The sequence below is a fragment of the Mustela nivalis genome (assembly GCF_964662115.1).
Source record: "Mustela nivalis genome assembly, chromosome: 12".
NCBI lineage: Eukaryota > Metazoa > Chordata > Mammalia > Carnivora > Mustelidae > Mustela > Mustela nivalis.
The window spans coordinates 31,538,786-31,610,874 of NC_139031.1; the positions used below are offsets into that span (position 1 = coordinate 31,538,786).

The 72,089-nt window shown below is 44.0% G+C and overlaps 1 protein-coding gene across 2 annotated transcripts; it reads left to right on the plus strand.

Moving 5' to 3' along the window:
* The first annotated feature begins 6,589 nt into the window (after positions 1-6,589).
* WNT2 (Wnt family member 2) lies at positions 6,590-54,274 on the plus strand. Of its 2 annotated transcripts, XM_082693069.1 has the most exons (6): positions 6,590-7,402; positions 9,590-9,816; positions 15,221-15,498; positions 33,646-33,910; positions 49,883-50,005; positions 52,835-54,274. In XM_082693069.1, exons 1-6 carry the CDS (start codon positions 7,320-7,322, stop codon positions 52,840-52,842), a joined length of 984 nt encoding a protein of 327 aa, XP_082549195.1. In that variant the 5' UTR covers positions 6,590-7,319; the 3' UTR covers positions 52,843-54,274. The 2 variants fall into 2 exon arrangements, with proteins under 2 accessions (XP_082549195.1, XP_082549194.1); XM_082693068.1 differs by having other exon boundaries at positions 6,591-7,402; positions 49,883-54,274.
* The last annotated feature ends 17,815 nt before the right edge of the window (positions 54,275-72,089 follow it).

Here is a 72,089-nt window from a genome sequence, read left to right on the forward strand (position 1 = left end):
AGATAATTTCTTTATGCATCCTTTCCAAGTTGTAGCTCTGTATTCAGTAGGAGAGACAAGGTATTACTCACTCTACCTAATCTGGAATCAGAGTACCCTCCTGCTTTTTGTGCTAGTGATGTCATACATTTTCCTTCTATATGTTTTAAATCTCACAAGATATTACTATCACTTAATAACTGTCTTAACATTAATACCATTTTATCTCTTCCCACAAATTTACCCTTCCCAGTGCTCATTTGTTCCTGCAATTCCATAGTACATCTGGTATAATTTTCCCTCAGTCTAATGAACTATCTTAATGTTTATTTTCTTAGCTTTTGTTTGAAAGTCTTTGTTTTGTCTTCATTTTTGAAGGATATTTACAATGATTACAGAATTCCTGCTTAGCAGTCTCACCACCCCTCTTTTTGTTTGTTTGTTTGTTTGTTTTTAGACGTCATTTTACTGTCTTCTGATTTCAACAGTTTCCTCTGAAAAGCCAGCCTTTTGGGTTCTATCCCACAAAACTACTGTGCCTGTCTTTTCACGCAGCTTTAATATTTTCTCCTTGTCTTTATCAGCAATTTAAGTGTGATGTGCCTAAGAATGGTTTTCTCTGTATTTGTTCTGCTTCAAGTTTGTAGATTTCTTGAATATGTGGATTTCTATCTTTCCTAATTTTGGAAAATTCTTAGAATTATTTCTTTAGCCCCATTCTCTCTCTCTAGCCATTTTCACTTAATCTCTTATTTTCCTTTCTATATTTTATATCCTTTTAATTCTCTCTGTGTATTATGTGGGTACTTTTCATTAAGCTCTCTTCTTGTTTATTAGTCTACTTTTCTGCTGATTCTAGATAGTCCCTCAAACCATCTATCTAGTTCTTCATTTCAGTCACTACTGTCCTTCTCCCTCCCTCCATTCTAGGATTCTTATTTAAGTCTTCTGTGTGAGTTCCAGTTCTCTGTTAAAATTATCTGTTGCTTTTGAACTTTTAAAAGTTATTTTGGTAAATCAAAACTTTAAATTACTTCTGGCTCTCTTTTCTGTTGATTTGCTTGCTGGGTTTTGTTTTGTTTTACTTTTTAGAAGGGGCATATAATGGATGAAAATTTATAGAGACCCTGAATGATATTATGCTCTTTTCAGGGAGAGCTGAGTTTTTTTATGGATCACTTTGATCCTGTCAAGAGTTGACTTTAGACTTTTTGGGGGTTGCTTTGTTTCCATTTTGCCTGTACTCGTGGAGTATAGCCCTTATTCCCAAGGTAAGAGGAAAAAGAAGTAACAAAGAACAGCTCCTCTTTCAATTTTGAAGGATATTTTCACTTATTATAGAATTCTGCGGGACCACTTTTTCTTTAAGCATACTTTATTTTTTTTTATTCTTTTTAAAAAAGATTTCCTTTATTTATTTGACAGACAGAGATCACAAGTAGGCAGAGGGAAGGCAGAGAGAGAGAGAGAGGAGGAAGCAGGCTCCCTGCTAAGCAGAGAGCCCGATGTGGAGCTCAATCCCAAGACCCTGAGATCATGACCTGAGCTGAAGGCAGAGGCTTTAACCACTGAGCCACCCAGGCACCCTTCTTTAAGCATATTTTAAAAGTTGCTTTATTGTCTCCTGACTTCTATCATTATTTTTTAAATAATTTTTTTATTTTTTAATAAACATATAATGTATTATTAGCCCCAGGGGTACAGGTCTGTGAATCGCCAGGTTTACACACTTCACAGCACTCACCATAGCACATACCCTCCCCTATGTCCCTCCCACTCTCTCCTTACCCCCCTCCCCCCAGCAACCTTCAGTTTGTTTTGTGAGATTAAGAGTCTCTTACGCTTTGTCTCCCTCCCGATCCCATCTGGTTTCATTTATTCTTTCCCTACCCTAAAACCCCCCACGTTGTTTCTCCACTTCCTCATATGAGGGAGATCATATGATAGTTGTCTTTCTGATTGACTTATCTCGCTAAGCATAATACCCTCTAGTTGCATCCACGTCATTGCAAATGGCAAGATTTCAGTTTTTTTGATGGCTGCATAGTATTCCAGTGTGTGTGTGTGTGTGTGTGTGTGTGTGTGTGTGTGTGTGTATCACATCTTCTTTATCCATTCATCTGTTGATGGACATCTAGGTTCTTTCCACAGTTTGACTATTGTGGACATTGCTGCTATACTGACTTCCATTATTATTAATGAAACATTAGCTGTAATTCTTATTCTTCCTCATCTGTATTTAATGTATTTCTTCCCTTTGGCTGCTTTAGAGATTTTTCTCATATTTGGTTTAAACACATTCATTGTGATGTATGGAGGTGTGATGTGCTTTGTATTTATTCTGCTTGCGGGTTTTTGACCCTCTTGGGTCTATAAATGTGTTCTCTCATAGTGGACAAATATGGTGCAGTATTTTTTCATATACATCTATGTAATCTCACACTTTCTCTCTCCTTTCTTTTTGAATTCCACTTACACATATATTAGACTACTTTGCATTGTACCACAGATATCTGAGTTTACATTTCTTTAATTTTCAGTATCTTTTCTCTCTGTTCTTCAGATTATATAAGTTCTATTTTTAGGTTTATCATCTTTTTCTCCTTCCAACCCCTTTTCATTGTTACAACCATTCATTGAATTTTTCATTTTTGACACAATTTTTGGTCCTAGATTTTCATGTTTCTTATAGCTTTCACTTTTTTTTTTACTGAGATTCTCCATCTATTTGTTCATTGTGATATTTCCCTTAGACACTTGAACAAAATTATAATAAAAATATTTATTATTTATAAATTATTTTATTAATAATTTATTATTATTATTTATACTAAAAAATAAATTTAAAAAATTTCCCACCAGTTCCTATATCTGGGCCATCTCAGAGTCAGCTTCTTTTGACTGCTTTTTCTTGAGTCTAAGTCACATTTCTTCGGTTTTTCACTTGCCTATTGATTTTTATTATTGTATGTTCAACACTGTAAATTATACAATACAGTCTTCCTTAAATGGGTGTTGGATTATGATGTCTTTCTTTAGTGAGTGTTGGTTTTATTGTAAATTTCTCTTGGCCTATTTGATTTGTTTTTATTCTTTGGGTATATGATATGAAGAGACAAAATTTTGAATTTTTGACCTAAAACATGCTTTTTACATTAAGGTGTGCCCCTTAGTTTAAAGGGATGGCCTTTCTAACATCTAAAGTGAATTCTTGAAGTGCTTCATGAGGTCTCTCTGCCCCCACTGAGATGGAATTCTGACTTTTAACACTGCATGATATGCAGCAGGCAATACCTACTAGGCCGTGCAGAGTCTTATCATGTCCATATTCATCTCAGCTCTTGGCCAAGGAACCACGGTGAATCCCCATGTAGACTTTTAGGGCCCCCCTTTTCATAGCTAATTACTTTCAGATATGCTCCCCTGCCAATTTCAGCTGTTTTAAAAGCCCAAGATCCTGGGTTCTCCATAAGTGAGACTACTCTGTATGGATTTCACTTTCTTGCACCCTGGAGCAGGGGGTGGGGGTGGGAGGTGCATTTCAACAGAAAAACCAGGACCATTATGGGATAGTCGTGGAGCATACCTCATGTATTTCCTTCTCTCAGAGATCATAGTTGTGTGCTACCTATCAGCCAATGCCTGAAAAGATTTGTCACATTAGAGGTGTTTTCCCAGTAGAACAAGTCAGGTACCTATTACTCTTTCATGGCTAGAAGCAAGTCTGCAGTGTGCATTTAAATGCACACTGAGATTTAAGTCACTGATGCTTTTAACTATTCATAAGAGGAATTTTTGATGACGAATAGGTAAGCATACACTTAATAAAATTTTAGTAGTGACTAAAGAGGAAAAGGAGCGATGTTTTTAAGGGCATCGAAAGCAAACTTAAAATTTCAAAATGAACCTATGTTATGTAAATAATACTCTTAGTTGGATAAACTTAGCAAGTAAAAAATTGTAATGACATATATATTCTATGTTGTTATTTGATATACAACCTATATTGTAATATGCATGATAAACTCATTGATTTAGAAAATAAAAAGACTTTTTTTTCTTTGCTATTTTGAACCATCCTATTAATACAGAATGTTCTCACTTAAGGTCACTGAATCTAAGTTGGAGATACTAGACCTTTGAATCATTGGTTAGTGAGTAGCTAAATTAGGAGTCACTGCCTTAGGAAGAAGCCAGTTCAGACTGAAACACAAATGACTATTTGGTTGAAGAAGTAACTCTCCATTTTTAAAGGGTGGAGATGGTCTGGTAGTAAATTAGTTCTCTCTCTGCCCTGGGAGATTAGACAAACAATGGATCTAACTAAGAAAATAGACTGACTCATTTGGCTACGGTGCTATACAGAAGTTATAAGCAAACCAACATTAATCTCCAGAAAGAGAATAGGGTTCTGTCTATTGTGAGTTTTACAGTCAATTTTGAGATTTTTCACTGAATAAAAAATAAATAAATCAAACATCTATAGATCTAATGACACTCTGAACCCTGCCTTTCCTTACCTCATCATCTGCTATAACATAGCTGAAGTCATATGTAATTTACTTCATTATTTATCAACTCTGCTTTAGGGTGGTAGTTTTTATTGCAAGAGAAGTGAGGGTTGTAGTAACTTTCTTTCTCTGGATTTTCTTGAGCATTTCCCAACTCCTTCTAGTAATGACCCCACTATCTTCAGCTTGAAGGGTCCTACTGAAGAGCATGAAGAAGGAAGTACAGATGAGAAGGGAGGAAAGTCAGACCTGTCAGCGGCAAGAGGAGTTACCGGGCCCATAAAGGGTCCTAAGTGAATAGGGGTGGAGAATCAAGGGAAATGTAATCACAGATCTGGAAGAGACAAGTCATCTGGTCCAGACTGCCTCTAGACAAGGTCAGGAAGGGGTGTTTGGGTGGACCTATTTTCACATCTGGATTTAGCTTCTCTTGAACTTTTCAGCTTTTTGCCTTTTACCAAGGCTGATTTCTTCTCTGCAAGTCATGTGGTATTTCTGCCCCAGCATGAAGTCCTTTGGAGTGGAATTTAATTAGCTTTGGGGATGGCCCGTTCTTTTTCCAGAAGGTCTGTTTCAGGTTTAGGTCATTCCATTGGCCTCACCAACAACTGAAGGGCAGATGTCCTGGCCACTCAATAATTCCCTGGGCGGAGAGGAAGGGCCTCTAAGATGATGGTCACATTCATATGTCTAACTCCCCTTAGCTGTGAGGACAGGAGGTGTTGAGGTGGGTGGAGCTTGGTGTTGGGGAGTGTTTTTTAGGTTGTTTCAGGTCTCACAGTCCATAAGAGAAGCATACAGCTGCCTACCTTTCCCAACATACACATACACACCCCTACATTATTTGCTGGTAGAAGTGAAATTTTGGCAACTTAGGGTTCCTCTGGGGCCACTCATTTCTTCCACATGTCCCAGTTGTCTGGATTTACTGCACGAAGTGGACAAAGGAGACTGGGAGTAAACTGTAACTTGTTCTTCCGATCTTTCATCCACGAAGGAGGTTTATGAGCAAAAGCAAAGAGGTAAATGAGATTTCTTCCTGCTGCTCTGTGCCTATCACATCACTCACCGGGCCTCACACGCCGCCACCAGCGTGTGCACACTCTGTGAGCAGAAACGCAACCCCCACCCACTCCTGCCCAGAGCCCTCCTCACCCCTCCCTCACGACCGGCACAGACCGACCAGAACTTCCCTTGGGTCACAGCCCAGCGATATGGAGCGGCCCTGGCGCGGAGCCCTGCTCTTCCCGAGTCGTGGGTGGCGCGGTGCTTGTTTCCCTCCCCTCCCTTTCCGGACCCAAACAGGGATGTATCTGGGTCAGCCTGGGAGGGGCTGGACCTGCCAGGGATCGGCGGGGGGGATGGGGGTGGCGATGACAGCATCTTTCAGGTTTTTGGCGTTTCTGAGCTTGGCCCCGTCCAGGCTCTCACCGAGCTCGCGCCCAGCAAGAGCTGATGCTCCGCTAGTCCCGGCCCTGGGAGTGGGTGGGGGAGAGCCTATCCTTTCTATCTGGACAGTCACCCCTCCTCACCCTGCGAACGATGCGGCGCCCACCCCCACCCTCAACGTGCACACACATTCCCCATTCCCTAAGGCCCTCTCCCCTGGCGGGCGGCGGGTCCCTCCACCCCAGGAAAAGAGCAATGGAACAGTTCACGGCCGCCACGAGTTCCTGGTCTTCCTTCCTTTCCGGTGATAAACGGCGGGGCTACAAGCCAGTTGCTGCTTAAGATGCTCCACCCGTGAGCCTGAGCCTCTCTTGGCTCTGTGCGGGGGGCCCAGATCCAGGACCCTGGGTCCTTTTACCCCCGCAAGGCGCAAAGGCGTGACTCGTGTTGGAGCACAGACCCCCGGCAGCTCCCCACTGCCTCGGTTCCTCTCTATGTGATCTTTTGCGCTCCCCAGCGCCGGGGAGGAGCTGAGTGTGCGTAAAATCCGCATCTTCCCCAGACACTTTGGCTGAGGGTGCCTGGGTGAGGTCCGGAGGGTCATGGACTCCCGGCTCCCCGCCCTGCGAGCTCTGTATATAAGCCCAGCTCCGAGGAATCAAGGCCACAGGTCTTCATTTCCCCGAGGCCTGGCGCCTCCCTCCCCAACCTTGCCCGGCTTCGCCTCGGCAGCTCCAAATCTCCACTCGTTCTTCCTCTTGGCGTTGGGAGAGACGCGGAGCAATGAGTTGAAAATCGTCTCTGGATTCTTGCAGGCTGTACACAGTAATCTCCTCATCCTGTCCTTCATTTTCCCACACTAGTACCCTCGGAGACTTCTGTTTGCCGGAGGGTAGCCTCATCTTTCCGCCGCATGGGTCCTGTGGCAGGAGCCCCACTGATGCTCTCTGCCCAGGAGCTTCCCGAAAGGTGCCTGCCTCCGCGGGTGCTCGAGGCCACGCGGAGGTGTTCCTCTGTCCCCGCCTCACCTCATCTCCAGACATCTCTTGCCATCATTTCATCCACCCTTGTATAAAACCCGCGCCCCCCGCCCCACCCGGCGCCGCACCCCCTCCCTCGGCTGCTCCCGGCAGGCGGGGAGCTGAACGGCCAGGGGCGCGCAGGAGGCGCGCAGAGCTCTCGGGCTGCCCTCGCTCGCCGCGCCTGGGGAATTGGGCTGTGGGCGAGGCGGCCAGGGCTGGCCTTTATCGCTCGCCCTGTTGGTGGTTTGAAACTTTATCAGCGAGTCTCGCCACTCGCCGCAGACGCGAGCGGGGGGCGGGGGCGCGGCGAGGCGCCGGCAGCCGTGACGAGGCGCTCCCGGCGCTGAGCGCTTCTGCTCGGGGCACGCATGGCGCCCGCACACGGAGTCTGACCTGATGCGGACGCAAGGGGGTTAATATGAACGCCCCTCTCGGTGGAATCTGGCTCTGGCTCCCTCTGCTCTTGACCTGGCTCACCCCTGAGGTCAGCTCTTCATGGTGGTAAGTCCACGCGCACGGGTGCAGGGGGATTTTGGAGATGGGAGTGGGGAACGCACTAGCCACATAGACCTTTCCCGGTGGCGCTTCTCCGCGGCCACGGCCATCGAAATTCCAGTCGGAACCCCCAGCTGCTGTCCTCTCGTACCGCCTCAGCCCCAGCCCCTTTGCTTTTCCACAGAAGACCATTCCAGCTTTGACAACTCCAAAAAAACCCCACAGCCTCCCTCAAATGAGAGCTCGGATGTTTGGTTGATTTGGATCCAGATGAGCGACAGCCAAATCAGCCAATTTCTTATCCCGTTGAGAGACACGCTAGCCGGGTCTCCAGCTCTGTAGCACAGGCGTCTGTATGTGGTGTGTGCGCGCGCGCGCGTGTGTGTGTGCGTGTGAAAATTCACCTTGAAAACTACAACAGTCTCCCCCTCCAGCACACCCCCCCCCCCCCCCCCCCGTAAAACTGCCTCAAGATAAACCGACGGGCCAGTTCTGGCAGTGGAGAGCTCCACAACGCAAAGCGTATGATTTTGCATTATTTCTCGTCCTTCCACATTCCTAATGCTTCACCCCGTGGGGCGGAAGGACCTCTTGTTGCCTCCAGGTAGAGATTACCACCTTAACACAAAGATCGAGCCCCAGGGGGCTCTAAGATGCTACCCTGTTGAAAATCGCAGGCACTCCAAAGAGTAACTTTGCTGCCCTTTGTATGCTGGTCTGCGATTTATTTTGCATAGTAAAGGAATGGCAGAATGTTGAAATGTAACAGGTCTTAGCATAGCTGAAAGTTCCAAAGGCAGATTCTCTCCTCACTCCATCTCCCTTCATTCTGCTCTTGAAAAGAGGTGGAGTTGTTAGCTCTGTAAATGTCCTTGAACCTGCAAGTTTCAGAACAGATACTAAAATACTGATTCAGAAAGACCAGTTATAGTGGGCTGTTTTTGTTTTGTTTTGTTTTGTTTTTTTATAACAGAATCTGGCATAAGTAAGGAGTCTCAGCCAAATTAAAGACTAGAGCAAGGAGCTTTAGGAAGACCCTGGAGCTCTTCAAAGGAGCAAGCCAAAGCGTTGATGGGAAGAAGGGTTCAATTCCTTCCTAAGCAGCTTTGAACAGGAAGGCGTTTAGACTTGACATTGCTGACACAGGATCAAAGATTGATTTATCAGAGTGACCATTTTTCAATAAAATGACTATTTCTGTTTCCATGGGTGTATAAACATTATTTATTGCCTAGGCTTTTGTCGCATTGTCTCTCAGCTGTCACTTAAATATATTTTTTGGAAGTCACAGCTGTAACGATTTTATGATCATATAAAATAATGAAAATACAAGAAAAAGACATTCTCCTTGTTTGATCGCTTCAAAAGACACCTATGGCAGCTTGGGTTATATAAAAGGTACCTTTCTAAACATTTCACAACTAATAGAGAACATCTGGGTAGAGATGATGATGTAATTTTTTGTTAAAGTTTCTTTTCAAAAGTACTTTATGGAGCTGTAACACTGTTTGATTCTTCCAAACATTTAGTGTCCTTAATAACAATAGAAAGAATTTTTTTTTTCCAAAGGTTCTCTATAAAAGCTAAAGAGAGCTGGAAAAATGGAAATATTTAAAGGATGTTTTGGTAAGGAAAGAAGGGACTGTCTGTGAGGAGAGTGTAACATCAGATAGCACGAGCAGGCGTTGATTAGACAGATAGTTTCTAAAGACATGTCAACGTTAGGTCAAATAAATGGGAACAAGCTGCTTCTAAAGGTTGACGTCCCCCAAAGTGAAGACACACTGTGTTGTGGAGATCAGAGCCTTCCCTGGAGATCTCTGGAGAAGTCTCTGAAGCCTTCTTCCCCAAACCCATTCATTGTCCCTCACCCTCACTCTTGACCTTGACTCTTCCACCACGAGCAGAGCATCATCAGGTGGCCCTGGTTTCCTGTCCAGAACACACAGCCACTGCTCCATTTTGGAGTGGAGTGGAGCCACTGCAGTGGAGCCACTGTTCCACTCCAACAATCCAGGGTGGCTTCTACCAGATCATTCCCATGCCTGCTGTGCCGCTTCTTGCTTTCCAATATCCTCCAGAGGATCAGGAATTCCTATTTGAACCAAGCTCTGAGCTCTTTCGTTTCCTGGGCAACACAACACCAGCCCTGGCCCTTTGTGGTGTTTTCACCTCTGTGTCGGTCCTTTGCAGGTACATGAGAGCTACAGGTGGCTCCTCCAGGGTAATGTGTGACAATGTTCCAGGCCTGGTGAGCCGCCAGCGACAGCTGTGCCACCGGCACCCGGACGTGATGCGGGCCATTGGCCTCGGAGTGGCCGAGTGGACTGCAGAGTGCCAGCACCAGTTCCGCCAGCACCGCTGGAACTGCAACACGCTGGACCGGGATCACAGTCTCTTTGGCAGGGTCCTGCTCCGAAGTAAGTCCCCTGCCCTCATGGAGTTCCATGGGGCTGTCCCCTGACTGGGGCTTCAGAGACCCTGCTCATCTTGTCTTGCATTTTATTAGTCAGAAGCTTCTTCTTTTGGGTTGGCCCTGTCCCTGTTTTGCAGATGACGACTAGAGAAACCAAGGAACTCGCCTCAACTTTTGAAGGAGGCCAGGTGTAGCTTAGGATGAACTGTCTCTTGGCTCTTTGCTCTGTCTGTCTATATCCTGCCACTACATTGCCTGTTCCTCCAAGATCAGATTTTGTCTTCAGGAGAAAGGAAGCTGTCACAGGGCTCTCTTGACTTGTTTATTCTTTCTGGGACTTGAAACTTCCAGAGGATCTGAGCAGATCAGGATGGAATACTCAAATCTTTTACTGACTAAGAAGTATGTATTTCAAAAAACAAAACAAAACAAAAACCCTGTATGTATATTAAAAAGAAGAGACAAATCTCTGTCTTAAACCTTTTATAACTCATTCATCTACTCAGCTGTGGGTCACTGTGTGTCTAAATTCAACATTTTTTTTCCTCCAGTAGATTATAAATTCTGCAAGGCAGGGACTAGCCTCTCTTTCCCTGCACTTGCTTGGTACTATTCACTCATTGATGGGTTGAATGAATGGATGAACTCATAGTGAGCACCTGTTTTTTTTGTTGTTGTTTGTTTTTGTTTTCTTGTTTGTTTTTTTAAGGCACATTTTAGGAAGAATAATATTTATGGAGGATTTGGGTGAGAACCATGAATACATTGTTTTCAAACACATGTTTGTTTTGTTTCTGTTTTACTTAGAAGGAGCATTAAACACATCTAATTACATAATAAATTTCTTAAATTCCTGAATATGGGAAGTAGCAAATTAACTGAAAATCAGATTTCATTGTCAAAAATACCCATCCCTTAACCTGGCATTATTAGCATTCTTCAAGAAGTAGCACGGCCCATTTGCTATTGGGAAATCTGACTGAAAACACAACAGTTTATGTGTGAAACCCAGAAACAGGAAACTACACTTGTTTTTGCCCACCACCCCCCCATTCCTAAGAAAATTGTCCAGGCTGTACACTTGGTAATGCTTAACAGAGGGTGTTTCTATCATGTAATCATCACAGCCCTAGGGTTTTATGAGGCCAAATGCATAACTGAATGTCTCTAAAATCCCCCAAGGGCGTAGTACTCTCGCTCAGTGTATCCCTAAAGTTAATTTACTGCGATATTCTGCAATTTTATTCTCTAGTTTAAGAACTATATTCTCGTGCATTCCTTTTAGAGTTTCAATATGACATCGCAGATTTTTGAAAGGTTAATAGTAAATTTCAGCTACATGGAATTTCAAGACTTCACCTAGATTAGCTCACCAGTGAATCAATTAAAGTGCTGGACCTTGTCAGAGACAGTTTACAAATATCTAACACAAGTGATCTTTGGGTATGTTGTGGACAGGCTCTCAGTGTTTGAGGCTGTGTGAGGACTTTCTTTCCAAAGTACTAACAATCATTTTTCAGTCATTACAAATTAAATATCCTTCTCCTGCACAAAATGTTCACCTCCTAATTCTGTCTGCAAAAATCCATTCAGATGTCTCCATATTGAATAAAAACCTTTAGATCAGCAATCAAAGGAAGCAGTTTTGACCATGGAAGGAACCTAAAGATAACATGTCTAGCAAAGCTGCGGATTCATTTGTAAAATCCTTTAATCTTGGCTGTAGGGTTGCTGAGAGGGAAGAAGTTAGAACTCGGGGATGTGGTGCTAGTTTGAGCGTCAGGACTCAGGTGAAAAAGAGAGTCTAAGCTGTATTTCTTCAGAGTTCTTTCAGATGAAGCTGAATGTTTTGCCAAAGTACTCGAAACTTAAAACACTCATGCTACACAATTTCTTTCCATTCTTCACAGAAGGCCAGCTTTCTTCCTGGACATTTATATAAACTCCTGTGACTGTCGGTGATGATTTTGTGTTGGTTATGGGAGGGCTGAATTTGGCCTAAAGTAGTTTATCCTGGAAATAATCAAGAAATTCCAATGAAGCTATCCAAAGATTTTTACAATTAATTGCTTGGAGGGAAATTCACATCTTAAGTTGTGAAGAACTCTCTCTTTTGGAAACCTAAATGTCCTTATAGATGAATAGGACAGGCAAAGGACAACACCATTGATGCGGAGAACATAACAGTTACTAACATATCCCATGGTCCTAGAGAAAAGGAGAACATTTACTAGCCTCTTTTGCTTCAGAGAGCTAGAGGAAGACAGAACAATTTCTGGAAACATTTTCAATTCATTCATTCCACAGACTGTCACCAACCATAGGCAGAGAACCTAAAAGACCAAACTAGTAAACCCAGAAATATTCCTGCAAGAATACACCTCCAGAATTCTAAAATAAGCCATAAAAAACAAAACAGTGAGCAGGTCTCATCCTTGTAATGTATTAAAGAAAAAGAAAAAGAAATGCAAGCATTGAAAGAGAGAGCTGAACTACCCATAACATTCCAGAATGTGGAGCTTCTAGTATTTTACCCTCCCAGTAACCATCCCCTGCCCCAGAAAGAAAAAAAAAAAAAATGCCTATGCATTTAAAAACCTTTCTTGACTTATCTCAACCCCCAAATTATGTTTTTAAGATTTATTTGTCAGAGAGAGAGCAAGCAAGCACAAGTATGGGGAGTGACAGGCAGAAGGAGAAGTAGGCTTCCCGCTGACCAAGGAGCTGGATGTGGGGCTCCAGCCCAGGGTCCTGGGATCATGACCTGAGCCGAAAGCAGAGGCATAATGGACTGAGCCACCCAGGTATTCCTCTCAACCCCTAAATTAACGAAACTTCAACCACATCAGGAAGTACCACCTTTGAGATTTGGATTTTGTTTCACACTGTGATGGCTTTAAAGAGAATCAGTTTTTCTAAGAGGCCCCAGATCAAAATTTGTTCTGTTACAAAGCCAACTCTTGAAATGTGCTACTATTTCACACATAGCATTTTAGTGATTCATCTAAGACACTTAACTGAAAACATCTTAAGGCCATATCTACATGACACCAAAACATCTGGAGGTAAAAATGAAAAGTCAGTCAATGTGCTAACTTTTGTGTTTAAATAGACAGACATCTAGTTCTTTAGTAATGTGTCTTAAAAATAAATGACAAATATTTACAAAGGTGATATTTTTGCTTTGGAAATTCCTTCAGGAACACAGCAGATTTTCAGTGATTTTTCTTCCTTTCAGCCAACAAGTCAATATCATCGTTTGCAAGTTATGCCAGGATAAATTCTACACCTAGGCCACTGATTCCTCTATGCCTTTCAAAATACTGTCTGGTCACTGACATCCTATGATCCACGTCTCCCATGCCTTTCCCCTAAAAGGCCACCTCATAAAATTGTTCTTCTTTCTCCTTAAGGAATAAAACTAGAGCTAAATACATTAGGCATTTGGAATCTCCCCGCTCTGTGTCAACTCTCCATGCTGGTACTATATGCCAAGTACAAAACCAGGCCTTCGCAGATCAAGGTGTTAACTATGGACAAGCCATTTTCTTAAACTATAAAATGGGTGTGATAAAAATCTTACTTATCGGAAAGCCACTACCTGAGATTAAGCCACATTAGTATCTGTTAATCGCCTTCTTTTACAAAACATCTCAGTTTGCTTAGAAAACCTGTGATCCTGGTAATAGAATCTAGAACTCTAGATTCTTTGACCATCCCATTTCTCCCTGGAGAGTGCTACCTGCTACCTATGGCAAATATTCATATAATTGATTTTACCTAAACACAGGGCATGATGAATTCCTTTTCTGATGGTTAAAGGTTTCAGGGGAGATATTTTTTTGAAGGCTGAGGTAAGTGCCATGTAATATGGTGTAGATATGTTTTCCTGATTTTTAATAATGAGACTAGCAGAGCAAATATTACAAGGGACATATAATAAATTTTCACAGTGAATGACAAACGGAAACAAGCAGGGCTTCAAGGCGAGAAGGTGGTTTGTTCTTTCAGCTGCGTGGTTCAAAAAGTCACACTCGTCTTGACATACTGCATCGCTGAATGGCCCTCCATTTTCTGCCTTGAGTTGGCATTAGGTTGTTGAGCTTTTATTTTGATTGTTAATATATTTGCTGCAGCACCCATTAATAAAAAGGCATGCTAATAACAATGAAATACTGCTCCACTTGAAAAATGAGGTGTACACGGACCCCAAAGAGCCTTATATCTGTCACTGTACCACAACACCGTGTTATGAGTTACTACAGATTATTAAAATAATTTAATGTAGTTATTGCACTGAAATATGTACCTTTCAGCCTGTAAGGGAAAGTAGCCTGTGCCCTAATAAAGAACAATTCTAAGAAAGCACCCCAAAGTGTTCTTGCCCAAGTCTAATTATAGGCGGTAAATTTGTTTCCTTCTAGAAAACGAAAGAAAAGTGTTTCGCTGTCTTTTACCCAATACCAGTGATTAGTGCAGGTGTTCCAGAAGAAAGTAAATTCACCTTAATAGTCAGACGTAGTATGTAACTGAAGGATATTGCATATTGCCTTCAACCATCTCTGAATTACTCATGAAAGCTGATGCTGAACCAGAGCCCCACCCCCCAAGGTTGGAACACGCAAAGCTGGTCACTGCCTGAGTTCTTTTCCCTGCCTCAGCCCCTGGGTGTCTTTGAATTCAGTTTTCAGCCTCCGCTGTTTATGTGACAGAAGTGTCCTCACTGAGGCCTGCAAGCTTGAAAGGATTTTTCAAGGAGAGATGCCCATAGCACGAATACTAAACTATTTAGTGGAATGACAGAATCCTAGAACGCAGGCTCTGTTACAACTACAAATGAAAGGAAGGCCTCCGAGGCGGCATTCCTCTCCTCTAGGACAGGAGGCGAATGTAAAGCCAGGACCGGGCAAGACAGCCTTTTGTTGCATTTTCTTTTATACGCTTAACTGACTTGAAGGATGGTTGTCACACAGATGCCTAATCTGACAAAAGCTTTTATGATACAGAAACAATTCCTATTAAAAAAGTGAGCCCTGGGATGCCTGGGTGGCTCAGTAGCTGCCTTTGGCTCAGGTCATGATCCCAGCGTCCTGGGATCCAGTCCCACATCAGGCTCCTTGCTCCGCAGGGAGCTTGCTTCTCCCTCTGACTCTGCCTTCCACTCTGTCTGCCTGTGCTCGCTCTCGCTTGCTCTCTCTCTGACAAATAAATAAATAAAATCTTAAAATAAAAATAAAAATAAAAAAGTGAGCCCTGACTCTAGAAGAGAAACCTTCAAGAACACCAGAACCTTCTTGCTCCATGGTGAGGGACGCCAGAGGTAGAACCAGTGCTCAGCAGCCCCAGCGTGAAAACTATTCCGAACTAGCAATTCCAGACCCCATTTAAGATAAGCATTTCTGTTGCAGGTAGTCGGGAATCTGCCTTTGTTTACGCCGTCTCCTCAGCTGGAGTTGTGTTTGCCATCACCAGGGCCTGTAGCCAAGGAGAACTAAAATCCTGTTCCTGTGATCCAAAGAAGAAAGGAACCGCCAAGGACAGCAAGGGCAATTTCGACTGGGGTGGCTGCAGTGATAACATTGACTATGGGATCAAATTTGCCCGAGCCTTTGTGGACGCCAAGGAGAGGAAGGGAAAGGATGCCAGAGCCCTGATGAACCTTCACAACAACAGAGCCGGCAGGAAGGTATGGGTGGCTGCGGGGCTCGTGGTTTTCTAGACTGCGTGGTTTATAAATCACTTAAGCCAAATTTATCTTAAGCTTTCCTAGAGTTGATAAAATGCTATACAGTCCAACTTCCCACTGCCCTGCCCCCTGCCCCAGATTCTAAAGAATATCGTGGACTAGATTGAAATGTCTCCACCGGCACTCCACCTTCCTTCCCACAGCAGAACGGGAGGCCATGCATTCCTTTTGGCATTGTGTAAAATCAAGGGTTTGTTTTTTGTTGTTGTTGTTGTTTTTTCTTTTTTAATCTTTTTAAAATTTTTTTAAAGATTTTATGTACTTATTTGACAGACAAAGATCACGAGTAGGCAGAGAAGCAGGCAGAGAGGGAGGGGGAAGCAGGCTCTCCACTGAGCAGAAACCCTGATGCGGGGCTCGATCCCAGGACCCTGAGATCATGACCTGAGCTGAAGGCAGTGGCTTAACACACTGAGCCATCCAGGTGCCCCTAAAATCAAGTGTTTTATAGTCCTCTGGATACTGTATTATCTATACAGGAGATAGAGTGGGACACTGATTGCTTGTATCTGAGGGGATCAAGAAGACCCAGAGCATCTTCTCTCAAACTCATCAGGAAAGCAACCTACCAGGCATGGCTTATTGACCTCTAGATTTAGAGATGCTTTTTTTTAGAACCAGACCCAACTCTCACACATTAAAGCACCACCTTGTAGTTTCTGGGACTGGATGAGTAAGTAGACCAGGGAAAGACATGCCCCAAAGAGGTGCTCTGGTCCCTGATCTACTAGTCCTGACTAACTTCCTGGGCTGTGGGTTCCCTGTCATTATTTGCCTCCTCGCCCCCATTTGTTGCATGAGGCAACAGGACCTAAGGTGCTCAAGGTGACAGGAATGTCAGTAGAAAAGTCAGTACTAGCATTCAAGTTCAACTCCTAGCCTAGGGGTGCTTTTGCCCAGGATTAAACCATTTCAGAGCTGGTATTCAGATCTGTTGATGTGCCATTTCTTTCTGCATGGTGACAGGACCAGAATAACTAGAGAGTCTGAATGCCACACTCTATCTATCTCTTTGTGGAAAAAAAACATAAACTAATGAAATATTTGGTCAGAACCATTCTAGAATAATCGAATTGCCAATGGGAAGAGATAATCGTAATTTGTCTTTTATCAACACAAAACAAAAATGTGCTTGACATTAATATGTAAAGAAAGATTGGCATAAAATTGAAAGGTCCCCAGGAGGGCTTTAATAGAAAAAAGAATTGAAAAGAATGCAGATCTGTTTGGATAAAAACCCTTTTACTAGGCTCATGGAAAGAACAAATCTCATTTAAAGGAAGTTGGAAGGAAAGTCTTGCTTAACACATGGAATAAAATGAGTGTGACCTGAGCTGTTTACAAATAGTACCTTTCTTGAACTTTAAAAATCAACATTCCTTATTTTCATGAATTTACGAACCTACAGTGACTACTGCCAAGAATATAGACTATGGTTGTGTAATCCTACAACTATTGGTAATTACTGTTTGTGCAATGGTTTAGATTTTAAAAAATTTACATTGACCTTTGTTTTGACATTGATACCACATGTATAAGTTATAAAGTGTGGTGTCTTTGATGGGATCGTGCTGCTTAATTATTCAAACAGGGTGTGTAGTTAGATCTAGAAGACCATTCCTAAAGGTAAAGGCATATGGTCGTATGCCGTAACCAAAAGAATGTTGATTTGTCAAAAGAAATGTTAATTTTGCTTAATAGGCCATTAGGTTTTGAATGTTTCACTTCTTCAAGACAACAGATCTTAGCTATTTTATCGTAGGCCCTGATTTAATGTGACTTCTAATATAAATCACATGATTCTTCACTGTGTAGAGGTGAACAGCTGTCAGGCCTCAGATATTCTCCTGCCTAGTCTGCAAAACCTAGGAGGCTACTTTTGATTGGAATAAAAGTGCACACGCTGACTTTTTAAAATGTGGCTTTAATTAATGGTGGGTGGGCAGACTTTTTCAAGGAGATGCATGATGTCAGTGAATATGAACTTTAATGAGAGTGAATGTATTGAGATAAACATGCGTCTTTAATTCTCTTCTTGCGGTCATTAGACCCCCAGTCTCTGCTCCCCCTTCCTACGAGCAGAAGGTCTGTGGAATCAAAATGAGAACAGGCTGGGCTTGTGTTTGAAGGCAGGCCTCCTGAGCTGAGCCTCCAACTGGCCTGGCTCTAGAAAGACCCAGTATCCCCGATCGGAGAGCACTGTCCGTTCCTTCTTAGTTTCTGCTTTGTGCTTTTCAGTGTTTCCCATATTGCCCAATATGATGAACATCTACTTTTTAAAATGCGGGTCAGGGACCAATACGCTTTATTTAAAAGAAAAAAACACCTATTCCAAGATTATGCTTAGCCAATACTATAAAGCGAATTCAACACTGCCATTCACAGTGGGCCTTAATTTTCCCCTAATATTTGAACAGTTTAATTCATTTATTACAGCAGCTGGTTAGAGCACCCTCATGTGTCCCTGTACTGTAATGTCATTTCAGATCCTCTGTGCTGTCCTATCTTTTTAATCACAGTCTCAGAATTTGTAGTAATGGTTTTTTCCCTTGATGTGTACTTGAAAATTCATCCTTGACTGAGTCCAATTTACCACCGCTGAATCAGATTATTAAGTTCTAAAAAGATAAATCTACCTTCTTCAAAACCTACAGTCTATCAAGAAGGAAATTTCAGTGTCTCTCAACAGTTCTTTTTAAATCTAAAGATGTCATGCCACAGAATCTTCTAAATTATATGTTAAAATATGCAAATTACGAGACAAAGTTACGTGGTAAGTAACATCATTTGTTCCCTTTCATAAGCTTGAAAATGGCTTTTACATAGTCTACTCTTTAGAAATAGTCCCAAGTAATCACAACCAGTTGAAGCAATCACAGCTTCTTTGACCTTTTCTAAGAGAATCAAAAGAATCTGTATCCAGTCAAGCAAGGCCCTAGGATCACTGGAAATGTACATGATAAGAATTCCAGAAAAACTTTTTCCCCTGAAATTCTCTTACTGTGAAAACACAGAGAATATGGAATTTAAAATCAGATCTACCTTAGTTTTAATCTTGCAGTATCTATGGCGTTGCTCACTGAAATTCCGTTTTTCTCCTCTGTAAAGGGTATTCCGTGGTGCTGTGGGAAGACAAGAATAAGGTAGATAGCACAGAACCGGAGAGGCAGCTGCACTCCATGAAAGTCCATTCCTTTCTCTTTAGTGAAGCGAAGGTCATCTGTGACTTCAGGAATAGAGCTAGACACAAACCCAGGAGGAACTATTACTGAGGACTCGGTCTGACAGGCCCCAGGTAGCCATAGAGCCATCTCTGGTACAGTTAAGCACACTAACATACAGGCATGCAGTATTCTCTAGTTTATAAAACACTATCCAAAATTTGTCATTTGATCTTCCAGGAAACCCTGTAGGATAAAAACCAGCACGAGTATTCCCACTTTTCAGACAGCGAGCCGCAGACTGGGCTGGACATGGTGACTAAGGAGTCAGATGGCCGAGGCACCCTGGGCTTGGGGCTCAAACCTGGTGGGGCTCGCCCTTCTCTCCTCGTGGACCTTCCATGGGGGCTCTGCTGAGCAATTCTGAGAAAAACACAGAGTTTCTGTATCTTGAAAAGAGCAGCAGCTGCCCTTGGAAGGTAGTTTAATGATGATATTTTGTGTAGGTCTTTCTTTCACAAGTACACTACAGTGAATTTATATTCTTCTTTAACAACAGGGAGGATATTGTTTTAAATGCCAGAAACACGACTGCTGGTTCCTGGGAGTGTATTTGAAGTAATGGAGCCTTGCTGGGTGGCTTCAGAGTGTTCCACCTAATGGCGCTGCCGCTGCTCTGAGAGGCCTATGCGCTATGGGGCGACTCAGTTTAGGTCGACAGATAATTAACGCGTTACTCTGGGGCACTAAGTCGTAGGTGGAAAAGCATGGGACAAAGAGCCTCCTGATCAGGAGGAACGACCGGTTCATCGGGGGGAGGAGGGAGACACAGCGCCAGGCAAGCTCTAGGCTGTGGGTATTAACAGAAAAAACAGCCACGGGGCCAGAAAGCTGAGGAGAGAAAGGTTGGGTCACAACAGAACTGGATGTTGGAGCTGGAGATAAAGATTTCCCATGATTGAGATAGGAAAAATTCTTTCCAGGATGAAGAAATTGCAAGGCCAAGAAAGATAGTGGAGCAGAAAGAACATCAAAGTTGAGGAATGACGAGGGCTCTAGGGTGGGGTTCCTAACTGAGACTTAATAGGGGCTGAGGCTGCACACTGGCGTCTGCCAGATCTCAGCCTCGAACGCCGTGCGGAGAGATTTGGACGTCGCTGGGAAGCAACAGGAAGGCACTGAACAGTGGAGATGTTAAACATTTAAGTTCCACTCTTAACGTATTCTTCACTCCTCTGGAGTCCCCTGTGAAGGGCTGGTAGATTTCAAAGTTCAGATGTTCTGTGATGTGTTTGAATTAGTGTCTTATTAAATAGAGTAGGAAAATTGTGAGAAATGTTTACTTCCCTGAATTTTATTTTCAGCCTTAAATACACATATAAGGGCTGATGTAGATATTAGGCTTTCTGATGAATACGAACAAAAAATTAGCAGGTGGCAACTGTGTTGAAATTGATATTTTTAACATGATGTTTAACATTGCTATTGGCTACTTTATTCATTAGCGGATCCTAGCTATTGACAGCATCTTCCGAGGCATAGGGAAGCTGGGGTTCTGGAATCCGAACATTGGCTCTAATACTTGAGCATGACTTTAGACAGGTTACCTGAAGAGAATTTCCACATCAGCTAAAATGTATACACCAGGTTTTAAGCAGGCCTAAAAGGCAAGTAACATTACTATCCATATTTTGCATATGAAGAGACTAAGGTCTAATAGGAAGGCTAGAAATAGCAAACAAAATGAATTTATTGCTAGCTAAAATCATCTGAAATTCAGACTTAACTTGGCATCCTATATTTTATATGGGAGAAATTTGGAGGGCCAAGGGATTCAGAGCTTCTAGCTCCAAGCCCTGAGCAAATCAGGGCCACTCAAAGTCAAAGCGGTAAAGCACTGGGGCCTGTCCCTGAACTTGGCCCACTGGGAAACTGGGACAGAACAGGTATTTCTGTCTATAGGAAATATGTCCAAAGTCCAACAGAAATGGATATTGTTCAAGACACAAGCATAGACTTACTACAGGCAAGTAATCTTGGACCTAATAAAAACTTCCAAGATATCACTCCCATGATGCCCCTTAAGATAAATAATTAATAATGGTTCTGAACCAAGAGAACTAGGCATGAAAATCACATTCTCCAAAAGTAAGGACTATTAACCGAAAATGATAAAATCAAACTGAACTACAGAGCCAGATTTCTTTGACCTCCTCTTCCTATAAACCCTCCTTTAAATAATGTTGAGCTTCCTTATGAGGCACAATCTCACTTTGTATTTGTTTTCTGACTGGTCTCCTTAGTTTATAGAATTAAATGCATTTTGAAAAGGTAGATCAGTTGTGCCAACCTCACCCCTGTCTTGTACCTGTACATAGTATGTGCTTCATACTATAAATCTTTATAGAGCATAGGAATCAAAAACTAACCAGAATCAAAGTCCCAAAGCAGAGAATAACTTTTAACAGAATTGTTATGGTTCCATGTAAAGTCCTATTATTCATAGAAAATGTTTTTAGACTGGCTTCATTAGTCAATAAGAATTATTATATATATATGGTTAGCCAACGGTAATGTTCCTGAATTCCACACCTTATATTTCCTAACAAAACCCACCTGAAGTCACTGTTTTTGAAGAATGACAGTGCTCAAGAAATAACAATTTCTCATTTAAGTTATATGCAAATCAGCTGGATAGGTTGCTAATAAATATCCCTTGTTTCCTAGTTCCAGAACTTGTATTTATAGAAGTTGGTCTGATTTTCAATAACTCTTATCTTAGAGATATGAACCTGTCAAAAGGATTTGTTAATAAATGTACTTGGCTGTAAGCCAGCATCTGAAAATTAAATATGTTTTCCCTCAGAAAATTAAATATGTTTCCCTCAGGAAAACTGATAGAAGACCAGAAATACATGAGTGGCCTTGTTGCATGCACTCAACTAAAAAAGTAAAGTACTAACACTTCTTTGAATGCCCACATTTAATTAAGTAATTTAGTTAAAACATAGCATAGAAGCACCTAAAGTAAATTCTAAACTGAATTTCTAAGGCAAGGTTAATAGTTAAGCTGGCATACATTTCACACAGTATAAGGTCGATTGCCCTCATTCTGGTAGGAAGAGATGTCCTATAAAGAAATCTTACAAAGACACCCTGGGGTTGCTTGGGCTCCATTTTCAGCAAAGCTGACTTACGAAACCAAAATATCATTCTCTTTGGGAGAAGTCTTTCTAACTGGCAAATAATTCTTTGTAGACTGTAATTAGATATGCAAACACTATATGTAAAAACTTTTCCTGGGAAGCCTGAGTGGCTCAGTCCTTAAACGTCTGCCTACAACTCAGGTCATGATCCTGGGGTCCTAGGACTGAGCCCCTTATCGGACTCCCTGCTCAGTGGAAAGCCTGCTTCTCCTTCTGTCCCTCCCCGTGGCTTGTGCTCTCTCTCTCAAAATAAATAAAGTCTTTAAAAACAAACAGGGCGCCTGGGTGGCTCAGTTGGTTGGGCAACTGTCTTCGGCTCAGGTCATGGTCCCAGAGTCTCAGGATCGAGTCCCACATCGGGCTCCCAGCTCCACGGGGAGTCTACTTCTCCCTCTGACCTTTTCGCCTCTCATGCTCTCTCTCATTGTCTCTCTCTCAAAAAAAAAAAAAAAAAAAAAAAAAAAAAAAATAGAATAAAAAAATCTTAAAAAACAAACAAACAACTTTCCTAAAGCTCACTGAACCCAGAGATCACAAACCCCTGGGAGCTAGGGGAGGGGCAAACCCCAGGATGACAAATGCTGGTAGAGTGATTTGAGGTATAGATGGTATAGACTTGGTGCCAGTCACGATTGGGTTACATCCTTCCTCAGCCACGCTACCTGTGAGACCAAGGGTAAGATCTGGTATCTAATGTTCTAGTCCAGGAAATGGGGATAAAAATAGGACATATTTTATATGTTTGTGTGGCTTCTATAACAGAGTGAATATGAAGTGTTTGGGTGGGTTAAGTAAGTACTGAGTATAAAGTGTTTAGTGTGGTTTGACATATGTGAGACCCTAATGAAAGTTAAGCTTCCTTATTATGTTCTGACAATAAGCTGGGCAGATAAATATAAAATCAATACAGTTGTTCTAGCCTGCTCAATGCATGTAATACCTTCTTCTATAGCTTTCATTTATTTATTTATTTTAAACATTCAGACTTTTGTTTCTTTGGGAGAGAATGCTAATATATAGAAGTTTCTTAAATCCTAAGTCTAGAAATTAGCCTCTAAGGACCAAAGTCTTAAAATGCTCAAAATTAGAGATTTAAGGGCCACATAAGGAAACTGCTAACTATGATTTTAGCACTGAAGCAATTATGAGCCTATCAAAGATTTTTTGAGATAAGTTATCTGCCCAGCTAAAAATGGTTTCCATGAGGCTGAATACCAAAAGAGTATTGCTGTCCTTAGGAGCCATATTTATTTTTTTCTCATGTAGTCATGTCAAATGAACAAGTATTTATTCACTGGATGCCCCAGAATAAAAGCTTAAGTGAAGCATTGATGCTGACTGTGCGGGCCAGTTTGGTGATATGAAAAGCCATGGGGGCCGGGAGAATGTGAGAGAGGAGGTAGGGAAGGCTGGGAATGGGATACTGATGGCAACCTTGAAGACACAGCCACTCAGAATCAAACAAGAAGCAGAAGAGATCTTTTAGGAAAGCTCTAAGACAAAAGAGAAAACAGGACCTATGTCATGGGCCTGTTTTTCGAAGAAGATTTTAGCCTCACACACTGAAGAGAGACAACAAGCCACTGCTATCTATTCTTTCTAGTGTCCTCTCTTCCTGCTGTAAGAGAAGAATTGCCCAAACAAAAGTAAATTGTACAGTACAGAAGTGTCTATGGAAGATGGGGAAGTTACAGCTCACCTGCCCCATCCCCACCCCACGGTCCTTTTCCCCTTCCAGATATTTGAGTGCAACAGACTCAAGGCTGTGGACAGGATGTAGGGTTTTCACATCTTCCTTCCAAAACCTCACTAAATTATACCAATGGGATAAGAAATGGTTTAAATCAACCATAAGGAGAATGGTCAAAGAAATTAGAAAACTCAACAAATTTCTGGGAAGTGGGAAGTAAATGAAGAAATTGTTACTTATAAAGAAGGATGAAGAAGCCACAGTCTAGGGGATTAAAAGCAGATGGGGGAAAGGAAAAAGAAGATGGGACAATAGCTAAAGTGGGCACCATGATGCTCAGTTACTAATGAGCACAGGAGAGAAGCATAGGCCTGAAAACTGGGACTAACTGAAAATCCCATAGACAGAATAAGGAACTCCATCCACACCCTCTCCCCCCATGAGTGAAACTCCTAGAAGTCTGGTGTAACCTCTCAGGCTTTCTGGAATTAGAGTCTCCAGCATAACAGCCAATGTCCTACCTACTCACCAGAAAACAAAACTCACTGGCCCACAAGCCCCACCCACATAACCTGCATTCCTAAATACCTTATTATAACTTCATTCTTAAATATGAAGAGACTGTCCAAAGATTACCATATATTTGATTAAATTCAGCAGCAAGAGAGAAAAAGACCAAGAATTGTAGGATAAATGACCTCGGGGGAGGGGGGTGGGGAACCAGTAACTCCCGAATGAGAAGAGAATTTTTTAAAAGCCTAATTAGTCTCCTCACAGATATTTCAGAAGATGTTCACATCCATAAACTACAAGAATGGATGCTTTGAAAAAGTGACAGCTAGAGAGTAGGGAAGAACTTGAAGAGAGAGCCAAAGAAGCCTTCCAGAAAGCTTAAAGAGAAGCCCAGGAAACAGTATGGAGATTCCTCAGGAAACTGAGAAGAGATCTATCTACCATATGATCCAGCTATTTCGTGTCTGAGTACTTCTCGGAAGAATACTAAAAGACTAATTTGGAAAGCTTCTGCACCCTATATTCACTGCAGTGTTAATTAAAATAGCCAAGCTATAGAAGCAGCTGAAGTGACCATCAGTGGATGAATGGATAAATAGTATGTGGTAGATATACACGACGGACTACTACTCAGCCATGAAGAATGAAATCTTGCCATTTGTGACAACACAGATCTTAGGAGTATTATGCAAAGTGAAATAAGTAAGACTGAGAAAAGCAAATACCATATGATTTCATTCATATGTGGCATCTAAGGAAACAAAATGAACAAGCAAAGCAATATAAAAACAAACTGATAGATAGAGAAGAGGTTGATGGTTCCCTGGGGGAGGGGGGGTGGAACCGTGAGTGAAATGGATAAATGTGGTCATTTATAGAATGGATGGTAACTAGAATTTTGGTGATGATCACTTTTTAATGTATACAGATGTCAGATTATAATGTTGTAAATATGGAACTTGCATAATGTTATATATCAATTTTGCTTCAAAAAATGAAGAAAAGAAAAAGAAAAAAGGAGGAGCCCAATAGACAAGTGGAGTTTAAGGAAATCCATAAACAATACCCATCTTTCCCACTTGAATTTGAAACCAACTAAAAAGTGGATAAAGGAGCTGGATAAAGAATAAAAATGTCTTTTGCTCTACTGAAAAAAAGCCGCACTTGAGGAGGTAGCTTCAAAGTTTCGAAGCACTTCCTAGCACTCCACCCTCAAACTGGACAGCCTTATTCACCCTGTCACAGGCTGCACGTTGGAGCCCCTGCAAGGAGCCTCTTGCTGGAGAGAAGGAACTGATCATAACTCATCTTCTCCACAGGTTGGCAGATGCCCAACAAGAAGGAACCCAGGCACATAAGCCCTGTCCTTCCTCTAAGCTCACCAGTTGGATAAGTCACTTCTCCTCCCCTGGAGAGAAATGACTAAGGGAATGGTGAGAGCCAAGAGTGTTACTTTCATGGAACTTCTTCCTCAAGAAGCCAGAAAGAAAGTATTAAAAATATAAGAGAGAAAATATAAAAGACATAAAGGATCAACTGAGGTTCAGCAACTGACTAATTAGAATGCCATAAAGAAACTTAAAAAATTGAGAGGAGAGAATATCTCTGTGCTGAAGGAGTTTCCAGATTGAAGGGACTGACTGAGAACCAAGCAGGGTTAATTTTTTTCTTAAAATCCTAAATATCATGTTGATATTTCAGAACATCCGGGATAAAGGACAGTTTCTGGAGACTTCCATGTAGAAAAAAATACAAAGTGAAATGAAAACAAAAGTCACTTGCCAAAGAATCAGCCAGACATCATACTTCCCATCCATACCACTAGAAACCAAACCCTGTGGAGAGACATCTTCACAGTTTTGAGGAAAAATTATTATTATTTTTTTAAAAGATTTTATTTGTTTATTTGACAGAGAGAAATCACAAGTAGATGGAGAGGCAGGCAGAGAGAGAGAGAGGGAAGCAGGCTCCCCGCTGAGCAGAGAGCCCGATGCGGGACTCAATCCCAGGACTCTGAGATCATGACCCGAGCCGAAGGCAGCGGCTTAACCCACTGAGCCACCCAGGCACCCCCCGAGGAAAAATTATTTTCAATCTGGAATTCTATACCTAGCCAAACTATTAGTCAAGGATGAAGGCTGAATAAAGACATTTTAGATGCACAAGAATTCAGACAATGTATCCCCATGCACCTCAAAGGAGTTAAGAAGTTGCTGCAAAGAGAAGCAATAAACCAAAAAAAAAAAAAAAAAAAAAGAAAAGAAAATATGGCATAGAGCAGAGTGTAGTTTGTCCAAACTGGGAGAGCAAAATTTTGGCTCTCAGCTATGTAGCCAGTCCAGGTTGGAAGAAAGTGGAGGATTGTGGAGGCCCCAGAGATAGAGAGAAGGATGGTGAGGGGGCAAAACATCAGGTTCTAGTAAATGCAGTTTGGTAGCAAGGAAAATGGGAAAAACCGCAAACTTCACTCCAATAACACTCTTCTTTGGCACAGAGGCTGTGATGCTGGATCAGAGATTATGACCTGCAGTCCTGGCATGGTCCTTCTCGTGCAGTTAACACAACCACCTCTCTGTTGATTGTTTTCAATTTTTAGAGTCAACATCTAGACACACTGTGGGAGACACCTATAGTCACAGAATAGGGCTTGAATGCCCTCACCTTTGCCCCTGTGAAAGGACAGGTGACGCTAATGGAGACTGGGAAGCAGAAGGGGAGGAGGGAAGATGAACTGCACCTGGACTTTTGGAACAAGAATAGGTGGAACTGTTCCACTTTGGGCCTTGAAGTTGCCCAGATCGCCAGAATTGTTGAGAGGCCGGGTGAGGCAAGTAAGGGCTGGGATAAATTCTCCACTGCTGTAAGAAGTCTCCTAGGAAATGCCCTCTGTAGATCAGTGGGTCAACAGTGACACACAGGGCTGTCACCTTCTGTTGTGTCAGCCTGGCACAGCACCCTCCAGAGGGCTCCACTCACCTCGTGGTCACTGCAGATTTGTGTAGTTAGTATGGCAATTTTCTGGCAGAGGAGTCTTAGGATGGTTTTCCCTGTTCCTCCCAAAGTCAGGGATCCTCTAGCATAGAACCGTTCCTGGGGGCATTTAGGTAACCACCAGGAAGGCTACAAGCAGAATTCATTTTGCGAGACCACCTCTGGGGTGTGTGGTGCCTGGGAAGAAGCGGGGAGAGGGGAGGAGGAGGGTACAGCGGAAGGTATCAGCTTTTCATCACGATCCTGCCTGGACTATCCGATATTTTTAAACCATGGGCACATATTTCTTTAGTTAAAAACTCTGAAAGTGTGCATGAAAAGCCCAGACTGTGTGGCAGCCCCTGGGATGTCCCCAGGTCCCCGCCTTCCCTTACCCTTTCCTCTGCCCACAGGGTGAGTCTGCGGGGCTCCCCTCCTGCTGCTGGCTCGGGAAGACCAGCAGCCCCTTTCTTCTCACCTCCCAGGACCCCCGGGGTGCATCTCCCTGAACAGGCCCCTCCACTGCAGCCGGGTCCTCTAAAAGCACTTGGCTTTACTCCCCCCGCCTCTCTGATTCCCTCCAGAACATGAGGAACGCGAACTGGAGTATGTTTCGGAGACATGGGGTAGGACGCAAACTGCAGTCAACAATCAGCTATCCCCATTCCTAGAAATGGAATGCCGCTCCCTGCCACGAGAGCGTCTCACCTGCTGGGCCCTGGGTGGGCTGGGACCCCCGTGGGTGCAGCCGCTTTCCCTCTTCCTCCGGGGCATTCCGGCTGTGGCCGCTGTGCTGGACTGGGGATCCTCAGCTCCCCCTGCCTGTTAGAGGCACCTGAGACCGGCAGGAGTCTCAAGGCCATCACCCTTGCCCCCCACCCCTGCCTAGGTTCTGATTTCCTCTGCCGAGGGAGAGGCCCCTCTAGGTGCTGGAAGCCTCCCCAGGTGATTTTACTGTGTAGCTCGAATGAGAATCACTGCTCTCCTCTCTCCAGATGCCAGGGAACAAACCCCGGATTCCTGTCGTTTTACTCGGTTCCACGCAGAGCCTCACCCTTTTTTTTCCGCCCCCGAGTGGAAGCGGAATTAACATGCAACGTTCTATTAGCTTCAGGTGTGCGACATATGCCGAGACAATGGTATATATTACTCAGTGCTCACAACAGGACGTGTAGTCCGCCTACAACATTATTACGGGGCTACCGACTATATTCCCTACACCTGGCTTTTGTCTCCTACTTCTGACTTCTAACTGGAAGTGTGTTCCTCTTAATCCCCTTTACCTGTCAAAGGGTTTGACTCTTTTTTTCCCTCTCTTTCCAGACCATGCAACCCCTCAGACTGCAGCCAGATTGTAGAAGAGCATGTTTTCCCTTCTTTCTCTGTGTCTACACCCATATGCAGGCCTTTAAAAGGTGGACCATAACACATACATTGTTCTGCAATTCATTTTCGTCTCTTGGCTTCCTTTCATTCTGTCCTCCTGATCTACCTCATTATTCAAAGCTCACATAATATTCCATTATTAAGCATATACCATAATTTGCTTAACCATTTTTCTGCTGATGTCATTTGGGCTTTTTTCCTAATATTGCTGAATATGCTGCAGTGAACAGCCCTGTGGGTGTGTATCCCTCAAAGCTTGTGCAAATATTTCCAGAGTGGAATAGCTGAGGTCAAAGGATACATATATTTAAAATTTTGACAGGTGTTGCAGAAATGCTCTCCATGTTTAAATGGTGTATCAATTTACTCTTCCATCAACAGTTTCTTAAAGGATTCCTTCCTCGATACTCTTACCAATACCAATATTATCAGACTTTTTACTATTTGTTAATCTGCTAATGACAAAAAACAAGTGTTGCATTCTTTTGGTTTGCATTTCCTGATACTGGTGAAGTTGAACATCTTTCTGTACTTTTGTTAGGACTTTATTTTTTTTCTGTAAATTGCCTGTTGAGCAGATTTTTTATGGCTATTGGTATGGAAGATGGAATATAGTACCCCCTGATTAATCTCTCTGCCTCTTTTTTTCTCCATGATGCAGGCAATCTTATTTAGTCAATTTTTGACTCATTCAAAAGAAGGGAGGGAAACAGTATGCATGATTCAAAATTTCTGTAATTTATATAGGATTTTAAATATTTTTAGAAAGAGCACAGATCTGGGAGTGAGAGGTGGATTCACACCCTAGTTCAGCCCCAGTGTATCTGGGTAACTCTGGGGATTTTACTTTCCTCACTGAGTCCTGGTTTTCTTAATTACAGAATAAGAATAATAATCTATTTTGCCTAATTGTAGTAATTAGACAAGAGAATGTGTGTAAACCACCTGTCATGCAGCCTGTCAGGCAGCAGGGTACTGGATAAGTGGTTGTTATTGTTACATTGTTATTATAACATTTGATCATGGGAATTCTTCTCAACTAGGAAGTTCCTAAACTCCCCTGGAGTTTCTCCTTTCCTTATTGTTACGCTAACGTTAACGTTAGCTACTCTCCCAATTACACCACTTTGGCTTAGGACCCCTTCCCTCCACCTCTCTGATTGAGCAGGGTGTTGTCCCGTTCAAGGTTAAGAGTTTGAATTCCAAGTCTGCAAATCCAGAGGCAGAGGAGGCCCCAAGCTGTGATGGAACCCCGAAGAGGCTGTGTGTTAGGAGAGGGGCCTGGAGCTGTGAGCAAACCCAGCATCAGACAAGGTCTCCCTCTGCCCCAAGGTCAACTGTCAGATGGAGCCTGTGATTAATCCACAGTTAAGAACCGACCATGATTCTAGTTGAAATAGTTGCACTTATAAGTAATAGACCCTGGGGGCACAAACTTAATATCTTGGATCACAAGAAGTACAGAGGCAGGGCCAGGCCAAGGTGGATTCCTTCAAGCAGTTCAGCAGCATCCTCCAGAACCCAGCCCTTCCCATCTCTCCGTCCCGCCATCAGCGGCTTGCCGCTGGTCTTGAGCTGGCTGCCTCGTATCCTAGGGGGGCTGCTGCAGAAACCCGCATCCAGAGACAGAGAAAAGAAGCTGTCCTCGTGTCTCTTTTAAAGCGTGAGGAAATCTTTCTCACAAGTCCCCCTGCAGATTGCTCCTAACATCGTATTGGCCTCGGCTGAATCAGGAGCAGGACAGTGAAATTACTATTACTGATTTGGGCTGCTCTGGGTCAGAGAGAGGCCGGGCCAGTTCTGAAGTACGTGGCTGCCCAGCACTGGGACAGAACTTAGGAAGGGAGAGGGAATGGCTGTTGGCAGTGATGGTGATGGTCAGCAGTGTGGACCACTGCCACGTGTATTTATAAGGATTCATAAGATATATGCTCAAGATCCAATTTTAATATGCAAATGCTTCAGTTAGTCATCTTAAATAGTGATCCATTTGAAGTTTGCAACCTGGAAACTTAGCCTTACAAAGGGAGAGCAGTAATTTTTCCTGTCATTTGTGAAGCTGAGAGTGTTGTTTATGAGTAAATAACCCAGCTTTAAAGGGACTAAGCCTTGAAGAATGAGCATTCACTTCCCAAGCACTTGGCATGGAATGAGTTCGATGTGGCTCTACTGAAATCTTGGGATAGAAAACTCCTGGACAGGTGGGACCCAAATGGGGCAGTCAGGGGGCCAAGGTGGCCCTTCTAGGACTGTGTCTGTGGCGGAGGCCTGCTGTCCAGGTCACCCAGGGACCTAATCCCAAACACCTGAAATATAAAGGTGGGGGCGAGTGTATTTTCAAACAATTTTATTCTAAGATAGCCCTTAAATATCGCCAGATCCCCTTGACCTGGAGGAGCAAATTCATGACATTCCTCCTGCTCAGCATGTCTCTGTCCTTGCCCTTCAAGGCTGGCTCATGATGAGGAGGAAAGGTTTCACACGGTAACAGGGCGTAATCCACCATGGGGGGTAAAATGGGAAACAGGGTGCCGAGGTCCAACCTGGGAAGGCTGTGAGTGAATTCATGACTGGAGAGCCACCACGATGTCTTGGATCCTTCGGCTCTAGAATACTTGTTTGGGACTAACTTTCTGAAATGAAGAACCTTTCTGCACACTTGGTTAGAAAAGAAACAATCAGGGCACCTGGGTGGCTCAGTCAGTTGGGTGTCTGCCTTCAGCTCAGGCCCACGTCGGACTCCCTGTTTGATGGGGAACCTGCTTCTCCCTCTGCCTGCTGCTCCCCCCTGCTTGTGTGCTCTCTCTCTTTTCTTTGTCAAGTGGATAGATAGAATCGAAAAAAGGAAAAGAAAGAAAGAGAAAGAGAGAAAGAGAGAAAGAGAGAAAGAAAGAAAGAAAGAAAGAAAGAAAGAAAGAAAGAAAGAAAGAAAGAAAGAAAGAGGGGCGCCTGGGTGGCTCAGTGGTTTGGGCTGCTGCCTTTGGCTCGGGTCATGATCTCAGGGTCCTGGGATCGAGCCCCGCATCGGGCTCCCTGCTCCGCAGGAAGCCTGCTTCCCTCTCTCTCTCTCTCTGCCTGCCTCTCTGCCTACTTGTGATCTCCGTCTTTCAAATAAATAAATAAAATCTTTAAAAAAAAAAAAGAAAGAAAGAAAGAAAAGGGAAGAGAGGGGAGGGGAGGGAGGAAGGAAGGGGGCACCTGGGTGGCTCAGTCAGTTAAGCAGCTGCCTTCAGCTCAGGTCATGATCCCAGAGTCCTGGGATTGAGTCCTGCATTGGGCTCCTTGCTTGGCGGGGAGTCTGCTTCTTTCTCTGCCTGTGCCTGCTACTCTACCTGTTTGTGCTTTCTCTCTCTCTCCCTCTCTCTCTCTGACAAATAAATAAAATCTTTAAAAAGAAAAAAAGAAAGAAAGAAAGAGAAGAAATAATCTGTAGAAGAGGCAAAACCAGGTTTGGGCAAAGTTACCTTGGTGGGACCCTGGCGAGGTGGCCTAGAAGACTGGTATCTGCGTGCATGCGTGTTTGGGGGTGCATGGGGGAGGGTGAAGCAAGTGCACGGCAGGGAGCTCCTCCTGGGATGCATCCTGGAGCCACCCACCCACCTCCCCCAACTAGACCAATTATACCAGAACCTCAGAAAGTGGGAAGTGCAGGGTTGAATTGACCATCTAAGTTCTTAGAAAGAGTTCTCACCATGTGTTACCCTAAGAATTTTGTTCATAGTCCCACCTTGGATAATGTCATCAAGGAGGTTTGTTGTCCCCTCTGCCTATGCCTTCCACCCCAGACAGGTGCTGTCTTGGGGATACAGGCAGTGAGGGTGGGAGCCCTCGACAGGCAGGTTTCTCCTCTTCTGCTCCACGACTGAGCCAAGGTTCCAAAGGCATGGTTTTGGTGAGGCCATGGTCACCCCCACGGCCCTTCTGTGTGTCACTTTGGGTGTCACAAATGGAGGAAGCCCCTAATCATCAGTCAGGATCTCCCATGAGGAACAAAAAAGTTCTTTCAATATTATAATAATTTGGAAAACTGATTGATTAAACAAGACCTTAGTTCTAACTGTTGGGGATGGAGAATGACAATTGTTAAAGTAGTAAATCACATAAGAAAGGGAACCCAGGAAGGTCTGTAATTAGAAAAGATGCTCTTAGAAAATATTTTGAGGAAATCCATTTATGTGTCTGTCCTATGAGTTGGAAAGACTCTAGAGTCTGGGTTTGCATCTGCCATTCCACATCCTGGCCTAGGAGTTCAGTTCCCTGATCCCTAGCTCCCTCGCTCGTATAATGGGAAGAACAGTAGCCTTGGGATTCTGGCTAATCCCAAGACCAGAGCAGTTCTAGTTCCAGGGCCCACCAGAGTCCTTCCTTGCCCCCAGCCTCACAGCCTACTGCAAAGGGAGTGCTAGTGCAGGGAGCCAGCTGAGATGGGCTGGTCCCATGTGCCTTGGTTTCCCCTCTGCAGAAAGAGCAAGCTAAGCCCTGTCATCCAAGCGGAACAATTTGGCCAGAGTAGAGTGATAATCTCCCAAATCAAATGGTATTCTCAGGGTCATCAACTGATTTCCAGTGTACCCTGGCTCTGTCCTATACCAGCCATGTCCCTCGCGGCAAGTACTTTAATTTCCCTCAGACTGGCTCCCTCATCATTTGCAAAATAAATATGGTAGCACAGGACTGTTGTAAAGATTAAGGTCTTTGCGATAGAGCATAGGAAACGTGAGCGCAATACCTAGAACATGAAAATAGTCACAGTCACTATGATTGGCTTATCAAAAGAAGCAGGCTTAGGAATTCCTGAGTAGTGCTGTACAGTTTTAAGATAATAAAGCCACATTTATTTAGGAAAAGACCTCTAACTCATTCTCTCACTCTTCCAAATAGCCCTGTGCCCTGTTCCATTCAAATTGGTGAGGTTTTTGTTACTCCAATAGCCAAGTAGTGCCCATGGCCAGGCCCCGCCCCCACACTGATTCTCCCAGGGACCCCACCTACAGTGGTCAGTGTGGCATGGCGGAAGTGACCCCCAATATCTCCCAGTCCTAAGTCCCGGGATTCTTTGTCATCAGACTCACTTGTCGCTCGCTCACTGGGAAGGGGAGTTGTAGCACTTGTCGGGGTCCTGCGTCCGTCTGCCCTTGACCTTGCCCGTCTCTCCCGGCAGGCGGTAAAGCGGTTCTTGAAGCAGGAATGCAAGTGTCACGGCGTGAGTGGCTCGTGTACTCTGCGGACATGCTGGCTGGCCATGGCCGACTTCAGAAGGACGGGCGATTACCTCTGGAGGAAGTACAATGGGGCCATTCAGGTTGTCATGAACCAGGATGGCACTGGTTTCACTGTGGCTAACAAGAGGTTTAAGAAGCCAACAAAAAATGACCTCGTGTACTTTGAGAATTCTCCAGACTATTGCATCAGGGACCGAGATGCAGGTAAGTTCAAAACCCTTTACTCACAGTACCTCATTCACCGATCAGTCCTCCCCAGTCTCAGTCTGGTCCTGTTTTCAGCCTGACAATTCTGTAAGTGCAGCCAGATGCCTTCAGGTTCAACGTTCATGGTCTTGTAATTCATATTTCAAGTGTGAAATATGAATTCATATTTATAATTCATATTTCAGAGAGCTTTCCTAGGCAACTGGAGAAATGGATTGAGACTGTGCAGGTTCTAGAGAAAGGTGACCCCAAGAAAGTACATGGCAGGGTCACAATATGCAGATTAACCAAATTCTTCAGCTCGGATGAAACTCTGGTGAGCTCATGTACACTCTGTACAGCAACCTGGCATCTTCCCTGTGATCCTGAAGCCAAGAGGAGTAGAGAGATCTATGCAATGGACCTTCTCTGTTACAAATCCATCTATGTGACTATGAAGAGGAACCCAGGCCTTTAAAGTTAGCCAGTTTTGAGATCTGCCATGCTTCTCAGTCCCTCGTTCTTTCCAATATTCTGAGAAGTTGTTAAATACTAGAAGGCAAAAATGCATCCCCACTGGTGTGGCCTTTGGTGGGCAGTGGATGAGAGCTGTGTAAGGGGCATTTTGTTTATTAGAGCCACACCACTGCCTTGCAGACAGTGCTTTGTCTGTCTTGGACTCACTCGAAGGGCAGCTCCATCAGCCTCAACATAGCTGTTTCCACCAGCGTGATTTTAGGCACCTGCTCTTTACCTCTGACCCCTCCCAGGCAGCCCTGAGCTCCAGGCGTCTTTGCAAAGACTCATACAAAATAAGTCTCAGTGGATAGGAGGAGATGGAGAGCCCTCAGCCAACTCTGGCTCAAGCCAACTTCCCAGACTTAGTAGAAAGCAAGGGAATTTGTTATCAGGAAAAACGTCCTTGAATTTAAATTCTAAATAGTTTTAGGTTCTAAATTAATTGCAAAGAAACCAGTAAAACAGCCGGCTCCTAACACTAGATTAACCATGAGGGATCCTTACCAGGGAATGTCACAAGAAGTCCAGAGCCTCTCCTTTGTCCCTGAGTGGCTGAATTTCCCTCCTGGTTCGATAAGCACGTTCGTTACAGTATCAGACGGGTCTATACCTGCAACCTACGGATTAGCTAGGACCAAGCACAGGGACCAGAATGCTGTTGCATTCCTGACATGCTTTGGGACCTCTAACAAGTCATCCTACCTGTCAGCCCACAGTTTCAGCCAGATCACCATGAAACCTATACTTTGATAAAAGATTGTCCCAGAGGTCTGGCTCCCCTCTGCCATTAACGAGCCATCTAACCTCAGGCTCCTCAGCCAGGACATGGGGATGATGATATCATGATCACTTTAGGAATTACAATGGATTGACTCCTGTGTGTCAGGTACTGGGCTCAGATCACTGCACACATGGTTTTATTTAATCCTTAGAACCACCCAATGACATCAGCACAATGGAACCAGTTCCTGGGCGGGGCGGGGGTGGGGGGAGGGGTGGGAGAGGGTGGCTCCTTGTTGATCAACACCAACATGAACCAAATTCCCATCTTAGCTGTTGAGATCAGATAAACAGCCCTGGATAACATCATCCCAACTGCCTGGATGAGGAAAGTGAATGACTAGCTCAAGATCTCCCTGGTCTTGGAGGGGATGGGCGTCTGGCTATCAGACCGGGTGGCCTGCACACCTGACCCTGACATCGCAACTTGTCACGAGCTAGCTCTGAAAAGGCGCGGCGAAGCCAACCCCTCACTCCAGATGTAAGAGGGCCTGCTTCCCCAGGACATCTGTCCTGGGCTCTCGGATTAAAGCAGTTGGCACAGTGAAAAAAACAGGTGCGATGCTCGATGGCCACTGAGCCTCCTCATGGGCATCCGATGAAATAAAGCCCTGACTGTGTTCTCGAAAGAGGAGATTCTGAATCTACCCCCTGACGCCTCTTCAGGATACTAAGTTATCCTTCCACACTTTGCTTTGGCTCCTCCCGTTATTAGATCACGATTCTGTTTCCTGATCCTAAAATAGCAAATACGTCCGCAGTACCTGCCATTCGTTAGCACTTGGTCTGCATTCTGCCAATGACTCGCACCAAGAATATAAATGGGTATGGTATTTTCCATTTTATGGGAGGGAAAAATGCGGCTCTGACAAACAGGGTATGGAATTTGCTAAAAAAACCCCAGTCGGTTTAGAGGCAGAGCAGGGATTCGAGCCGTCCATTGTTTTAAGCATTCTACTCTTGTCTCCAGACACGCCAGCTACAAGGCACCCTGTGGCAGAGGCTGACGTTCTGAGGGAAGTTTTAGAATTTCTTCACTCTCCATTTATTTCTGTTCTATTTTAGGTTCATTTTAACTTATCTCATTTTAGCTTAAAAAGGATGTGAACTTAGTTCTTTTGCTGTTGATTAACCAGGAGCTACCTTTTTTTTTTTTTTTTAAGTAGCTGGTTCCAAAGTATTAGATCAGATTTCCATTAAGATTCTTAGAGTATTCATACCTTGTTTGAGCTAGCCTTCATGTCCTTTTACAGCTGAGCCTGAGGAAATACCAAAATCATCCATACAAACTTTTCTTTTTAATTCTATTGACTATTGGGTGACTATTTCAGTGAAAATATGATTCAGGGTGTTTGCTATCATGTAGGCGAAAGTTCCCGTTACTGAAAGAGTAGAGTTTTCATTGTTCGTACTTGAATTCACATGTACCTAACGACATATATGAGATGCAGATTTTCCCTGAGAAAGCGACCGAGAGCCTTGTGCCTGCCTGTGTAACCTATGGCCTTCTAAAGTTGAAGGTGTATCCTGGCCATTTTCTACTAGAAACTCCTGAAGCGTGCACTCTAGAAAGTTGGTCAAAACAGTTGTAGAAGTGGGTGCGTCTGAATCCTTCTGGAGGTGCCTCTAACCTCTATTTGCAGAGGCAGGGGGAGGTGACAGAATCTGAGATGATCGACAAGGGGGGAGACTCCTGCCTGTAATTCGCAGTGGCATTCCTCCTCTGAGCTCTGCCCCCTTGTCCTGGAAGGAAGGTGTTGGATGTTGCAGGGCTAACGTCCTGTCCGTCTGTACTAAAGCAGCCCCCCACATGTGTGCATCGCTGAGAAAGCACGTCACGAGGGTACGCTCTTCCCTTCACGAGCATCGTGTTGAACCTTAGGAAGGGTCTGTTTTCTGCTAACTGGAACTCCCACATGTTTGACATGGGTTACCTTCAACAGTATCCGGGCTCTAAAACAGGTCCAAAGATGGCAGTAAAATTTAAAGCAAATAATGTGTCTTTCCTTTTCTCTATTAAGTTTGGCACCGTTCCCTATATTGTTCTATTTCTCTTTTTTAAAAATTTCATACCATTTCCTATTGAACTGATTGGGAACCTTCTGCTTGTGTAACACTGGAAAAGCAATGGTGGTGAGCAGATTGAATCTTGCCAAGTCATAGGCTCCTGTAGCGGACTCACTTCAGTCTTGCTGGCCGGTGCCTGCTCCCTGCTCGATGAACTCATCACGTGACTGAAGCGAGCCTGTGCGTTTTGTCAGTCTGGTGTGTAGGACAGATGAAGGCTATGGGTCTAGTCTGCTATTTCCCAAGCGAGGTTCTCTTGGGGAAACGGTTAGATCACAGTCTCAGGGGATTGTTGCTGGGATTCCATCTGCATTTCAAACTTGAGTACCTTAAAATGGAAAATCAATGTTTTAGGCAATCCCCGGCCTACAACGTTGTTATTCGTAAGTATTTTTTCATAAGTATTGAGTAAGAAGAAATCCTGAGGACATTATATTCTTTGGAATACCTGATCTCTTATGAAGGAAAAAAAAAATCTTTATTTAAGGAGTTCTAGACAAATGGCACCCAAATATATCCCCCACCCTGGCTTGCCCAGTATGAGAGGGATGTTCTTCCACATGGAAGCCCTGCACTTTCAGGAACTTTCTTGCACTGTGAGTGCATGAAAGTGATCTCAGCCATTCACATCCAAGCTTGACAGAGACGACCAAGCAAGCCCTTGAGTGAAGTCCTGAGAAAATGACAGAAAGTATTAGCAGGCAAATTTCGATGAGAAAGGCAGAAGGCTGAGTCAAGACCCTGGACTGCTCATGGGTGAGGACAGACCCAGACGCCAGGGACAGGAGGAGGGTGGGAACATGGGGTGAGTTCCTCTGAGAGTCTGGCCCTACTACACACATTCTGGACATATTCTCTGAATCTGCACATCAGTCACCTCCATTTATAGAGAAGGGAATGGAGGCTCAGAAAAGCTTCTTAACTTGCCCGAGACTGTGTGGCCCATAAGTGGTAAATGAAACAAAATAAACACAAGTCAAATCAAAAGTCCCTACTTTCCTGGCTATATAACTTCTGGAAATCTGGGGAAGAGAGACCTGTGTCCTAAAGAGGCAGGGTGAGAACACGGGAGCAGAGCAGGCGGAGGGGCCTGCAGAGTGGGGAGGTGGAAAGTGGTCAGACCCCAGCTTCCCTCCTGTTTGGCTCCGGCCATCTCGGAGCCCCTCTAACCACAAGCCCTTCAAGTCTGCAAGAGTGGTCATGTCCTTCACAGTTCCTAAAAAATATCACAAACTCAAAAACGACTAAGGAAGATAATCTTACAGCAACAACCACAAGAGACTTTCTCCACCAGCCTTTAGCTGAGCAAAGTGAGCGCTCTGATGTTCAACGATAAAGACTCCCCTCAGATCTCAGAAGTCCGTAGGGCGGTGTCACGCCGCGCGTGTGACATGAAGCAGGCCACACTGGAGGCTCCATCTGGGCAGCCGGGCTTTCTGAGGCACATACTCTAGTGGCCGTGAGGTTATCTACTCTGGTTATTGCCCCAGGCGTCTGTAAATCAAAGAAGCCCTCAAGTTAGAGATAGTCCATCTCCGAGGAATGCCGCTGTCCTGTCCAGAGACGCGGATGCCCCTCATCACAGGCCACTTTCCCCTGTTATGAGGTAAAACCCTGACCTGGGCCGGGGGTCACCCTGAGGTCTCCTCTCCAACTGGAGGAAACAGGCGACCCTCCGCCTCCTCTCTAGTCAAGTTCAAAAAAGAGAGTTCTGCAATTGTTTAACCTGTTGTTTGCAGGCTGTGAGTGGGGGAAGCGCGAGGGCCTCTTTTCTCTACACAAATCACACTTGCAAACAGCTTGGAAACCCTGGGAACGCAATTCCAACCACTGTTTACAGCGATTCACCAATCTAGACATGCCCACGGCGTGGCCGGGTCTGCGGCGGCTCTGTCATTGTGACCCGATTGAGAGCAAGGGAACAGCCAATAGGAATGGAATGGACGGACCTTATTTTGATATTAAATGCACAATTCCCACAATATCCCGAGGTTCCTCATGGCTTCATGGGTCAAATATTTTTTTGAGCCTCTTCTCTATGTCGGACCATTTGATAAGCCTCTGGAACGCAAAGATGTGGAAGCCAGACTCAGTCCTTGCCGTCAGCCTTCACGAGGCCGCCATTCTCTGTAGCTGAGCTGGGGGGGGGGGGGGCAGGCAAAGGCAGGTAGGCCAGGTGCTCGGGGTCCTCAGGCCTGGACAGGAAGGGGGCGCTTTCTGGGTCTCTGGCCTCCCTCTGCCGCTCTATTCCAGGGTCTCACTGCACGTGTGTCATTTGAAAAACTAAGACTAGGTTACTCATCCCTTTCCATGTTGAAATTTATTTTAGAAATTCATGAATTGATATCTGAGAAGTGCCCAGACAGCTAGACCAGGAGAGAATGAAATGAAAAATGTATTGGTGTGTCCTGTAAGTCACCATTTTCGCAGGCAATTATTGATTATGTTGTATAATTAACATAAATTACTATCCAGAGGACCCTCTTTGCAAACTATCAGTGGCAGGTAATACAATTAATTAGCCTGTTCCTCCTTCCTGCAACATAGTGTTCTGATTTTCCTCCTGCCTTGCTAGCTGGTTTTCCCCAGTTCCAGTTGCTAGATTCTCCTTGTCCATCTTGAAGATGTACACCTCTTCTGCATCGGCACCTTCTCCCTGGATGGCCTCCTCTTTCTCGATGGCTAACTGCTTCTGGGGTCTTTTCTGGGTCCTACCCATGCTCAACGGCTCCTCTCAATTGCTCACATCATGATCAGTCTGATCCTGTTAAAACTGAACTCTTGATTCGTCCCCCTCCCGAAACCTGCTTTCCCCAAGTGTCCTCTTTGCAGAAAACAGCAAAGCCATCTGCTCCATCGGGCACATAAAACCTGCAGGTCCTTTGCTACTTTCTTTCTTACATCTTGGCCCATCACCAGATCCTCCTAAAATGCATCAGGGATCTAGTTCAGAAAGCCTTCCTTGTTCCTTGACTCACAGCACATACTATGAGCTTTAGTAAGTTTATTTATGTATTTGTTTGGTCTCTGTCTGTCCCACTGTTTTCTGATTCCATGATGGCGTGGTATGTCTCATCACCACCAGGTCGCCAGCACCTAGCATGTAGACATGCTGAACCGAGTGGAATGGCAAGTGATAAACAAAAAATATGCTCATCGTAGGAGCTGAATTCTTAGTTATGTTGGTGCAGTGTCAGAACTTAAAGATAACTTGGTTTCTTTGACAGGTGATTATTAAGTGTGTCTTCACTCATCGCTGATGATAATACACGGCCTGTGAAAATTCCCATTTAAACTGAAATGTTAAAGGGAATTTTCCCTCATGTTCAAGTGCATTAGTGGACCATGGAAAGAGCTGAAGCTGTTGGTGGCTGCCCATTTCCCTGGAAGAGATAAAACTCTCATAGCCAACAGTAGACTATATTGATGGCTTTTAGTTTCCACCAAATACTCAGTTCTTTTACTCTGTGTGGGACTACTTCTTAGTTCATCTGATTTTGTTGTTAATGCAAGCAAAATACTTCTAATACTACTTTATGTTATAGGCGTGATCAGTAAGTCTGCCTTTCCTTTCAGAATGTAGGTGTACTAAATTTATTAAAATTTTAGGATACACTGAAAAGGGCCCTAATTTGAACTGACAGTGGCAATCAGATTGAATTGTGTAAATTGGGAAAAAAAAAGAAAAAAGAAAAAGAAAATTTCAGAAAAAAGGAAACAAAATTCTCGTTTTCCTATTTTTGAAAAAGTCTTTGACATAATTGGCACCAACAAAAATTTACCAAATTGAGGTCCTTCTTTTCTGTAACAGAAAAAACCTAATATGTCATAAACAAAAGAATGAACTTAACATATTTTAAAACAATGAATTTGCTTACTTCATGTGAGCTTTCCCCATGGAACTGATTTTGTGCTGGTGTGGTTGATCTCTTCTTTAAATCTCTGCAAATCCTAACCATTCCTGGCATTATGGCTTAGTAGACTTTGGTGCAACCCATCACTACCTATTACTGTTTTTAGTGATTACTGATTGGGTAGCCATGGACAACTTAACTTCTCTGGGTCTCTTCACATAGGTGTTTTATTCAGAAATTCCCATAAATGACTGAGTGACTTGTTAATAAATTTCACTCTAAGTTTGCCATCATAGAACCTGAACTTGATGTCACAGACTCCCTTAGGTTGCTATTTTCAATTTCTATCTTTTAAAAAATGTGCTGCATTTTTTTGCATGTGTTCTCTGTATATCCAGTGAGATCATCTGAGTAGAAACCAGGCTGTTAGCTAGCTCACTCTGACCTTAGTGTCTGAGGACTCAGTGGCCGCTCCCTGGGGAAGCATGCCCTCCTTTGTCAAGGAAAAGCTGATCTTCATTTTTAAGAAATTGTTTTTAAATTTAATATTTAATGAATTGGGACTTTGTATGTTGACAGCTAAGCACTATGCAGTGTATAGAAGAAATATAAGATCCAACCTCTGTCCTTGGGGAGACAAGATGCATGAGAAATCATCAAACATTTCGTAACAGTATATGAGCTCTATTGCATGACACACATTATAGGACTTGGGAGGGGGGTCAGGTGGGCCAGGAGCAGAAACAGAGATTGCTCTATGGAAGGTGCTCAAATGGGCCCGAACCTAGAAGAATGCGAAGACTTCTGATGCAGGGAAGGGAGGAAAGCCCCGAACCGCAGATGAGAGTAGCTCTCATGAGGAAACAGCCTACATAGCTAGTCACGTCAATGGGACAGTGAGGATTTGGCCCAATCCTAAAAGGAATAGGTGGGGGAGCAATGGGAAATAAACTTGGATAGACTAGGTGTGCCAGACATGGAAAGCCTTGAAGAGTCTGAACTTAACTCTTAATTCCATGATAGGCTTTGTTAATTTAATGGGACATGCTTTCTTGTGCCAGTCAAGCTTTTCCTGGTTATTAGAAAAATGTTGAATAAAATCCTCTGAGAGAAGGGGAGATACTGTCTATCCTAGTTTTAGGTTTACAATTCTTACTACGTGAGAGGGAAGCCGTGTGCATAGATGAATGTGCGGTCTCTAACATTTGCTCTAACATTCTTTTCTTCCCTCGATAAATCTGTGTCGTTAATGACAACATGTAAGTCAACCAGAGGAGAAACAGCCGATTGGATGACGGGCTTAAGTGAATCTTGCTTTATGTTCTAATGGTCAACATATGGGCTTCTGTCAGCCTGGAGTGGCAGGAATTTCCAAAGACGCAGGCCCATCCACAGAGAAAGACCGTTCGAGAGAGCGCCCTTCCTCCAAGGTCCCAGAGGTGTGGATCTGGGAACTATTAGCAAAAGCTCTCCGTCCTCCTCTGCTGTCAGGAAGATGCATGTCGGTGGAGACAGAAATGTTTTTGCACTGGGAACCCTGACTCCATTATTAATTTTATAGCTCTAGGGAAGGGATGCTTGATTCTGGAAAGTTCCCGCGGCACTGCCCCACCAAAAGTGAGTCCGATGGTCCCAGTTTGCGGGATTTAGAAACTCTGGTTCTTCACCCTCCTTTTCCCCCCATGCACATGGGAACTCTGTGAAGGGTAAAGACCACACTTGCGGGAAGGAGAAAGGAAGATCTGGCCGGAACTCGCACCTTCCATGGCATAGACATTCCTGACTGCCTGGATCTTATGGACACTGCGTCTGGGCAGATCATCTCCTAGCAGTGTGGTGTGAAGGCGACAGTGGAAGGCTGGGTTCCCTGAGGCCACACTCCGTCTGGAAACTGGGATCCGAACCCAGGCAGGCCACACATCAGGTCACATTTCACAGACCTAAACCTAAGGGAAGTCAGGGAAAAGATCTCGGACTGGCAACTTATCTTAGGTAAACTGAGTAAATCAATGTGCAGTAGGAAATAACATTATAAATCACTATGAATGATTTTTAAAGAAATGTGATTTTTGAATGATTTTAAGAATGATTTTTAAAGAAACACATCTCATATGTGTTTATCTTCTTACCATATACCACTTTGGGAAACTAATGATAGGGCCATTACTCAAAATATTTTTAAAACTTCCATTGAAGTATTTGTAAAGCCCACCACACGAGCTTTGGCGGATGCTGTAAGATGCAGATATGTTACCTATAAAGGTCCATTTGGGGTTAGGACATGTCTCAGCAAATCTTAAAGTCAAGTCCAGGGGAGAGTTAGGTGAGGGGACAGGCTAAGACATGCTGTTTTGGGTGAGAGACAAATTGGTGCTATTGGCTTTCCTGAATCAGAAAGTTGTGCTTAGCGAGAGTTCTTCCCAATGTTTTCAACCATAGCCCCATCAGTGACGGAAGTTAAAACCACCTTGAGGTTTTGGGAGGCGTGCATGTTGGTAAAACAGAGAAAATGGTCTTGTCCCTCAAAAAGGTGACAGGAGTTCAGCGGGGCGCCGAGTACAGGGACAATGCATGGAGGCCACTAACTGCAGGCTAACTAGCCTTTCTCATTCTCATGTAACTGTAGGCGTCTTCACTGTCTGTGGCATGGCATATGCTGGCGAAAAAGTCCCTTCCAAAAAGATTACGCATCAGGACCTTTGCAAGTTCTTCATTTGCTAAAAGGGTGAGGGGAGAGAGCAGGAAGGGTTTTAAAGTTCATCCTCCTGGGATCTGGCAGGGCTGTGGGCTGGTGCTCTCTGCCAGATGCCGCCACGGTCAAGAACTTGAGCTCTGGACTTACACAAGCCTTCCTGACCTGCCTGCTGCCCGCTGTGTGATCAAGTTCCTCCCCCTCCTCCACTCCCCCATTTCCAAACTGGTAATCACAGACCCTACTTTCTAAGCTTACAGGAATTAAATTAGATAATACAGGCAAAATGCTTCTCATAGGCCCTAGCCCGTGTTGGTGCCCCATAATTGTTGGCTCCAGTTATGAACAAAAAGAAGAGAAAGAGGATGGAAAAGAAGGCAGAGGGCAAGGAAGCAAGGGCAAGAGGAATGAGGGGAAGAGAGGAAAAAGGCAAGGAGGCACGGGCTTTGGACTTCAGGCTGACGTTGGAGCTCGTTTTATTAATCTGGGGCTTCCTGCTGGGGTCCAGGCAGGACCACCAATTAACTAATGAGGATTGACTCATTAATGAATGGTATAGCATTGGGCGGGGGAGATCTAGAAGTGTATGTCTCAATATTTAGAACTAAAACAAGCAGGAAGATCATAGAACTCGGAGGGTCCCTTTCACAAGGTACACACACACACACACACACACACACACAACACACACACACACACACAATTTATAGTCTTTATTCTTACCTCCTATTTTAAGAATAATGGTGATATCTTCTGCTTTGGAAAGGACAGTGGGAGGTCCCTAAGACAGCGGTGGCTTTCCGCTATCATTGATAATGGGGCTTTATTTTCAGTCCGGTAAAGGAAAGCAGTGCCAGCAAATTTTGTATAAATTCTGCACCCTAGAAATGTTCTTTTCAGGGTTTTCGTGAAACTGCTCTATATTCTGCTTGAATGATAGCAAGTGTCAAAACTGCTTTCCTTCCCTACAGTCTGTCATTAAATCTACTTAGATGCAAACCCCAAAAGAAGAGCTAATTTGTAGTCCATTGTGCTGTAGCCTCGTGGTCTCCCCAGACGACAGAGCCACCCTGCACCTCTTGGCTGGCACATTCCTGGGAGCCTGGGGTCCTCACAAAGGAGGCCATTCCTCCTCCAGGCTGTGACCCCTGTTCTCACATCAGTGGCTCTCAACCTTCAAAAACCCTTCTCCTCTTCCTCCTCCTGGGCTCTCCTTGTGCCTGGTTTGGGCGGCCAGTGGAGAGTGGTGTGTCCAGATGAATAGTGTTCTCTGGCGTTCTGTAACCGAATGCTGAGCTACTGAGATCTCAGTGCCAGAGGCTTTGTTTCCTTGACTGAAACCACTTCTGAGTTAAGCTCTTGTCAGTGGCCATCACTTTGACCACCTCAGAGATTTGATGTCACTGAGGTCACTTCCCTGAGCCCTCCTGTTCAGAGTCTGGTTCAACTTTTTGCATCTGAAGGACAAAAACACCCCAACTATCGCTGCGACTGGTCAGACCACTGGCTCAGGACCTTCTTAGGCTTCAGGCCACCGGGGAAAGGTCACCAAGTTTGATATCAGTAAAAAAGCCCATAGCCTGATTCGGGAACAAGACTCTTCACCTCCCTCTTCTAACCGCAACCCCCCACCCCAACACACACATACACACCTCACAGAACCAAGGGGGAGAAAACTCCAATTGCGTGCATTCTTATTTTAATGAAAGCATATTGGTGGAAGTGAAGAATGCTTATGGGTGTGCAGGTTTATGGAAAAAAACACAAAAAGGTGAAAATTCAGCAGCCTCTGGGGAGGCAGGTGAAGGACCCATTGCGGGGGGTCGGGGGGTCTCCCTTGCACCATGGCTCAGCAATTACCTCTGAGGTAAAGATTTCCCACTCTGCATCTCCACGCTGACCTCTCTCCTGAGTCCCAAAGAGTATTTTCAGTGAATGTTCCTGCCTGGAGGAACCACTGTCAACAACAAAGTCAATGCGTTGAAAATAAAACTCAGTATCTCGGCTCAAAGCCTGCCCCTCTCCAGGTGTCCCACCCCAAGGAAGGTCACCAGCATAAACCCAGTCACTCAGGCCAGAAGCCTGGGAGTATTTCCTGACCCTCCCCCTCTGTGTCCTGCCCATCCTGCCTCCCCCACAGTCCCCTGAACCCTTTAACCTCTCCCACCCCCACTAGCACCGTCCTTGTCCCGGTCACCCTGTGTCCTCCCCAAGGCACTTCACTGCTAACTTGGCTCCTTGCCTTTACCCTGGCCCTCTGCAACCCATCTGACCCCAGCACCCACCGTGAGCCTTCTGAATGTAAATCCACCATGTCCCCCTTTGGGTAAAAGCTCTCAGTAGCCCTCTTCTGTCCTTGGGTTAGAGTTTCTACGCCCTCACCTGTCCCACAAGGCCTTCCACATCCCGGCTTCTGCTCACCTTTCCCGCCTCTGCTCTCGCCACACTCTCCTTTGAATGCTGCCCTCTAGCCAGGTTAAACACCTTTCTGCTCCTCACATATCAGAGTTTTGCTGGTTTCCTGGTTTTGCCTCTGTGGCCTCCTCCCTCTTCTTTTCGTTACTAGAACATGAAACACATACAGAAAAGTGCACACCACCTGTATAGCTCAGGGAATGGTCTCCAACGAACACACCTATATAATCTATGTCCAGACCAAGACCTGAAGAGGACTGATACTCCAGAAACCTCCTCATGCCCCTTTTCACCATTTCCCAAGGGAAATCACTACCCTGAGTTCTAATAGCATAGAGGGATTGTTCCCACTTTCGTACTTTATGTAATTAGAACCTACCGAATTGTGTCTGATGTCTACTGCTGCATAAAAAAACCACCCATAAATTTCACAGTCTAAAACAACCTTCAAGTCCCATCTCAGACTCATCAGTCCTTGCTGCCGTGCTCTTTTGTCCGCTTTGCCACCAAGTGAAAATTGGCCACACTCCGTGCCCATCTGCCCTCACCCCCATTCACCCCACAAGATCGCTGCTGTGTCCTCTGGTTCTGCTACAGCAGCTCTCCTCAGAGGGTGCCTGTTACCTCCTTCGTGTTGAGCCAAGTGCTCCGTTTTCAGTCTTTCCCTCCTAACCCTCTGCCCTCAATTCCGTGAGTCCCCAAGTCCTAGTGGTTGTCCCCCCTTGCACCCATCACGTATTTGTCCTACGCTCATCGTCCCCTGCCTGGACTAACCAGCTCCTCAAGGATACCTCCCCGCCCCATGCCGACGGGCTTTCCACTGATGACAAATCTGGACAGGCTTGCTGCTCACCATGGAATGAAACCCAAACTGTAGCAAGGCAGGAAGGCCTTGAACCCCTGCCTCCCCACGCCTGTGCCGCGGCCACACTGGCTCTGCGTCCCACGAACGCACCCCGGGGCATCTGCTGGGAGGTTCTGTCTTACCCAAGACGCCCTTTGCTCCCTTCTCCCTCCAGACCTACTTATCCTTTCCATCTTACCTCCAAAGCCACCTCTGTAAAACTGTGCTAGTAACAGCTCCTTTTCTGACCCTGTTTGCTGCTATTGGTATTAATAACACTCATTATCATGACTATATATTTGACTCATTCTCTCTGGAACATAAGCTCCTCGGAGCAGGATCTCTGTTTTGTTCTGATATATCCCAAGCTCCCATAACTGTGCCTAGCACATAGTAGGCACTCAATAAACTGGCTAATGAGTAGAAGGGTAACATTCACTGAGCCCTTATTTGCCAGGTGTTTTTCCTGCAGGATTTCATTCCCTCCTCACCACAGTCCTGTGAGGAAGGAACTCCATTTTTATCCCAGATTCACAAGGGAAGAAACTGACATCTACTGCGATGAAACAGCTTGCCCAAGATCACCCAGCTGATGGATCGCAAAAGCTAGGACTTGGATCCCAATGTGTCCAAGCTCTAAATAACCTGATTCTACCATCGTGAGTTTGCCTCCAGTGTTGCTTTGCCCAAAACTCTCCTGGAGGTTACAGAAGGTCTTCAGCAAACAGAAGAGTTATCTTAAAGTAGTGTGGGTACCTCTTTACGGAGTAATCTCTTCATTATAGTATGAGTGCTCAGAGAACAGGAAGTGGATTCTAATTATTTTACCACTCCACCACCACTACCCAAAAACTCTAAAGAGTCGGCACAGTGTCTTACATGTTTGTGTTCATTAGATGTTTGTTGAATGAAATAACAGGCGTGCTGTTAGGAAGCAGTCCTTCTTGTCCAGTCAGTAATTCTGAGCACTGTCCTGATGATTGCCCCCAACCGCGTGCTGCCTCTTCTGTGTGCTTCAGCACGATAGAGGCTCCTGGCCATCCCTGGCTGACCCCCTTCTCCCCCCTGACCCCAGCCCTTTGCCATCCTTCCGGTCATCATGAAATCCCCTGCCTGTCTTCCTGCTGTCAGTGGCCTGATCACGCAGAACAAGTTCTGCCCAGCCTCTCCTCTTCTTGACCTCACGGCCTGCTGGAACCTGGCTGCTTCCTGGGTCATTCTTGACAGGCAGGGCAGCATGACATTTATGTAGATAATTGGAACACACTTTGGATTGCGGTAAACAAAGAGAGTCACGAGGCAGGGCAGGAGTTATGAAGCAGGAGAAATTTCTTGTTAAATGATAGAGGAACTGGAAGTGAATGAAGACCCTGTCTTTTTCATCCTGACACACTTTTTTTTTTTTTTTTTTAAATAAGGAGCTTAGCTTCTCTCAGTTTGTCAATTATTTAGGATTGTTGATTGCAAGTAATAGAAACCGGAGTGGTTTAAGCTGAGGGGAAATTTATCATAAGGATACAGAATCTCTAGGAACCCAAAGGTTGGAAGGCAGCCAGGCCTCAGGGATATATGGAAGCAGCTCCAGGAAGATAGTCCAGAATCTGGGCGGCAACCTCTTTCCATGTCTTGTCTTCACTGTCTATGTACATCCGTCTCATTCTTACTTCTCTGTAGACTTCCACTTGCCCACACACTTCATCATGGTGGATAGCTGCCAGGGGCTATTGAATATGTATTTGGCACGACCGCCTAGCTCCCGCAAAACTGCCAGTCCCCAGAGAAGTCTACCTGATTGGCTGGCACAAGCCAGGTCCCCATGCCCTGTCCAGTCACCTGCCACCAGCAGAGCCAGTGATGGTGTTCAACATGGCTGCCAAGTGTCCATTTCTGTGCCAGAGAAGAAGCAGAAAGGATCCTTCTGAGCTGAGCAAACTCCCCACAAAGGCCCACTACATTTTGTTCTGTTGTCTAATAAAACTCTTATGGAAGAATTCCGGTGCTTCCCCAGGAATAGAACACATGAAGAGGCACCCTGTCTTTGAGAGTCTTTTTCAGACACAAATACATAAAAATGAATAGCCATTTAGGAAACCTCACCTTAAATAACTAAGACAATGTTCCAGTGGTAGTTGCCAGTAGGTTTTTAAGCCACTTCTGTTCATTGCAGGCTTAGCATCCTGGCTTTGCCCAGGAGCCTCACACACCTATAGATGGTCCACTGGCCCATAGTGCTTGTGGTAAAGCAGACGGGCGTCGCTCCCTCCTCAAGGTCTTACACCAACGATGCCCACGCCTCCCCCTCAGCAGCCAGAGTTCTCTCCTCTTTCACATAAGGCAGGGTAGTCAGGTCTGGGGAGAGAGAATCCCCTCCCTTTGAGGGAGTTCTGACAACTTCTGAACCTGGGTCATGGCTTCCTTGACGTGGTTTGAGGGCAGGTGGGAGGGAGCTAGGATAGATCCTTCTTTCATTCTGAGCTGGCCTTGCACACTCAGTGATCCACCTGTGCAAGGCTGGGTAGGGCTAAACTCAAAACGTTTATCCAGCTCAGAAGTGGGAGCCCTAGAGGTAAGTTGCCCCAGGCAGCTCCAAAGTTTCGCATCAGTCTTTCTTGGACTTGGCCCTGTGGGCAGGGCTTCACTCACAGCAGCCTGGTGCCTGGGCATGACAGACCCTGTCTGGGCCTCAGCACAGGGGCTCAGCCCCAGGCTGTGGTGACATGGGGCCGGGCACCATCCCAGAGGAGGGATTCTCCCACTCCTGAGGCCTGTTGTATTCGGCCCACACCTTCTCAGTGACCCCTCCCCGGCTTGTCTTCCAGGCTCCCCAGGGACAGCAGGCCGAGTGTGCAACCTGACTTCCCGCGGCATGGACAGCTGCGAGGTCATGTGCTGCGGGAGAGGCTACGACACCTCCCGGGTCACCCGGATGACCAAGTGCGAGTGTAAGTTCCACTGGTGCTGTGCCGTGCGCTGTCAGGACTGTCTGGAGGCCCTGGACGTGCACACGTGCAAGGCCCCCAAGAGCGCTGACTGGGCAGCTCCCACATGATGCCGGCGGAAGGCCCCGCCCACCTGGCCTCCTGCAAAGACTCCGGGCCTCTGGGCTTTCTCGGGGAGATACTTCCTAAGGCATGTGACCTTTGTCTCAACAGAAGCTCCTTCTCCCTCCCTGAGGGCCCCAGGACAGGGGCCACATGCTGCACATAAAGCATGCCTTATCCTCCCCGACTTCCAGCATTCTGGGGGCACATCTCTTCCTGGTGGGGACTGACTGCTAAGAGGGGAAGGGGGCGGCGGCGGGGTGGGGGTTGTCTAGCTGATCCCAGTCTCCACCCACCTAGACCTTTCCTCTTTCTGGAGCACTTGGCCAGAGGGAAAGAGTGTCCCAAAGGAGCTTTTTCTGTGTCTCACAATAAATGCTCATAGTTTGAGAAATTCTGTACTTCGCTCTGGAGGATAAAGACAGCAGGACCAATTGCCACTGAATTAACTTTAAATCTTGAAAAGAACAAGCAAGGCTTCTGCCCGATCAATTGATTTTCACAGCCAACCCCTCCAGGGTTAATTGGTAATTGCTTGTAGAAGAATGGCTTTCAATGAACTTTAGGTTTCAAATGCATATTTTTCAAGGCGTTTATTGCCTTATTAAAGTCTGATGTGACAAGGTGGGACCATTGTCCTTTGGTACAGTTTGGAATCTTTTCAATTGCAAGAGCCTCAGAAAGGAATTGCTCTGCATTACTGTCCCCTTGATATAAAGAAGCTTTAAGGAATGAGACTTCTTCCTTAGGATCTGAAAGGAATTTAAAAGAAGATTGATGATCTGGCAGTGTTCTCTACCTATTGAGGGAAGATGGAGGAAAATAAATTAGTAAGTGGAATATCAGAAAATGTGTCTGTACACATAAGGAAAAAAGAGGGAATGATATTTCTGTCTGGTATGGTGCATGTGACCTGTGGAATTTTGTAGACAAAATGGTTTTGAGAAAGAAAACTTCAGGGATGACAAGACCAGGGAACCAGCACACTGACACAGAGGTTTCCAGAGCTAAGCCACGCCTGCACCATAAACAGATGCCCAGAACGAGTTGGCCACGTGTGCCGAGGAGCACCAGCTTCTACCCATCCCCCTTGAAGCATGTTCAAAAGAGCTGTCACGTTGAATTGTGTTCATCTGAAGCTGACAAGATGACAAGACACCAGAGCCCAGAGCAAATGACACACAGCTTTGCTTATATAGTTGGCAACCCTAGTGTATTATATTGCAAACAAATCGTCATTTGGAGACTATATTTAAGGGACCAGCTATAATTATGGCAACATCACTGTGCAAATTGTGGCTGGCTTCGGCCATGAGACAAAAGATGACATTCAGGGAAAATAGAGAAGCTGCCACCCCATTTTGCAAAGTAAGTGAAAGAAAGGTGAAATATCTGAAGATAGTTCTCATCCCCTTGGTACAGTGAGGTTCTGGTTCTCAGTGTGGTCTTTTCGCATTTACTAAGAAGATGTTGCGATCTCTGTACCCCGTGCCCGGTGACTGAGGCTCACTCGTTCATTGGAAGCCTGGTCTTCAGTTTCTCAGTCCTTGCAGGATGTCTAGATGGAGGCTCACGGACAACAACCTGCTGGGATCCTTGGCCAGAATTAAGTCTTGCCTCCTAGCCCTTGTCAAAACGAACAGAATTCATCTCCTTTCCTTCACTTCCAAACCCCAAAATTTGTCATCTGATTTTTCCCGAGTAGCTCTATCCTCTTCTTATTCTGTGGAGTCAAGAGGGTGGGAAGAGTGGAGCAGGACAGAGTTGCTCTGAGCTCAGCGTGGGCCTTCAGGGGTGAGTGGGAAGTCCAGGCAGGTGGACGGTCTTAGTTACACTGCAGCTGCCTGTGGACGCCTTTCTGGGGGTGGTGAGGGGACTTGCACAATGGTCCCACAGCTGTCAGCCCTTCTGCCTGCTGGGTGAACTATGAAATCTTAACTCCATGGGTGCATATAGAAATGGAGAGGATCTAAGAGGACATCTCAGCTCCCTCCACTCTGTATCTGGGGAAGCTGAGACCAAGAGAGGTGAAGGCCTCTGTGCACTTATCTGCCATTGCCCCCCATCTCCATGGCAAACAGAGGAGTAGGAAAGTCAAGCACTTTATCTAATTTGTCTCAGAATTAACCCAAGTGGATTCTAAGTCATTTAGTATCCAAAGGGGATGGTCATGATTTCTTTTCATTGCTGGGATGTTTTGATCTGACTTTGATTTCATGCTGAGATGCAGCCTTCTTGATAATGAGCAGGGGCACAAATTTTCCTAATCTGTAAGGGAGGCTATGGCAGCCATCTCAAGTGGCGGTGGGTGTGGCCATCACCGAGGGCACAATAAGAGAGTGAAGTATTTTTATCTGCTTTTACTTCTGAAAGAGGAAATCTCCACTACTAAGGGAAAACATTTAAAAACCATTGAAGATAAATTCAAACTCATTTTCTTTAGGGTTTGGAGGATGGAGACAGCATGATTCTAAGTCATACTGAGCTCTTGATTACCCGAGGCTTTTAAGGGAATGTGTGGCACAAATTACCCAAAACAAAATGAAAAAATCTGCTCAGTTCAGATCCCTTACAAATTCCCTCTCAATGAAAATCTTACTATAAAACAAAGATTTCTAGACCCAAGAGGATGCTCACTAATGTTCTGCAGTACCCAGAAAAGTTCTAACATGAGGGGAGATCTCAACTAACTCGGTGGGGTCTTCTACAATAAAGATATCATCCGCACAGGTCTCTGATCTTAGCAAATGAGTTGTCTTCTTCGGTCATTGTGCCTTCCTACGTTGGTCTGCACTTCGCAAGACTGGACAGGACTGATCCGTGTATTCTGTGAGCACGCCTTGTCGGGGTGCATCCTGGTTACCCTAGGATAGCCTCTCACATTCAAGCTCCAGCACAAGAACCCCAAGGGCCAGGACCACACTCAACCGTGGCTCTGTGCCCCTCCAGGATGGAGGCCCCGGCACAATACGGATATCACCAGACTGAAAGGAACATTCCCGAAGGATCTATCAAATGGCAACATATTCTGTATGGGGCTGGATGGTGGGGAAAAGACTTGAGAGGGAAAGAGCCAGGTGGCTGTTGCCAAGTGACTGGCTGAACTTGGTGACAGAGCAGAGTGGCTTTCTCAGCTCCCGTGGGTAACCGCCGCCCTTCCTCCTGTGGTCAATTCCTTGTCCCCTCCCCGAGGGGGCATCGGGAGGCCCAGAGGTGCAGAGCCTCGGGACACTACCCGCATTCTCCCTGCCCATGGTGTAGTTCTGTGCGAGGCTGCACAGGTTTATTTCAAGAGATGTTCTCGATCGTCAGAACCATATTCCTTTCTGTTGGAGTTACCACGGAGCTCAATAACATCAGGTATCACATTTCTTTTTCAAAGAAAGTAGCTTTTGAGTCAGAAAATCGAACTCCACATTGACATTTCTCAGCCCGATTAATTTATTAAGGAATCTTCCATCAGCTCTACAAAACCTCAAGCAGGGCTCCCTCTGAAGCAGCCAACATGACTGAGCATGCACTTGTCCTCGATGGCAGTTTCAGGCCAAGATATTGTTATTACATCTCATTTATTAAAGGTTAGCCCGGGGCTGGTGTTGTCTCGCTCAGCTGAAGAACATTCATCTCCCCTCTTGCCTGCTCTTCAAATAAAGGCTCAGAGAGGCGTCCAATCGACCAGAACCATCCTTTGGTGTCTGTTTACTGTACTTCAACCTGGGTTTCCTTCTCTTAAGAGCAAGAAACATACTCTTAACAAATAAACCTCACCAGTTCTAAAGCTGGTGAATTGCTTTTGTCAGGTCTACGCTGACTTTCTGCAAAACAGCCCGCTGGTATAAGCTCACAAAGGCATGCTTATTTTGCCGTTCTCCTTAGCTAGGCAGAGAAAATTCTCACTCATCCATGAGAATGTTCTTTACATTTTTCAGGGGATCAGCAAGGTGACAGGTGGTCTGCAAAGCCCAACATGATTATTATTTTTCTAAATCATAGTTGTTCCAACTCTAGTTTTTTTTTTCCCTGATATTCACATGATTCCTGTCTAACCAAACCTCCCACTTCCATGAGCTAATAAAAGTGTCACGCAGATTGTTACAAAGAACTATTGTTATTTACAAGTCTACATTTTCTGTGAAATCAAAACATAATAAAGAGAATTTTCAGTGTTGACTTTGTTATTTTAAACTTGTGATAGTCTTGCTAAACCCCCTAGTGGAAAGAAATCCCTGCGGGTTATGGGAGTTATTCCCTTGTCTTCTCTCAGGAATACACTTCCTATACAACATTATTAAGAGGTGGCTTTCAAGTTTGTAAAGATTTTCGGGGAGGACTGTTGGCTTACCTTACTGATAAATACTCGTGTGAACTCATGGGTAAGGCTTCTGTTCCTGACTGAGGGATTATTCCACATTTTCACCTGGTGTTGCCATTTAAGTGCTTACCCCCTCTAGGTGCCAGAATGCTTTGGCTGTGTTCATAAATTCAGTGTCTCTCCACAGCAGCTAGACCCACGCTGCTGACCTCTCCAAATTATTGCTTTCCATGTAGACTGCTTGCTTTTGGTTAAAATGGTATTTTTTTCACCTTGATTAGAAACATACAAGGTCCCTTGCCCCTGAATTGAAATCTGTGTATCCTGACCATGGGTGCTACTCACATGCAAGTAGGGAAAGCTTGGAAAATGGAAATAAACTCTCCTCCAGCAAAAGGAATCCACCCAACATTTGCTTTTCCCTGATGAACTATTTTGGGGTGACGTGACCAAGCAAGGTGCTGACTATGCCCATCAAGTACCCCAAGGTGGCCTGATTGTGAGATGCTTGTGGTCCCTCTAGGATAAGCTGCAGAAGAGGTAATGAGGTAATGATACTTGTGTCTACATGGATTCTTTGAAGACCATTTTACCCAAATATTTTTGCCCAAACATTATCAATGAAACTTCCCTATTCACTAGCCCTTTGGGTGAGAAGACTATCTTAGACATTGTACGATCTTCAAAAGCAACCCTCTGTTTACACACTAGATGCCAGAGGTACTCTCCTGCTTCTGAGATGTGACAACCAAAAGCGTCCCCAGACATTGCCAGATGTTCCTGGTGAGGGCAGGAGGAAGCAAGGTGTAAGATTAAACCGTTCCCAGTTGAGAACCACTGATAAAATACTTTGCATCCAGACCTCCATCGAAACGCAATCCGTACACTTTTCTGCCATTTTCAGTTAGGAACACTTCACTGGGAGTGACAGTTTAATGGGATTAAATCTCTGTATTAATGCATCAGACTAGCTGGGAAGGAATCTTTTGGAATGGGCGTATCCGAGAACCCCTCAGAAGCATGGGGCAGAACAAGACAGGCTGAAACTCGAAGGTCACTGTATGTCCTGGGAGGGTGGGAAGCACCAGGCTCCTGGTTTCTCCAGATGGCCATTAACTGTAGGGAATCAAAGGAAGGATGGAAGCTTAGCAAGGAAAAACAACAGCGTGGTTTCAGAAGCTGGAGACAAAATTCTTCTTATGAACTCCTCATTTTTACAACACTCACTGGGAAAGAAAAGTCCCCAGATATGGCCTGGAAGGTGAAAAGAGTGAAACTGTTACAGCTCTGCCTAAAATAGTTGGGTAATTCTGAGCTTCTCAGAACAGAGAGGAGGCACCAAAACATGGAGAAAGACTGAGTTCCAGGCAAAAAATAAATAAATAAAATAAAATAAAAATAGAAGCTCCAGTTTAAGGCTAGCACGGATATCATTTGCAGGTTAATCATTGAACACCGACCCCCTCCACACACACACACATACACACTGCCAGTTGTCCCTACTGCAGGTAACGCTAGCCTTGTACGGGCAGAGTTTTAGGAGAGTGAAGCAATCCAAGTGTTCTCCAGTGTGTGTCAGCGAAGCACGGGAAGGGGAGAACACATGCCAGATACAACATGGGGTAGAGTAGAGAAAAAAACAAGCCTGGATGGCAGATAAAGGATAACCTCAGCTGGACAGAGGACTTGGGACCAATGACAACTGGCTGAAAGAAGGAAGTGGAAAGCCAGATTTCTTCGACTTGACAATTTTTCATGGGCCCAACTGAATTTATATTTTAGGTTGCCCATGAAAATAAAGACCAGACAAAACCACTTGGATGAACAAATATCTTTTCATCTGTTCCTTCATGCTATAATCTAGTTCTAGATAATAGAGCATAATTAAAATCTGATCAACATGATCAGCTTACCATTTCGACTATTTTTGGACTCTTAACTTGATTTTGTAATTTCCAAGTAGCGACTGACCCTGTGAAAGCCCCTGTAATTGAATCATAGGTTCTGGATTTCCCCAGCCAGTCCACCCAATCCTATTTTAAGCCCTGCAGGCCTTCCTAAATTCCATGGATGAGAGGAATCACATTACTGCCCACAAACCCAATTTGAATAATTAAATGACGAAGATCCCTCCAGTGTCCAGGCAGCCAGATTGCTCACACTGGTTACTTCAGCAGAGGCTGGGGAGCTTGGTAACCAGTCTGTGAATGCTTTGGGGCCTCATGTTACAGGTGGTGACCCACTGAACAAATAGCAGGAAATACAGAAAACAAAATCCGAATTGGAGTCTCCAAAGTCTACCTGCCCAAACGGAACTTTGGCATCTGCCCCTCGATTATTATTCTCCAATAGTAATCAAGACTTCATGAAAGGCCTTGAACTCTGAGTCGTCATTGTGGAATCATGCTTAATCAAGACAAATATTCCCAGCCCAAGAGTACAATGAGAAGAAGGGAGTATGGGTTTAATTTTCTTATATATTGCTGTAACTATAAACAGTGCCTTATCTTCTCAGCAATTCTCAGGAAATAATAAGCACCAGTGTTTTGTGGGTATTTACACCAGCCCTTGGAGATTTTATTTGAATCATGATTCACAGATGAGAAATTTCCCTCTTCTACAGGGCTTAGTAACTGGAGTAAGAATTACTCAGTACACTGTACAGACAAATGAATTTGAATGCTTCTGGCTAGTAACCATTCATTCACTGGTGATTTTCTTTCATTTTTTTTCTGAACTGACTGAACGGATCAGGATGATCCCTCTGGTTTGTGTATTATAGACATACAATTAAAGGGTGTCTGAGAATTATGTTGTTCTGTCATATGGATATGAGACTTCAACAGAGCAGTGAGGTTACATGACACTTCCAAGAGTCTGAGAATAAGGATTCATGGAATCCTGGAATGTCCCATTTGGAAGGAACAATGCACATAATTTATTCTAACCTCCACATCTTATTCATGGGAAAACAAAAGAGATTTCATGGTTCAGACTGTGATATAAGCAAGACACTGAATCATCTTCAGGGAAGAACAATTATTATTCATTCAATCAGTCTGTACTGAGCATCTACTGAGTCAACTGCTCTGCTACATACAGTCCTGGAAACACAGCAGTGACTAAGAAAGACATGCCCTTGCTCGAAGCCTTTGGGAAGGGCTAACACGGAACACGTGTTCTTCACTTCTTACCTTATAAACACTTTTACGTACATGCTTGGATTTAGGCCTCACAACTACCCTTAGATAAAGATATGGTTTTCCTCTTTTTTAAGATGAGAAGAATTTCAGAGGGATTTGGTAATTGGCCCAAGATCATAAAAAGACATAGAAGAGGCAGGGTCTAGACTCAAATATTTGTATTTTAACTCTAATTCCATGTCCTTCCAGTATATCAGAGCACCCTCTGATTAAAACTCAGTCACAAGTATTCTGTCCAACGAGCTATTGAAAATGATTCAGTTGGTTCAATGACCACATTTTCCAAACAAAAATTAGGATGTGTAGACTGTCAAAATCTGTCTATGATTTCTGAATAAATTTATACACAATCCAGAGAACAAATCATATGCAGATATATATCTAACAAAACTCTATCAGAATATAAGTGACTTATAGTTATACAATTAACAAAACACTTTTATTTAAAATAAAATGGCTTCTAAATCCTCCTAGCAAATCTGGAATTTCTGGTCAGAAGAAATCTACTTTTCCTTGTTATATGGAGATTCAACCCACAGTTGAAGATGGTTAAAAATACCAAGGACCAACCCAAACCTGGAATAACTCATGATTTATTTAAGTTTTCCTCAAACCCCTACCTAATGCTTGATTACTCAGGTTGAATTAACATGTCAATAATTTTTAAAGACAGTTTTCATAATAGTCTTGGCCTCTTATACTGAGGAAGAAAGTCAAAAGTTCCTTAGCAACAATGCCCAAGAACAAACATTCAGAATTTTATTAAACATAATAATGTATTTTAAAATAGTTTTAAAGGTACAAAGTGCATATAAATATGATATAAGCATCTATTAGGATTAATAGTATTTTCACTTTGTTTAACGTAAAGTATAGGTGGTCTTTCTATAAAACAAGTTGTGGAGGTTTGTATAATCCTAGATTATTAGATAATGTCTCTAGAAACAACAGGTGATCTTTCCTCTGCCTTCTAATGTGGAAACAATCCAGTAGGGCTGGAGTAAAACATGTTGCTGGCACTGACCTCTAATTGATCTTGAATTATCCAAACTTGCAGTTGGGATTTTTTTCTGGTGGTGGCTAAATTAGCAGAAGAAAGTTCTCTTCAGAGTATAAGGGAACCAAGGACAAGATCTTATATGAATATCTGAGGAGTGTAGGAGATCAAGAAAGAATTTTTATCTAAATGGAATCTTAAATGATAGGTCAGGGGAGAGGGTGGAGCATTTATCACAATTATTCTAGAAGTGTATGGAATAGATTTATATGCATGTTTATTCATGGCAAAAAAAAAAAAAAAAAAAGTCCCCAGATATGCATTTTAATTTGTGAGAAGGCTGCTAAGAAATGTGAGATCATGGAGAAGGTGGTCCTTAAAATAAATAAATAAATAAAATCCAAGGAGTGTAATCCCGCCTAGAATGTGATTCATTCTTTTGGACCAATAAATAGAGTGAGATGATGTCCAAAAGCAATTTCCCTATTTCTTGGACATGTAAGCATTTTTCCTTATAACAACTATAGCAGAAACAGTTCCCTATGTAGATTATATTGACAATCATGAGAAGAAACAACTCATCCCCAAAGGCCATTTTCCTTTCATCGACCAAAAATTGGGCCTAAAATTCTCACCCTTACCAATGCTGCCTGGGAGTTAAGAACTTATCTTTCAAAACTCTTCTTTTAAAATGAATAAATGTTATTCAGCTCCCTTCCCTAATTTAACAATTATTTATTCAACAAATACCTGGCACAATTAACCATCTACCAAATATTTCCCCCAGTGTTGGGGAAACAGCACTGAATAAAGTAAATGAAATAAATGCAACTTCTCTTTCTGGTAATATGGAAGACTATTCCCAAAAGAAGCCTTCTGAAGCAAAATGCTTAGAAATTTAACATAGGTAAAATAAATATCCTTTAAAATATTTAAGTAAATTCTCCCATTCCCACCTTCAAATACAGGAAATCTCCAAATATTAAAAATGAAGAGGATGCTAAAAAGTCAAGACTTAGTTCCCCCCATGGAGGTTTATTAATCTGCTTCTCTGGAAGATTGGGTATTTATTTATGAGAGAAAGGAGAGAGAGTACAAGAGCCTGTGAGCAGTGGGGAAGGGACAGAGGAAGAGAAAGAATCTCAAGCAAACTCTACAGGGAGCACAGAGTCCTATAAGGGGCTTGATCTCATGACCTGGAGATCATGACCTGAGCCAAAATGAAGAGTCAGACACTTAATAACTGACTGAGCCACCCAGGTGCCCCTAGAAGATTGGGTTTTAAATTAAAGGCCAAGGCAGGACAGGAAACAGGGTCTTGGGTCTTCTTGAGATGAGGAGTTGATATTAAGATACAGCATTCCATCTCTTCCCACATGAAGTCAGAATCGTCAGAGGGCAATACAGTCAATTAAAGAAAAATCTGACCACCAGCACAGGGAATCAACCGGGAACAAGTTTTTTTTCTGAAATGGCATTAGGGGAGGAAAAAATTAATATAAATATATAGTCGTGATCATTTATAGCCTCTCTTTGTTAAGTATGATGTTAGAATGAATGTAACCTGTACACTTCAAAAATTGCCTAGCCAATGAATTAGCCTAAAACAAAACAAAACAAAACAAATAGTTCTAAGTTTTTAAAAAAAATTTATTTGACAGAGAGAGATCACATGTAGGCACAGCAGCAGGCAGAGACAGAGGGGGAAGCAGGCTCCCTGGTGAGCAGAGAGCCCGATGCAGGGCTCAAACCCAGGATCCTGAGATCATGACCTGAGCAGAAGGCAGAGGTGAGCCTTCTGACCTGAGATCATGACCTGAGCCAACCAGGTGCCCCCCTAAACACAAAATAATTCTAGATTGAGATGCCTAGTAGATACAAAAACAAAACCTCTGTGGGGGTCACATTTTCAGCCAGGCTGCAGAAGATTCTCACATATAATACTTCACCAAATCTGAATTAATAAATTAAAATTACAAAACATACTACAAAATAAGCCTCCATGACTGAGAATCACAGAAGAAAAAAAATACACTTAGACTTCCAAGAATATCAGATAATAAAATTACTATACACAGACAATAAAAACAAATCTGTTTGGAAATGATTTTAAAAAGAATAATGAACAATAAATACAAATATATAATACTTAAAGGGAAAAAGAGTAACCTAAAAGATATTTGAAAAATAACTAAAAAGAACATCCAGTAATTAAAAATATAACCACTGATATGAAAACAGAGATTTTCTGCCTAAGACCTCTGCTGAGGAAGCATTGTTAAACTCTTTCCTCTGGCCACAACCATATATAATTCAGAATCTCTCAAAGAGACCAAAGAACTGTAGAAGCTCTTCATTAAAGGTTTGAACTTCAAAATAACCAGTGGTAGACTGAAAATTATGAATAATGCTCATAGATTTTTATGACAATGAAAAATCTAAATGCCAAGCACTCTAGAAGCTTTGGGCTTGTGACTTAAGCCATTGTGGTGCAACATATGCAGTCATGAATGCAAGGTTACACAAGATGGATGGAAGTGTCATAGAATTATAGAAGGTGTCCCAAGAGAAGGTTTTTCAAGACTAGGTACACAGTTACCTATGAAAAAGACCTTCTGTTAGTGGCATTAAAGAAGACACTGAAGAACATCATTTAAGAGATTATTTTGAGCAATATGGGAAGACTGAGGTGACTGAAATCATTGCCAAATAGGATAGTGACAAGAAGGAAGGATTTGCTTTTATAAACTTTGCTGACCATAACCCCATGGATAAGACTGTCATTCAGATATACCATACTATGCCAGCTAGAACTGTGAAGCAGTATGAGCCCTGCTTAAGCAAGAAATAGCCAGTGTCTCATCTAGGTCAAAGTAGTTCTTAAAATGTTGGCAGTGGTTGTGGAGGTTATTGTAGGGAAATGAAAACTTCAGTCATGGAGGAAACTTCAAGGGTTGTTATGGCTTTGGTGGTGGCAGCTATGATGGCCATAATTGATTTGGTAATAACAGAAGCAGTTTTGGTGGTGGTAGAAATTGCAATAACTTTGGGAATTATAACAATCAATCTTCAGCGTCTGGATCCATGAAGACAGGAAACTTCTCTGGCTCTTGTGGTAAAGGCCGGTACTTTGCTAAACCACAAAACCAAGGTGGTTACGGATGTCTAAGCAAAACCAGTAGTTATGGCAGCAGGAGAGATTTTAATTACTGCCAAGAAAAAAAGTTAACAGAGGAGGAGAGCCAGAGTGGCAGAGCCTAACTGCTTCAAGAAAAAAAAATAATAATAAGGATGGTATTTGTGACTAATCATATAATAGGTATTTTAGTTTCTGTTCTCTGAAAAATAAAAGCATTCCAGTGAAAGGTTTTAATGTAGTTTTTTGGTTTTGTTCATATGTTGTTAATTGATAACTATAATAGTCTAGTCAAAATGCTGATTAAATGTGTCTATTAAAAAATTCATTGGATGTGGTAAACAGAAAAGTAGATACAGCTAAAGAGAGAATTAGTGAAGTGGAATATATGTCTAAGGATATTACCTAGAATTCTGCCCAAGATATTAAAAAAAGCAGGGGGGGTGGGATATGAAAGGATTTGAGGGACAGAGAAAATAGAATTAATAGGTGCATCATATGTTTTAAGACAGGAATTCCAGAAAGAAAGAAGAGAGATAGGCCAGTGGTGTAGTTTAGTCAGTTAAGCATCTGCTTTTGGTTCAGCTTGTGATCTCAGGGTCTTGGGATCAAGCCCCAAGGTGGGGTCCTTGCTCAGCTTGAAGTCTGATTTTCCCTCTCCCTCTGTCCCTAAGCCTGCTTGTGCATTCTCTCTCTCTTTAATAAATAGATAAAATCTTAAAAAAAAAAAAAAAGAGGAAGAAGAAGATGACGATGATGAAGAAGAAGATGACAACGACAGAAAGTGAGAAAGATGAGCAATTTCCAGAATGGGTGAAAGATATAAATCTTTAATGTGAAGAAGCAAAGCTCCAAGTAGTTCTAAAACAAAATACATCCACACAAAAATATGTTGCTGCAAAAGTGCAGAGAGTAGAAGAAAAAGAAATTTCAAAAGCTACCAAAGAGAAAGACAAGCTACCTAGAAAAGAAAATCAGACCACAAGTAGACTTTTCCAGAGCAGTGATGGAAAACAAGGTGGCACTGGAATCATATTTTCAAAACCCTGGGGGAAAAAATCAATCTATAACTTTATAGCCGGCTGAACCATTAAAGAACAAGAGTAAAATAAAGACATTTCAGACAAAATCTACCAAGAACAGATCTTATCTATAGGAACTTCAGAACACATGCTTTCCAAAAGAAATGCAAGAGGAAAAGTTGAGTAAATAAATTTGTATACATGCAGTGAAATTTACAATAATGGACATATAAAAATAACTAGGAATTACTCATTTCTCGTAACAGAACAAGGTTAAACAAAGTGTTGGTAACAACATCAAGATGGAAAGGAATGGACCAAAACTAAGCATTTTAAATTTGCCGATATTGTTAGGAAGGTGGGAAGAAATATTATAAACTTTAGGCATTGTTAGGTAAGCATGCCACAATTTTAAGGTAACTATTAAGGGAAAAAATGTACAATTTCTTATTTAGTAAGGACATGAAATTTTTAAAAAAATTTGTCAACCAATCTAAAAGGAGGATAGATTTGTAGGTGTGGATGCAGGACAACTTAGGCTAAAAGTAGGGAAACTGGATAGGATTCTATTGCTCATAATAGCAATATAAATATCTAGATATAAACAATAATGATTGTTCAGAATTATAAGAAAAAAAATCTAAAAATTTTTAGTAATACAAATTTGAATGGATAGATTATGATAGACCTAATATTGTAATTTGTCAATTTTTACTAAAATTAATCTATAAATTTACAATTCTAATACAAGACCAGCCAAGGATGATTATGATGGTTTTCCTTTCCCTCCTTTTCTCCTTTTCCCTGCACCAATTACCCTTTTACTTCTCACTTCTTAATTCAACTATAGAGCACCAGGCATTTGCAAATATTCAATAAATTAGTATTCTTTTAAAATAAAATAAGTGAATTATTCAACTGTTCTGCAAGCAATTTCTGATTTACATTCTCAAAAAAAAAAAAAAAAGTCCCATCAAGGATGAAACACAATACATATCAAGATAATAACTAACTTTGAATCTCTTTATAAGTATGCAAGCTAATCCTTTGCCAAGGACTCTTTGTGAGTTGATTACAATTGGAAAATTACTGTAGAAGTGTTCCTGAGAGACACAAATAGATGAAAATATTGACTCAGTGTTAATCTAATGAAAATAACCCACATTAATTAAAATGTAAGAGTAGAAGACTGTTACTCATTACTTTCTAAATACTTCTTAAAGTTAACAAAACTGACTTTCTATAATAATTTCTATAGTTCCTTAAATATCATGTGGCTCAAGAAGTATCTTCAATTTATATATACAATACATTCAATTTATATATATACATAAAATGACTCACTCATGAAAGCATCTGAAATTCACATTCTTTTTTTTTTTTTAAGATTTCATTTATTTATTTGACAGAGATCACAAGTAGGCAGAGAGGCAGGTAGAGAGAGAGAGAGGAGGAAGTAGTCTCCCCGCTGAGCAGAGAGCCCGATGCGGGGTTCGATCCCAGGACCCCGAGATCATGACCTGAGCCGAAGGCAGAGGCTTTAGCTCACTGAGACACCCAGGCGCCCCAGAAATTAACATTCTGATCAATTTCCTATAAATGATAAAAAAGATCTCAAATGTCTAAAGGTCCCTGACAGCTGGTTGTCTTGAAACACATAAATATTAACATGTTACTAAGAATTATATTTCCCCACATCTTTATCAGCTTTATACATTTTCCCTGTTTATTGCTTAGTCATTCCTAATTAGCACAAATCCAGGGGTTCTCTTGGGATTCCTACTTCAAACTATACAAGAATCCCAGGGATTCACTGAGTCAGGGTGTGTCAGTACTTCCAAATGGGGTAACGGGAGAGTCTCCTTGGTCTATAGGCAGTCCTGCTTCTGTGACTTTTACAAGCATCATGTCATCACCGATCACGAAGCCTGGATCAAGTATCAGGTGGATACCCTTGCCAGGCCAGATCCCTGCCCAACCCAAGGCTCGTGCTTGGGCTTCAAGTTTAGAGCTCTTCGTTTTCTCTCACATACTCAGCTATTGCTCTCGAAGAATGACAGCACATCTTAGCGGCTAGGTCCAGAGGGGCTTCAGTCTCACTTACGTGTTTTTCGAGAACTCTTGCTTTTGTCCATCACCAGCAGATTCTCTCATGAGAACCACCCCTCCCCCGGGGCTTTCGGGGTCCTCTCATGCCAGCAGATCATTTGTTAGTGCCACACTCTTAAAAGCAGGTTTCTCTCATTTCAGTCAGGAGGAAGAGCAGAAGGTCTTGAATTCATTTACGGAAGCCTTTTTAAGTTTTAAGTTTTTAAAAGTTCTGTTACATCTATTTCCTAGGCAAGGAGAGTAAGACTAACCACAAAAATGATTGCTCTCGTAATGGAGGGAGTTTGCTCCAGACGAACTTGGGTCTTCATTCTTGTACCTCATAGTCATGGTCCCCAGATACAGCAACCTGAGCAGCTCCTGCACCCGCTGCTCACAGGTAAGATACAGTAGCCTGGAGCAGGCCAAACCCTTCTACTGTGACAACTCAACATTTCTTTCCCATGTCCTCCTTGCTCCTTAGCCAGAGCTTCTCTCAACTTGAGCTTCTCAGCCCTCTGTGTGGGAAATTTGTATTAGAGATATTGGTTTCTCTAATGGTCCTCTAAAAAGGACCCTTGGTACAAATGGTCCTTTTTAAACACAAACAAACTATCCCTTAGGGCCCAGAGAAGAAGCAATCTGTTTTAGCATTAGAAGAAAAACTGTGTTGAACTGGGAGCAGAGCTCCACTACCTTTGTTATCTTTATAAGGGAATTGCAAGGGTAGTTTTGGTTATCCTTTGCCTTAAGTGCTGACTTTAGTACCTACCCTCAGGGAGAATTGGGAACCTCTGGAATATAACACCCCGCTCTTGTAAGAACTGCAGTCATTTGCAGAGTCTCTCGCTCTCAGAGAGCCCGACAGTACCCCCCATGAAATTAAAAAGAGAGCAGCAGATTCTTACTCTTCTTATATAAGTCCAAGTGAAATATTCAATGTGTTACCAGTTGAGGCTATGCAAATCTAAAATGCCTGCCAGGCTGTGCCTTTACTGGTAAACAAAGATCTTTTCTTCTCCAGCTACTTTACCTTACAAGATCCTCACCTTAATGGGGAAAACCTTTGGGGTGAGTTCTCTTGCACTGAAAACCCTTGGGCCTAGGACTTGCATTAGTGAAACTGTGAGGACAGTAGAGAATGTGTCAGGGGGCATTCAAACAGATAACCAGATATGCTAAAACAAACAAAAACCAAAACAAAAAAACAAACAAACAAACAAAAAGAGGTCCTAACCACACCCTCCACCACCCCCCCACCACGCCTTCAGGACCACGCCCCCCTGCTGTGTCCACACCACAGGGCCCAACCTTAGCAAAAAAATAAAATTCGGTGCTGTCCTACCTGGATGAATTGAAATCAGATACTTTGAAGATGGGTCTAGATGTATTATTTAAAATTTCCACCAGCGATTATGATGAAAACAAGTTAGAGAACCACTGATATCCATTATCCCAATAAACTCTCTTAGCCACACTGTAAACTAATTTGGACAATGTAAAATACATAGCATGCTCGCTTTGGCAGCACATATACTAAAACTGGAACCATACAGAGAAGATTAGCATAGTCCTTGCACAAGGATCACATGCAAATTCGTGAAGCGTTCCATATTACAAAAAAAAAAAAAAAAGTAAAATACACAGCAATAACAGGTTGACAAAATCCAGTTCCTCATCTCCAGTCAAATATTTTCCCTGACTATGCAATAAGTAGTTACCTCTCAATTCTAAATTATCAACTTTGCTGATGATAATCCGGGAGGAGACAGCAGAGCACTGGGGGCCCCTCTGCTATCACGGTTGTTGGGGGATGGGGCAGTGCGCCGAGGCAGAGGCCGCATTCTTAAAGGAAAGGCATTCCGCAGTGTCATTATTCTGCTATTATCTACACCCAAAAACTTTAGAATTATCTTTCTGATAAAAAGAAACCTTTTTCTTTTCTGACGAAAAGTTCTACTTTTCATGCAATATCTGTGTCTCTCCATTCTTGTTCACTCTTTCTTTCCCACACTCATCCCTTGTCTTTCTCAGTGCCACCACCTAAACCAAGGCCCTTATCACCTCCTTTCTAAATTACTAGAATTCATAACGAGCCTCGCTGGCCCAGAGTCCTCTCTCTTCCAATCATCTTGCTCACTCCAAATAAATCTCTCTAAAATAAATTTCCACCATTTCACTGCTGTATGCCCAAATTTTTCCTGGTTCCTGTTGCCTAAAAGGCCCAAATCCCTTGCCCCTCCACAAGTTAGCCAAAAATTACTTTTCCAAATCTATCTCCACCTTTCTAGTCAAACTACTCAGGGCTGCTTGGCTGCGCGGAGCCCGTTTTCAGCACCCACCGCGCCTCCTGAGAAGGGCCGCGTTCTGCAATCGGGCGGTCGAGCCGGCAGATCCCTGTTCCGCCCTCACGTGCCGGGTAAGTGTGGGGACGTTGTTCACCCCACGCTACTCGGCTTCACCTTCCCCACCGGCGAGTAACAACACTGCTTTCCTCAGGTCACTGTGAGGACTAACGAGGGAATGAGTAAAACGATGCAAAGAGGACGGTGGGCCTGGTAGCTATTGTTACCGCTTTGCTTAAACTATGTCCCGCCTTGTAGTCGACCCTGTTCCCACTCCTTCCAGGACCGGTTACCAGACTGTGGTCTCGGGGTCGCAGACCCACCCCTCTGGGTCTGGCTGGGGGCCCGCGGCTGAGGCTGCAGACCCATTCGGCTCGGCCCGCTGCTCCTCCGCGGCTCGTCCAGCAGGAGGCGCTACGGGGAGACCGCAAGGCCTTTCCTCCCGCCCGACGTTCCTGTGGGAGGTAATTCCCGCGACCATTCTACAGCGGCCGCAGCTTGGCAGTTTGCTGTTCTCCCCGCACCCCCCGAACCAGCCTCACTGTGGCTCGAAGAGGCACGAGCGTCACCTGGACAGGACCCCCTGGACGGGCTCTGGGCTCCAACCTTTTCTCTTTGTTCCTCTACCCCTATGGGCAGTTGCTGATTCCTGTTCCTCCTGCCCCGAAATCCCGCAGAGTGTCCTTATGACCTCCCGAATTTGGTGACTAAATCTTCCTATTAAATCGTCTCTGTTAACGTAACTGGGATGGCGAGCGTTTCCCGGTGGGCCCCTGGCTGGTACCTCCCCAACACTTCCCCGCTCCAAGCTGCCTCTACACCGCATTGCCAGAAGGCCTCCAGGGCCACCCCAGGCCATGAACTCCCAAGATCCCCAGACTCACCACGGAGGAGAGATGGGAAGCCCTTGGAAGTAAATTTCCGATCTGACTTTCTTGTCTGGCCACCGAGAAGCTGAGGTCCAAAGGCTAAAGGCAGGCCCTCCACCTGGTTCTCTCGCCTGCTCTCCGGGACAAAGGCCCCGCAGGTGCCATTCGCTGGGCCTTCCATCACGGGAGACCCCGCAGCCTCTTCCGAACTACCGCCCTGGCCTATCATTTAACTGAGATGCTGTAACTTGGCTTTAGGCCGCTGTAGAAGGAGCCCTCCTGTGTGAGTCACCGGGCTCCACAGAGTACTTAGCTGTGTCAGACACTGTATGGACACATGGGCGTGGAGGGAGGATTCCAAAAAGGTCAGTGAATGAACTGTTTAATGCCAACCTTTGCACGTAAGTGATGGCTATAGCTCTCATGTGTTCTAGATTATTGCTAGCAACAATCACCACCTGAGTCCAGCAAACACGGAAAAGCCTTGCAGCCTTCACGGGCGCTGGAAGGTTTGCTTCTTTTCTGCAGCAGAACAGACGCTCTAATGGGATTTGATGAGAAGGCACAGCCTACTAATTAGATAGAAGTTCACAGTTTAATCAGGTGATGTTTCCTCACTGATGGAATCTAATCCTAAAAGTTATAAATAGATCTTGGATAGGACAAAGCATTTTAAAGTACAGTTTTCACATTTTTTCCCATAAATTTGGCTGAATAAAATAACCTTCAGTTACACATAGAGGATAGTCATTGCAGTCTGGACAGTGACCGACCCAGTGAGATTTTTTTCCAGCAGCTTCTGGGGCAGCGCAAGGCTGTGACATCCTGCACGAGGCTCTCAGGGAGTGTGACCTGATCGTTGCCATGGTCCACACCTTCTAGCCATGCTTTCCCTGCCCTGTCTCAACTTCTCTTCCAAAGAGGGTAGGCTCTGCCTTGGGGTCCATCTGTGGAGAGGAGTGGTGGCAACAGGCGGCAGCTGAGCGATGACAAAGAGGGGCGGAAGTGTGCCGAGGAAGAGGGTATCTCTCCCCAAGCAAGGCAATTGAGGATCAATTAGTTTAAACAACTTTGGCCTGTGCTAATTTCTTTATATTTATTTAGAAAATTCTATTGGAAATTGATTTGGGGCTCATGTTAGCCAGACAATTAATTTCTTTCTCTGCTTATTTTTGTTTTTGAATTTTTGCCAACCTTAGGATTTAGGGATAAAGTGTGCAGCTGGGCAGAAAAGTGTTTGGGGGAAATATTTAGGACAAACATATATTAAACACATTGTGTACTAGATGCTGAGAGCCTAGGGCAGTGCTTCCAGACTGTGCTGTGTGTTGGGGTTACCTGGGAAAAATAAAGCCACACACCCTGATGCCTGGGTTGCGCTCCATACCAATGCCGTCAGGATGTCTGAGTAAATCAATAGTTTTGAAAGATTCGCAAAGTGATTTCAATGCACAGTGGAGATTGGGAACAACTGGTCTAGCAAAAAGAGACTGGGCTTTGGGGTAAAGCAGCCCCGGGCTCAGGTTCTCATTTTTCCACTTTCCAGTTGTGTGACCTCAGGAAGAAATGCAACACATTTGAGCCCCCGTTTCTTCCTTGGCCAAGGGCACTACTAATACCACATCGAAGAGCTGTGGTAAATATTAAATGACAGGACAAGAACAAAGAACACATGTTACTCAATAAACAGATGTTGTTGAAGAATTCACCGACAGAAATAAAACTAACTCATTATACTGCAAGGTATAGTCAACTAAGTGCAGGAAGTAACCCCCTAAGGGAAACGGGAGCAGCAACTACTGTCCAGGGAGGAGCAAAGAAGGTTTCACAGAAAAGATGGCGGTTAACCTAAGTTTTGACTCTTGGGACGATTCGGGTTGGCAGAAAACAAAGAGAAATATCTTCCAGACAAAAGGAAGACCGCGTGGAGCCATGGGGTAAAGAAAAGCTGGTCTGGGGAACGACAGGGAGGCCCATGTGGCAGGAGCAAGGGGCACAGACCATGTGGTGGGAAACATGCCAAAGAGCCAATGGGGGCTTCACAACTGCCCTTTAAAGGAGTCTGAGCCTTCCCCTGTACATAGTGAGGAACCAGAACTATCTCCAAGGCAGAAATGGGATGGTTAAATCTCTGTTTTTCAGGTTGAAAAGAGAAGAGTTCAGAAGGAGATGAACCAGGAAGGTGGTAATGGCAGTTGAGCAAGGCGAGGAAGGGAAGCCCAGAATTCCAGAACGAACATGAACTGCACAGCCACCTGGCAGCGTGAGCTGTTGATGAACTGTGGGAAGTCACCCTCCAAGGTTTCTATGTACATGGCTGGTTGTTGGTGTCATGTACACAAGATGGGTGACTTGTAGGGTAAAGACTCAGAGTTCAGTGGGAGCCAAGTTTGAAGTGAGATGTCCCACTGGCAGTTGGAAATGTAGGTCGGGAGCTCAGAAGAGATGGGGTGGAGTCAAAGTGGGTGGGGAAAGTGACCAGCGTGTGGGTGAAGCTGTGGGAGAGAATGACATGGTGCCGGGAGGGAAGCAAAGCAAGAAGGTCTTCCAGGACCGAGATGAGAACTTTGGGAGAGGCCCACATTTAAAGAGTGACAAAGGAAAACTTGGGTCAGAGAGTCTCAAGGAGAATATGGAGAAAGAGTGTCATGAAGGCCAAAAGAGGAGACTTCCCGGGGTTTTGTGGTCAAATTGGAATTAAGAAATCAGGCAGTCATTGTTTTCCTTTGAAAAAGGAGGTTCTGTCGGGGCAGAATTTGGAGGCTTGAACAAAGTGTTGAGTAGAGACTCTAAAGAAGGAGGTGAGAAGATAGCGAATGGTAGCTTCAGGGAGAAGTGAGATTGAAGAGGTTGGTTTCTACAGAAATAGTTCACCATTCATTTAAACCAATGAGAAGGAAAGAGAGGAAAAACGGGTGTGGTCCTATCCTGGAGGGGACTGGAGCATGGCGAATGAGTGCCTGAGGAGGAGGACTGGGACCAAGAAGACATACTGACCAGGAGTTAGCGTAGAATTAATAAAACATTTTAAAATGGCATTTAAGAGGTAGCTGAGATGAGAAATGGAGAGGGAGAGAGAGGAATGGTGGAAGAGAATGGCACACTGAGTGAAAGGGGGCTGCGCATCGAGAGCAGGTGTTGGGGGTAAGCAAGACAGACAAGGTGAGTGCAGTGGCGTCTGCTGGGATGAGAAACACTGTTCCTGGAAGAGCTGCAGAGGCCAAGCTTTGGGTCCTGGCTGAGTGGGGAGGAAACAGAAGGGAGCTGGGAGCTTGTGAGATTCAGGAAGAGTTAAGACAGAGGCTCTGATGAATCCTGAGAGAAGGCTTATTGGGAGAAATGAAAGGAAAATAATGGAGCCCATGAGATGGTCTTCATTAGAGGAGAATGAAGACACCCAGGCTTTGGAAGTGAGATAGGTATAAGGGATGAGTCTGTGGTGTGGCTTCGGGAGTGGAGTTCAAAAGTTAAAACAGAAGGAAATTGTGACTGGGTAAGTACTTCCTCAGCTGTAAGATACATACCGTTTTTTATGTGTTGTTTTTATTATTGGGGGAATGGATAGGGTAAGGAATGTAGGGATAACCGAGTACATGAATCGCCCATGTGGGTGTGGGAGCTGCCCCGGATAATGGCAAGGGAAGAAGGAAAGAGAAGAGAACTTTTGACATTTACTAGGAACCTAGAAAAGTGTCTGGTTATGAGTGGATGACAGGGAAGAGGATAGTACATCCTCCAGCTAGACATGGACCTAAAAAGAAAGACAGTTTGTTTTTAAAAGTGTTGCAGAAACCTCTGGGAAGCAGCACTGTGGGGTGAGAGGGACACTGACCCTTCTCCCAGGGCATGGGAGAAAGTCTTCCCGACTAGCAACTAAAGGCAATGCAGCCATCAAGAATGTTCAAGAAAGCCTCTTTTGATGGCAACCAACAGAAACCCACTCAAAATAGCACAAAAATGGGCAGCTTATTCTAAGAATATAGAGATCTGACAGAATCCCTGAAGAGGAAGCA

What these genes read in the sequence shown, in the direction of transcription:
- WNT2 (XM_082693068.1), top strand. Translation starts at nt 7,320, where the DNA reads ATGAACGCCCCTCTCGGTGGAATCTGGCTCTGGCTCCCTCTGCTCTTG. An exon ending in GAGGTCAGCTCTTCATGGTG is followed by an intron (nt 7,403 to 9,589) that starts GTAAGTCCACGC and finishes GGTCCTTTGCAG; the next exon opens with GTACATGAGAGCTACAGGTG. An exon ending in ACAACAGAGCCGGCAGGAAG is followed by an intron (nt 15,499 to 33,645) that starts GTATGGGTGGCT and finishes CTCTCCCGGCAG; the next exon opens with GCGGTAAAGCGGTTCTTGAA.